Raw genomic sequence first — 72,089 nt, forward strand, 5'->3', positions numbered from 1 at the left:
CAAGTCCATCAAATTCAGAGCAGCGCCTGAATCCACAAATGCCATGACAGAATAAGATGACAAAGAGCAGATCAAAGTAACGGACAAAAGCAATTTTGACTGTACTGTACCAATGGTGGCAGACCTAGCGAACCGCTTAGTGCATTTAGGGCAATCAGAGATAGCATGAGTGGAATCACCACAGTAGAAACACAGCCCATTCTGACGTCTGTTTTCTTGCCTTTCAACTCTGGTCAAAGTCCTATCGCACTGCATAGGCTCAGGTTTGCGCCTAACGCTCCCTATGCAACTCGGCACAGCCTGAGAAACTAGCTAGCCTGAAGATAGAAAATAAGCCTACCTTGCCTCAGAGAAATACCCCAAAGGAAAAGGCAGCCCCCCACATATTATGACTGTGAGTTAAGATGAAAAGACAAACGTAGAGATGAAATAGATTTAGCAAAGTGAGGCCCGACTTTCTGAACAGAGCGAGGATAGGAAAGGTAACTTTGCGGTCAACACAAAACCCTACAAACAACCACGCAAAGAGGGCAAAAAGACCCTCCGTACCGACTAACGGTACGGAGGTACACCCTCTGCGTCCCAGAGCTTCCAGCAAGCAAGAAAAACCAAATAAGCAAGCTGGACAGAAAAAACAGCAAACAAAAATAACACAAGCAAAACTTAGCTATGCAGAGCAGCAGGCCACAGGAACGATCCAGGAGGAAGCAAGTCCTATACTAGAACATTGACTGGAGGCCAGGATCAGAGCACCAGGTGGAGTTAAATAGAGCAGCACCTAACGACTTCACCACATCACCTGAGGAAGGAAACTCAGAAGCCGCAGTACCACTCTCCTCCACCAACGGAAGCTCACAGACAGAATCAGCCGAAGTACCACTTGTGACCACAGGAGGGAGCTCTGCCACAGAATTCACAACACTCCGCTGCCTTTTTGGAGAACACGTCTGCATAAGACCAATATTGCTTGGGGAGAGAGGAAAGATCTGCGGGTACCTCTGTAGTAGCAACCTGAACGCACTCTCGATGACACCTGTTCCCACAAGATTCACCCCATCCCAGAATTCTGCCTGAGGACCACTCGATGTGAGGAGAGTGGTACCGTAACCAAGGTATCCCCAAGAGAACCTCATCAATTCCCTCAGGAATGACGAGTAGAGATGTAATCTCCTGATGAGATGGTGACATGGACAGAGTAAAAGGGATAGTTTGATGTGTAATCTGTGCGGGCAGTGTCGACCCATTCACCACTCATACCGTTACTGGTTGAGATAGCATGACCAGAGGAATTGCGTGACGTTGGGCGAAGGCTGAAGACATAAAATTGCCCTCCGCCCCAGAATCCACACAGAGTTCTACCGAGTGAGAGGATGAGCCCAATGTTATTGTCCCCTTAAAGGACAATTTGGAGGCAAACGTCGCCGTGTCTAGTGCACCTCCACCAACTACCACTAGACGCTGACATTTCCTCGACCGCTGGAGACATCTGGAGGCAAGATGTCCTGACTGTTGGCAAAGATGACAAATCTGGAGTGCACGAGCGGTCCGGGACTTAGATCCCGCTCGTGACTCTACCACAGGCTCATGGGGCTCAGGAGCCTGGTCTGGAGATTCCAAAGGTTTGGCGAAGGTGGGAGCCAGCGGAAACCTCTGCCTACACTGGGCTCGCTCTAACCTCCGCTCGTGAAAACGGAGATGAATACGAGTGGATAGAGTTATTAATTCCTCCAGTGTGGCGGGAATCTCCCTAGTGGCCAGGGCGTCCTTAATGTGGTCAGCCAGCCCCCTCCAAAATATTGGAATGAGGGCTTTATCCGACCACTCCAGCTCAGATGCTAAGGTGCGGAAGTGGACGGCAAAATGACTGACCAAGGACGAGCCCTGAGTCAATGCCAACAATTGGAGCGCCGTATCATGGGTGACACGAGGTCCTAAAAAAACCTGTTTCAGAGTGCTCAGAAACGACGCAGCACTCTGCACCACATGATCGCTACGCTCCCATAGCGGCGTAGCCCACTGCAACGCCCTGTCCAATAGAAGAGACACTATAAATCCCACCTTAGCCCGCTCTGTAGGGAAACGAGAGGCCAGAAGCTCGAGATGGATAGAGCACTGACTCACGAAACCCCTACAAGACTTACTGTCACCAGAGAATTTCTCTGGAAGCGGGAGGCGAGTTAGAGTCGGGACAGGAGCGGCAGTGGACAAGGTGGCTGCAGCAACACTAGCAGCCTGAACAGCGACAGCAGTGACATCCACAGCTGAGGTTGAACGCTCAAGAGCCGCCAACCTTCCCTCCAGCTGCTGGATGTACCGCTGTGAATGCTGATCGTCCATCATTTACTAGCCAGACCTTGGTGCTAGTATTATGTTAAGGACTGGCGGAACGCACCAAGTACAAGATGAAATGGAACTAGGTGCGTTCGCAGTCCGAGGTCCACTGTGCAGGTAAAAACCCTGCTGCTAGTAAGACGGACTATATGGCGGTACTATAAGTATACACGCACGGGTTAACTTCACCCTGCGTGAAGGAAGCGATCCTGTTGCGTCACAGGACCGCGGTACCGCACATAGAGCGCGAGCAAGAAGTCAGCGAATTCAACCCCAACTAGGATTGAAGTCCGATTAGACACTTGCTGGCACAACACCGCAACTGGGTGTGTAAGGAAACTAAATAATAATATAAAGGCACAAGAGTGCGTGCGGTGCCGCACAGACGGACGCCACTAACCACCCAGGCTTGGGTCAGGAAAGCGCAGAGCAAGCGCACGGCGCCGTATAGGCGGACACAGCAACTGGTAGCTGTAATGTGTGTTAGGTGCTGTTGGATAAGTCGGGCGCTAGATAGCAAACATACACCTTCCGCGAACAGTCATTCAATAGGGAGGGTTATTTAAAGAGCGACTTTCACTCACAACACACACACATATTTACAAGACAATACTAGCGCATGGCCGTGCGGTCATGCGCAGTTTATATAGCTGCAGCACAGGAAACAGCTACAGAAGTTTTGCCCTTTCAGGACCTGCCAAAAGGACCAATGGGATGTGCTGCAGTACCTGAGCATGTGACCCTCGATCTCCAACAGGAGATCTTGCCCTGGGCATGCTCAGTGTGTGCAAATTAGGACTTAGCTCCAGAAACGTCCACTCGCCGCTGCTCAGCACTGGCTTCAATGGCAGAAGCAGGAAAAGCAGCAGTAACTCTTCGCACAGAGTCAGACTGAGCGAGACGCTGGGATCGACGTCTCTGCTGGGCAGACTCCACTGCGGCTGGAGGAGAATGGGAGACCGCAGCGGAGACGGATCGAGATTCCCCCTGTGCAGCAGAGGAAACTCGACACCTAACAGACACATTTGCATGTTTTTCACAATATCTGATATGAAATCAAATTCAACCTTTCCCATTTTAGATCAATTACGATTATCATACTTATTAATATTTGCAAATTGCCAGAATAATCAGAGAAAGAGAATGTTTTAAGGCATTTTTATTACCTACTGCAAAGTACAATATGACAGAATAGGTGACATTGTTCTAAGGAGATGAAGATTGGGGTCATTACTACAAGGAGGGGATATTTCTTCAAGATGGGAACAGGATGAATATATTACTACAAGATAGGATCAGAATTGGGGTAATTACTACAGAAAGAGCACCAGGCTGGAGACATTATTACAAAATTGGGATCATGATGGGGGAGAGTATTACAGTATTGAGGACATTATGAATGGATGGGGGCCATATTTACTATGTGGTGCTAATTGATGAATAATGTCACTGCATTGGGCCGAAAGAAAAGGAAAAATATGTTGCCACTTAATAATTTTGTTTTATGTAAAAACTAAAAAGACACAAATGAAACCTGTAACATAGCACATACAATAAACACCTTTTGAAAAAAGTAAAAGCACGCCAAAACTGTTAAAAATTTTTTATCAAAAGTCATATATAGAAAAAAAAGTATCACTATAAACTAAATTCTTGAAAAAGAACACAGCCCATCATGTTCAATTTTTTTCTATGTGTGGCACATTTATTAACCCCTTCATGACCAGGGGATTTTTCGTTTTTCCGTGTTCGTTTTTCGCTCCCCTCCTTCCCAGAGCCATAACTTTTGTATTTTTCCGTCAATTTGGCCATATGAGGGCTTATTTTTTGCGGGACGAGTTGTACTTTTGAACGACATCATTGGTTTTAGCATGTCGTGTACTAAAAAACAGGAAAAAAATTCCAACTGCGGTGAAATTGCAAAAAAAGTGCAATCCCACATTGGTTTTTTGTTTGGCTTTTTTGCTAGGTTCACTAAATGCTAAAAATGACCTGCCATTATGATTCTCCAGGTCAGTACGAGTTCATAGACAACTAACATGACTAGGTTATTTTTTATCTAAGTGGTGAAAAAAAATTCCAAACTTTGCTAAAAAAAAAAAAAAAAAAAATTGCGCCATTTTTCGATACTCGTAGCGTCTCCATTTTTCATGATCTGGGGTCGGTTGAGGGCTTATTTTTTGCGTGCCGAGATGACGTTTTTAATGATAGCATTTCGGTGCAGATACGTTCTTTTGATCGCCCGTTATTGCATTTTAATGCAATGTCGCGGCGACCAAAAAAACGTAATTCTGGCGTTTCGAATTTTTTTCCCGCTACGCTGTTTAGCGATCAGGTTAATACTTTTTTTTATTTGATAGATCGGGCGATTCTGAGCGCGGCGATACTAAATATGCGTAGATTTGATATTTTTTTTATTGATTTATTTTGATTGGGGCGAAAGGGGGGTGATTTAAACTTTTATGTTTTTTTTTATTTTTTTCACATTTTTTTAAACTTTTTTTTAAACTTTTGCCATGCTTCAATAGCCTCCATGGGAGGCTAGAAGCAGGCACAACGCGATCGGCTCTGCTACATAGCAGCGATCTGCTGATCGCTGCTATGTAGCAGAAATGGAGGTGTGCTGTGAGCGCCGACCACAGGGTGGCGCTCACAGCCACCGATCATCAGTAACCATAGAGGTCTCAAGGACCTCTATGGTTACAATATACAAGCATCGCCGACCCCCGATCATGTGACGGGGGTCGGCGATGACGTCATTTCCGGCCTCCCGGCCGGAAGCGGTGGTTAAATGCCGCTGTCTGCGTTTGACAGCGGCATTTAACTAGTTAATAGGTGCGGGCAGATCGCGATTCTGCCCGCGCCTATTATGGGCACATGTCAGCTGTTCAAAACAGCTGACATGTCCCGGCTTTGATGCGGGCTCACCGCGGAGCCCTGCATCAAAGCAGGGGAGCCGGCATCGGACGGTATAGTACGTCCGATGCCGGTAAGGGGTTAAGCTGAGTTTAAGACCACTGGCATATACTTTGCATGTACATATGTATCTGTAGGGAAATGCACCAGTTGCCATGTTCCCTCTGAAGACATCAATGCTATGATGGTATAAAACGTGAATAATGCTTTTGTTCCTGATATGTTTCCTTGTTATAACAATTGTAATTCCCCTGTGTCCTGCAGTTATAACTAACGGTCTCAAGATGTCACCGTCTAGAATGTAGGTGAAAGGTGAATTTTGTTCAGTAACACAGCAGGTACAGAGACAGTGCGAGGGTTAACAGCCAGCCCAGATTGGAGAGAGGGAACTGAGAGTTAGTATCAAGTACAAGAAGTAGTGTTCAGTGCAGGACAGTAGTGTGAACTATCAGCAGCAGTCTCCTGCTAGGGACAATGCCGGCCTAGTACTCGGGCAGTGGATTGCCAAAAATACCCTTCCATGTGATTCCATCTGTTGGCTTGGGGGAAACTCAAGATGGATGTCGGGAGACTTGGGCACACTCAGCCTGTGAAGCTACAGGGAAAGATGGACTCAAACTACATGGGACAGAAGGTATTGTAATCCCAATATATTGCTACAAGTAGAGAAGAATTCCTAGTGCAAGAGAAGATACCAAAAAGGATACTCTATTTTTGTCTGTAGGTTGTCTGTTGTCTGTAGATGCAGGAGCAAGTAGAAACAGATGCTTGTCCACGACTACTTCGCTTGGGCATCTCACTTATTTATATATATAGATATATGCATGCGGGCGGCTGTGCTCTGAGTGCAGGCGGCTGTGCTCTTGAGTGCGTGCGGGCAGCTGTGCTCTTGAGTGCATGCGGGTGGCTGTGCCCTGAGTGCGTGCGGCGCTGTGCCGTGAGTGCGGGTGGCGCTGTGCCCTGAGTGCGTGCGGCTGTGCCCTGAGTGCGTGCGGGCGGCTGTGCCCTGAGTGCGTGCGGGCGGCTGTGCCCTGAGTGCGTGCAGATGGCTGTGCCCTGAGTGCATGCGGGCGGCTGTGCCCTGAGTGCGTGCGGGCGGCTGTGCCCTGAGTGTGTGCGGCGCTGTGCCGTGAGTGCGGGTGGCACTGTGCCGTGAGTGCGGGTGGCGCTGTGCCGTGAGTGCGGGCGGCGCTGTGCCCTGAGTGCGTGCGGGCAGCTGTGCCGTGAATGAGTGCGGGCGGCTGTGCCCTGAGTGCGTGCGGGCGGCTGTGCCCTAAGTGCGTGCGGGCGGCTGTGCCCTGAGTGCGTGCGGCACTGTGCCGTGAGTGAGTGCGGGCAGGGCTGTGCCGTGAGTGCGGGCAGCGCTGTGCCGTGAGTGCCTGAGTGCAGCGCTGGCTATAATAGATACACCCCTGCAGTCAGCAGCACAGCGAGGGCTGACTCCGCCCACTCGCGTCACTGGTCACATGCCTGTGGTGACATCATCGAAGGTCCTGGAGCTCCGCTGGGCTCTACAGCTACCCTGACTGGAGCTGCAGAGCACGGAGCCTCCATGGCCGGTATATTAGGAGGGACACGCGGGTGTGTGGGGCCCCCATGGCCGGTATATGGGGGGGGAATAAGTAAGTTCGGCAGCGTCACTCTGTTCCAGAGTGCGCAGGCGCGGTGCGTCACGCTTGCGCAGTCTATAAAGGCTTCGGACAAAGTGACGCTCCCACCGTTATATTATAGATATTACAGAGTTTTGTATTTTGATGCATACTATTCATTTATCAACAAGAAATGAAAATGATGGTTACTCCTTAAATGTGTTGATTAAATTGTTGTCCTACAACACTGCACTGCACTATGACATCCATGATTAAGCTGTAGTACTCCTCCTTGCCATATTTCCCCTCTTCTGTCACTTTCCTTATTTATGACATAAAAAATATCAAATAGTTGTTTTCTTATTCAAGTGCTTATTTTAAATTAAGTTCTGTATTTTTGTACTTTGAGCTTTGATAATGCTACAAAAAAAATTGATATTCTTTTATAAAATGAGACCACTTTGACATTCCTAAATTATTCATAATTATTAATACCTATTCTTTGAATGATGCTGAATACATTTTATATAGTGATTTAGAGGCATTAGACAAAGAGCTCATCTTTACATAATGAGATTGATTACCACACAACTGGTCATCCCTCAAAAATGGTGCAACATAAAAAATAATGACTTTCACTAGTGGTGTGGAAAGAGGCAAATGGGGTGTAACATATCATAAATCTCTGCAATAACTTTATTACCTAGCCAGAGCCTTTCAATTTTACCACTGCTGTGGAATAGCACAAAATGCTGTACATAATGAAACTTTCAAAGAAACATCATAATAATAATAATCATTGAAATAAAATATCACACAATGAAAAATTACCACAAAGATGCACACAATAAATGTATTTACTATGAAGCAGAATATATGTCAATATTGATATGAAATATGAATGCTAAAATGATATTGATTTGAATATGAAAAGGGCAAAGATAGCCCCCTGTGTCATTGAATTATTCAGCCTAAAACAAACATTTTCATTGTGATCAAAATAAATGACTTTACTACAAGTATTGTTAGAATGAGACTACATTAAAAAAGCTTCCACACACCTTTCATTTTAAAACAACGTTTTTAGTATGGAATAACTAACATGAAAAAAAATATAATTTCCCAATACAGAATATTTTTTTATTTCTCATTAATGTCTTTGCTAAGCATTAAGAGGATTAATACTCCAGTAAACATAAATTAATATTATGATTCAATCATGCATCTTACATGCACACACACAATAATTACTTTCCAAATTACAGCTTTGAGACTAGGTCTATTTTCTCATTTATAAAAGATATAAAAAATTAGAAAATATCTCCTTTTAAAAATGAGAATCAACTCCTTAACTCGTTGAAAACATGTGCTATAATTAAACAGTGCAGGCAATAATGTTAAGGAAACCTATTCATCACTAGATACAGGTCAAATATACAGCATAGCTTTGTTATTAGCATATATAACATGCACAAATAAAAATATATAACAGTAAATATAGGAGGTGATGAGGATTTTTTTGCATTCTTGTTTTATATCATGCAGAACTTGTAGATTTAATTTAGACAGTCAATTAGAAAAAAGTAGAGTGCACTCACTGGAGTAAAAAATGTCAATCATTTATTTGGACATACAAAAAATCCAGCAGGGAGAACAGTGGAGACAAACGGACGACGGCCGTTTCGTGCACAACTAGCACTTCAGCGGGTCAAGAGGTCAACGGGTCAAGAGTCTATATTTTAGTGCATTGGTATGCCACATGGCCAATCCCTGAATGAAGGCTGGCTGTTTCATTTGGTATTGCACCTGACCTGTGCAGTTGCCATTTTACTTGGGTCCGCTGCACCCTGTCAGTGCAATTGTATTGAGGCCCATTTAGACAGGTAAGCATCTCTGCCTGTTTTTGGTTTGTTTTCTTGATTATTGGAGGATTTTTCTTCTTTTTATGGTTTTCATGTTAGAGTAGGACTGGCAAACGTTAGGACCCTTGACGCGTATTGCCAGCTTACATATTATGGCCAGAATGACAACCAATACCTTACATTTATTGATATGTTTTTTTTGCACGTTGTATTTTTTTCAGGGTGCATGTGGGCCCAAATGGTTCTGTACACTGTGGCCTCTGTTCACACAGGATGAATTATAGTTAGCACTGGGCAGCCCACCTTAGGGCATCATTAATAGGCTGAGAACCAGATGCTCTGCATTCCTTGTGTGAACACGCCACATACAGAGTAAATATTTTAGTGCATTGGTGTGCCACATGGCCAATCCCTGAATGAAGGCTGGCTGTTTCATTTGGTAGTGCACCTGACCTGTGCAGTTGCCATTTTACTTGGGTCCGCTGCACCCTGTCAGAGCTATTGCATTGAGGCCCATTTAGACAGGTAAGCATTTCTGCATGTTTTGGGTTTGTTTTCTTGACTATTGGAGGGTTTTTCCTCGTTTTGTGGTTTTCATGTTAGAGTAGGACTGGCAAACGTTAGGACCCTTGACGCGTATTGTCAGCTTACATATTATGGCCAGAATATTATCAACAAATACCTTACATTTATTGATATGTTTTTTTTGCACGTTGTATTTTTTTCGGGGTGCAGGTGGGCCCAAATTGTTCTGTACACTGTGGCCTCTGTTCACACAGGATGCATTATAGTTAGCACTGGGCAGCCCACCATAGGGGGTCATTAATAGGCTGAGCACCAGATGCTCTGCATTCCTTGTGTGAACATGCCACATACAGAGTAAATATTTTAGTGCATTGGTGTGCCACATGGCCAATCCCTGAATGAAGGCTGGCTGTTTCATTTGGTAGTGCACCTGACCTGTGCAGTTGCCATTTTACTTGGGTCCGCTGAACCCTGTCAGAGCTATTGTATTGAGGCCCATTTAGATAGGTAAGCATCTCTGCCTGTTTTTGGTTTGTTTTCTTGAATATTGGAGGGTTTTTCCTCTTTTTGTGGTTTTCATGTTAGAGTAGGACTGGCAAACGTTAGGACCCTTGACGCGTGTTGCCAGCTTACATATTATGGCCAGAATATCAACCAATACCTTACATTTATTGATATGTTTTTTTGCATGTTGTATTTTTTTCAGGGTGCATGTGGGCCCAAATGGTTCTGTACACTGTGGCCTCTGTTCACACAGGATGCATTATAGTTAGCACTGGGCAGCCCGCCATAGGGCATCATTAATAGGCTGAGAACCAGATGCTCTGCATTCCTTGTGTGAACACACCACATACAGAGTATATATTTTAGTGCATTGGTGTGCCACATGGCCAATCCCTGATTGTAGGCTGGCTGTTTCATTTGGTATTGCACCTGTGCAGTTGCCATTTTACTTGGGTCATCTGCACCCTGTCAGTGCAATTGTGTTGAGGCCCATTTAGACAGGTAAGCATCTCTGCCTGTTTTTGGTTTGTTTTCTTCAATGTGGAATTCCATCATGTCGGCACATCGCATATCAACCTGTTATCTGGCATGGACAAAGACCTCTGCAATGATGCAAGTTGATGGCCTGAGTGGTGTGAATGGTTGAAATGAGCTCACAGCTTTCCATGCTTTCTGCAGCAGCTCACCCAGTCAAGGATAATGGAGAAAACGCTGTAGCTCCAGGTTGATGACTTGAGCCATTCAAGACACATTTGTGAGCTTGCCTCGCTGTAGGGCCGCCACCAGGTTTGCTCCATTTTCAGACACGGCCTTCCCTGGATGCAGGATCAGCGGAGACAGCCTTTGATTGACCTCAGGCTGGAGAACTGTCCACACTCTTCAGCTGTATGACTGCTATCTCCAAGACATATCAATTTTATCATTGCCTGATTGCAGTGAGCCCTGGCTGCACAGTACAGAGGTGATGGGGATCTGCTCTTCACTGCTGGAATGCGTGTCTCATTAAGGCAGAGGTTGTGAGTGCAGGTAGGGGCCCTAGTGGAGATAAAGGAGGAGGCAAACCAGTGGAGGAAGCAATAAATGTAGAAGTTTGTCCTGCAAGCCTTGGGGATTCCAAGAATAGTGGAGCAGTGCCTGCCCCCACAGCAACCAGAGTCACCAAGTGCCCAGTCAGCGATATGTAACGCCCTTGGACATGCTTACTCGTCCTGGCAGACATAGATTTAGTCAAGGAATGGGTGATGTTGTCTGTAACATGCTTATATAGCACAGGCACAGCTTTCTTAGAAAAGTAATGCTGACTGGGCAATTGGTACTGGGGGACTGCGACTGCCATCAGCTTTCGTAAACCTTCTGTATCTACCAGGCAGAAATGCAGCAGATTGGAGATGGTGGGGTTCAATCTCTTAGCTTTGTCATGTGTAGGAGGAACCAATCTTATATGTAACTAGTGCTGAGAGAGGACAGAGTACGGGGAACCAGACAACCTGCTGGACCATGAGAGAGGTGCAGGTGTAGATGCTACAGTGGATTGAGATACTTGTGGTGTGCTCGCTCTCTGAGATCGGTCAAAAACAACAGGCATGTCAGCTTCCGTTACAGCTGATAGCGGGCTTTCAGTCAGCGTGACTCGAGCGGGTAAAGGAAAAAACACTGTATGCACTATCCAATGTGGTGCCTAAGTAGGATCCCACACCATATATATAGAAGTAAATAAACTCAGCTGTGACTATCGGTGGATACCGCGTCTCTGCCAGCCACTCCAGCACGCTGCTACATTTGGGCTCCCATTAGTTACCGGTATTACCGTCTGGACACTCCTCTGATAGACAGTGCTAACTGCCATTGTGCCGATGTGGGATAATTATATGCATGTATCTCCGCTTACATCTTTCACCAAGTAAATATTGTTACTGAAGAAGGCCGTCCATTGTGGTCAAAACGTTTAATTTGATGACTACATTAAATCACAAACAAGCTCTGCATAAGTTGAGTGCCTGAGTTTATTTACTTCTATATAAATGGAGTGGGTAAAGAGCCCAAGGTTCTGCGTTTGAATACCTGCATTTCAATAGTTGGCACATTAAACGAGGAGGAGGAAGAAGTAGCAAATGTGATTGATGGAGCCAATGATGGTTGTTGAGGTCCTCTGGTCCGCATTTTTGTGCAGTGGGATTCCCACAGTAACGCATGTTGATTGCGCTTAAGAAGGTTCATATATGTGGTAGTCAAATTATTGCACTTTTTACCTCTACTCAGTTTTTTGTTTTGCAAAGTTGGCAGATTATGTGAGTTGGCTCATCCTTTGCAGTGTCAAAAAAGGCCCTGGCAAGGCAGCCCTTGCCACCCTTGTGTGCTGAAGAGCAACGGACTCTGCTGGTCACAGCCACAGTTGTGGCTGAGGATGCATTGCTCATCGAGGCTGCATAACTACGTGTCTGCAACATACGGTGCAATGTAACGTCCTCACATTCCTCCTCAGATGACCTACTTAGCTGTGTGCCTCAATGTTCGCACCAACTGGAATTTAACACTTCATCATGATCATCCTCTGTGTTATCACATTCCTCACCCTTGGAGTCGTCCTCCTCATCTTCTTGACCTGACAGCACAATACAGTCTGCATGAGCCTCAGATATCTGAGTCTCATAAGGATCACCTCCCTTTCAGGGGTTAACGTCTGAAAAAGAGTGTCAGGATGCTGTTCGGACCATACTTCATCGTGCCTCAGATCCAAGCTAAAGAAATTTGGGGCATAGGTGCAGATTTCCTCTTCTTGACTCTGCAAAGCTTTTGAGTACACTTCTGATGACCATGGCATAGAATGTGTGAACAGCTCTTCAGACTCACCCATCTGTGGTTGCAACAGTCAGTTGTACGGTTGGAGAGTTGGGATGCAGGGGGAATTTGGATGCCACCCATGTGGACAGTACTGGGTGTGATGTTGAGGTGGAGGAAGAGTGGAAGAGGCCACTTGAAACTGCGCTTGCCATCCACTGGAGCACATGCTCTTTCTGTGCCTCATCAACAAGGCATACCGCTGTGCGTCTGCCAAAGTATACATATATATATACATATATATAATAACAAAGAAAAAGTAGCACAATTCTATTGTGAATTCAATACTTCCCCAAGCAACCAGCCAAAAGCCTCCAAATATATGAAAAATAGAAGGGAGGCAGCACTCCAATGGAAATTGTTTCCACGGGAGTACTGTGTCACACTTGCTCTGTTTTTAGCAAGGAGATATAAATGTAAATTTTTATCAGTGGGTATAGGTTATACACTCTGTGTTTACTCTGTAGCCTTTTCTCTGGCTCTACACATTCTATATATAGACAGATGTGTTTATATAATGGAACAATTTGGTCAATGAGCAATTACAGTTTCTACATTGCTGCTGACCAGAGACGCTGCATAGCAACCAAACTGGCATCTGGGGTTGTGTCTCATTATAGTACAGCATGCGGTGTTGCCAATCTCAAGACGGCAGCTCTCAGAAACTGAACCAACAAATAAAATAGCACTCTGTAGTGCTATAGCATGCAAACATGAAATATGAAATTTGAATTGCATTACTGCACTAGAAAATATGAAAAATTGAGAATAGTTAACTCATAAATTGGCCAATTTTGTGTGTACCCAGCTCTCAGCAACATATTTTCTCATAACTTAATTCATGTAATGAAATATGAAATTGTGAACCTGGGCTTAGGAGGAGGTATTGGGCGCACTTATTGAAGTATTAACTAAGTAAGATAACTCAGTGCTCCCTCTGTGTGTCCTTTATTTGTGTGCTTTAATGCCTGACATTTTCAATAAATATACATGCCTAATTTTAAACTTGTATGAAGGCACTATAAAGCTATAGTTTGTAGTTTGAGTGGTTTCCATACATATTACTCTAGAATTCCTGTCAGAGGGAACACTTTGATTATCCGAATACCTCCTCCTAAGCGCAGGTTCACAATTTCATATTTTATTTAAATTTTAGCAAAAATTGGATTGGCCGGATTACCTGCTGCTGCGTTAAGATGATAGTCAGAAGCACCATTTTGGTCATTCATATTCACTTAATCCAAGCAATATTATTCGCTATTCTTCCAATGGTAATTTATTTACAGTACTTCTACAGTCTCCTAACTGTAATATACCATAGTACATTTGAAGGTGATATGATCTCTTTAAAATTGCTAGAAGAAGATTGTTGATGATTATAGGAAGCGATTGATTGCAGTTATTTATTCCAAAGCGTATACAACCAAATATTAAGTTGAGGGTGTTAATAATATTGTCCGGCCCATTTTGGGGGTTTTGTGTGAAATTATGTCCAATTTTTCCTTATTTTCTCTGTTTTTTTGTGTGTGTTTTTCACACAAAGGAAATAAACATGTGTTTAGCAAAACACGTGTATTTGCAATATATTTTTTTGAGAAATACTTCATTTTCTGGAACAATTTCAAGGGTGCTAACACTTTTCGCCATTACTATAAATGCCCCCACACAGCCTTTTATATTGTATATTGAACCACACACATTCCTTCACACAGTATACTGGCACACACACACTGTATAATGGCAACTATCCAAAATAATAACCATTTATATAGCCCTCTACACAGAATAATAGGCACTAGTGATGAACGAATTTCTTAGGAAAACTATCGCCAAACAAATTCGGCACGAAAACCTCACATTCAGATTCGTGATCAGAAACACGAGCAAAATTTAATAAAATCGTGTTTGATGAGAGGGGTGGGTTTGCAGAGCTCAGAGGCGTGGCATTCTTGTAAACAGTTATTCTTTTCTATTCTAACTTTATGTGTGCCGATTGCGGCTAGCTAATCAGGACGCAGGAAACATCCACAATGTCCTGACACAATGCCTTGTGTCATTGGCTGCTGAAATCACATGTCCCTGTTCGTATAAAGGCCGGACATCTTGTTATAGCGCCATTTTGACATTGTAACAGTGCAGAGAGGCTGCTCCTGATTGTATTCACAATCAATGATGGTTTCGGGAGCCATGTCATCTGCTCATGTAGATTCACTGTGTTTTATCAAGACCAAAGTCAGTGCAACCTTCTACCAGGGAATTTTAGTGCATTTCACGCTTCCCTCTGGCAACAAGCTTTTTGGAGAAGGAAATTTCATTCTCCAACAGGACTTGGCACCTGTCCACACTGCCAAAAGAACCAATACCTGGTTTAAAAACAACAGTGTCACTTTGCTTGATTGCCCAGCAAACTCGTCCGACCTTAATCACATAGAGAATCTATGGGGTATTGTCAAGAGGAAGATGAAAGACACCAGACCCAACAATGCAAATGAGCTGAAGGCTGCTATCAAAGCACTCTGGTCTTCGATAACACCTCTGGCAGCACTAGTATTCACGGCACTTTACCTATTGTGACAATCCTAGTCTTCTATTTAGGCTCTACACGAGCATGAAGACTATAGTCTTTTTGGGTACCTTCCCCACATTTTCTATGGAGATATTGTATCCAAGACTCTTTTGGATGTATCACACAATTTGTACTGCCCTGATGTGTAATTGCTTTTGCTCTTGACATTTGGCATGTCATGTTCTAGTTCCTCTGTGCCCTGTCTTCACCATATCCATTCATCTTTTATCATTTGTTATTTACTATTATTATATATATTTTTTGTTACTTGTATTTGTATTGAATAAACTTTTGCACATTGATAAACACATAGTGTTGCTTTTTCTAATATTTTTAATATATTTTTGGGACATTGAACTCAATTTTTCTTAGTAGTGTTCTATTATCTAGGAGTTACACTCTTCTATACGTTTGATATCTATTTGGTAATTATTGATACTATAAACAGGAGAACCAGGAGTATAATAGGTATATAAATTTATTACAAATACAGGGTATAAATATACATACAGTAAGTGACGTAAGATGATAGTATATAAGCAGAGAACACAATATAAAGTGCAAGAAAGGATGGAAACATGGGAAACCAGTATCCACCCAGTGTGCGGGAGCACAAAAAAAAAAAAATCCAAAACAGTCTGATACAACAGACTGAAAATACACAGTGCTGCAGGAAGCCAGTAGTACATATAATAAAGTGACAAATCGTCACTTATAGTGAAATATTGGGGCTTACCGCAGATAAGAAGGGCTACACCGCACACCGGACCGGAACCAGGATACAAAGTGATGATTTGTCACTTTATTATATGTACTACTGGCTTCCTGCAGCGCTGTGTATTTTCAGTCTGTTGTATCAGACTGTTTTGGATTTTTTTTTTTTTGTGCTCCCGCACACTGGGTGGATACTGGTTTCCCATGTTTCCATCCTTTCTTGCACTTTATATTGTGTTCTCTGCTTATATACTATCATCATACGTCACTTACTGTATGTATATTTATACCCCGTATTTGTAATAAATTTATATACCTATTATACTCCTTGTTCTCCTGTTTATAGTGTTAATATGGAGTGGGTTGCCTCTTGTGTAGGCGTTGTGGCTTTTTTCTACTATTTAGTGTAAAATTGCCCTTTTTTTCTTTGTTTAAATATGTGCTCTGGAGTCGTTATAATAATTATTGATGTATCTGGTATGATTTTTCGTGTAAAACTCAAAAGAAGAGCTGCTGATTCTGGGAGGAAAGAGGCAGTTCTCAAGGCTCCTATCCAGCAACCACAGATTGACTTGGCTGATGAACTGGGTCCTGCTGATTGATTCACATCAACTCAATCTTCACTCACTTCTGCAGATGACTATCCAAAGGATAATCTATCAATAAAAAGAAATGAAAAAATGTTGTAAGACTTACTAATACAATTTGTATTTCACTTCCTGAACTTTTTCAATAGCTTTAATTGTTGCTCTCCTTTTAATTAACAGCAATATTATTAACTACATGCAGAGGCTTGAAACTTGGAGAACCCCAATACTTCTTATACTTGATGGTTTACTTTTCACATTATGCCATAATGTAATGCAACAGCATAAATCTTTCTCCTGCCCTGACAAAATGAATCAGAATAGACTACAGGTCAGTAGCTATTCATACAAATATAGATCTGAAGAAAATCAGGTTTGACATATTTGATCTTTCTGTACAAAACACAGCTATATCTTCCACAGAACCAACTAAACTGAGTTTTGCTTATGCTTGTGTATACCCCCTTATATCACTGTTTTATAGATCAAAATAAATAAAACTATAAAAAGACTGATTCCCGTGCAGTTTTATAAAGAATGTTGCAATTAAGGCAATATAATACTTTTTTTCCCCTTTTATTTGTAAAATAACCTTTAGGTAAAACAAACATATATAGTAATCTTAAAGTCTGCATTAGTATTGTAAGCTTGTGCAAAATGTCATCTTTTTGCCCACTCTCTCTTTTAATTAAAATAGTACTTTTCTTCTGTCTGACATATCATGTGGTACATATTTTTAGTTGCTGATGTGCACTCACTTTATTCCTTTATGTCATTTGTGATGCATCATAGTGAAAAAATGAAAACCGATTTTGGCACCTAGGGTGGTGCTGTGCTAATGATTACCTGGGTATGTCAAAAAATTCTTGCTTCCCACAGACATCATCTTTCAACCACTGGCTTACCATGCTGAGCCACTTATGAAAGTTGAAATCATGTCATTTAGAGAAATATCATATCTGACAAGGTAGAACTTCCAGAAATATCAATCAAAGCAACATGGAGCTTTGCAATAACATAATATTGTGCCAACATATAAATGTGAACACAGGGCTAAGCTTTGGGTCTTTCAAATGTTAATTTTTAATTAACAGTGTATAATTAACAACTTCATGACCAGAGGTATTTTCGTTTTTGCGTTTTCGTTTTTTGCACTCCTTTTTCCCAGAGCCATAACTTTTTTTATTTTTCTGTCAATATGGCCATGTACAGGCTTTTTTTTTTGCAGGACGAGTTTTACTTTTGAATTACACCATTGATTTTAACATATCATGTACTAGAAAACGGGAAAAAAATTCCAAGTGCGGTGAATTTGCAAAAAAGTGCAATCCCACAGTTGGTTTTTGTTTTGCTTTTTTACTATGTTCACTAAATGCTAAAACTGACCTGCCATTATGATTCTCCAGGTGATTATGAGTTCATTGACACCAAACATGTATTGGGTCTTTTTTATCTAAGTGGTGCACAAAAATTCCGAACTTTATTTAAAAACAAAAATGCCCCATTTTCCGATACCCGTAGTGTCTCCATTTTTCATAATCTCAGGTTGGGTGAGAGCATATTTTTTAAGCGCCAAGCTGGCATCAATTTCACCAGAGTAGAAATAGTATAATGGGGAGTGACATCTCTTCCACAATAGCCAACCCAGCAGATGTAGACCCAAACAGGAGTGTTCACGTTTACAGCAATTAGTTGCAGACATCAACAAAGTAGCATCAATTTCACCAGAGTAGAAAGAGTGTAATGGGGAGCGATGCTTCTTCAACTACAGACAACCCAGCAGATAGAGACCCAATCAGGAGTCTTCAAATTTAAAAAAATTAGGGCGTGACACCACGGAAGTGACAACAATTTCACGAGAGTAGAAATAGTAATAATAGCTAATTGAAATAATAGGAATTGAATAGTGATGGGCCAGTATAAAAATGCTCAGGTGCTCATTGCTTGGGTCTAGCAAATTGGAATGCTTGGGTGCTTGATCAGAGCAACAACCCCAAAGTAAGTCTATGGGAAACTCGAGCATTTTTGCCGTGATCCCCTGGAAGGCTTTTGAGGGTCTAAAAACTGTGGAAATCGATGGGAAAAGTGCTCAGATGACATGGGAGCAGCATGGGGTAGACCCATGAAAGAATTTCTGACTCACAGGTCACTGCTGTGAACAATGTTGCGTTTTGAAATTTAGCAGAGAATAGTTGTGTCTGCCTGCGGCTGTCTGCATGTGTATGCGGCTGACTGTGTGTGTGTGCAGTTGTCTGCATGTATGTGCGAGTGTCTGTGTGTATGTGCGGATGTCTGCGGGTGTGTGCGGGTGTCAGTGAGTGCGGTAATGCTACTTCCAGTACTGTTGGTCAAAGCACTGCAGGATCATGCTTGCAGATGTCAGCGTGATTCCGCAGCTGACTGTGACCCACAGCAGTGAAGCAGGATTGGCCTGATAAGACTACTGCCCCCATGCGGCTATGTCTAGTGTCACTGATCACAGTGACAGCAGGTGCCACTGATGCGAGAGTAGTATTATCTGTCTGCGGCGGTCTGCTTGTGTATGTGGCTGTCTGTGTGTGTGTGCAGTTGCCTGCATGTACAGTACAGACCAAAAGTTTGGACACACCTTCTCATTTAAAGATTTTTCTGTATTTTCATGACTATGAAAATTGTACATTCACACTGAAGGCATCAAAACTAGGAATTAACACATGTGGAATTATATACTTAACAAAAAAGTGTGAAACAAATGAAAATATGTCTTATATTTTAGATTCTTCAAAGTAGCCACCTTTTGCTTTGATGACTGCTTTGCACACTCTTGGCGTTCTCTTGATGAGCTTCAAGAGGTAGTCACCGGGAATGGTTTTCACTTCGCAGGAGTGCCCTGTCAGGTTTAATAAGTGGTATTTCTTGCCTTATAAATGGTGTTGGGGCCATCAGTTGTGTTGTGCAGAAGTCTGGTGGATACACAGCTGATAGTCCTACTGAGTAGACTGTTAGAATTTGTATTATGGCAAGAAACAAGCAGCTAAGTAAAAAAAAAACAGTGGCCATCATTACTTTCAGAAATGAAGGTGACTCAGTCTGAAAAATTAGGCAAACTTTGGAAGTGCCCCCAAGTGCAGTGGCAAAAACCATCAAGTGCTGCAAAGAAACTGGCTCACATGAGGACCACCCCAGGAAAGGAAGACCAAGAGTCACCTCTGCTTCTGAGGATAAGTTTATCTGAGTCATTAGCCTCAGAAATCGCAGGTTAACAGCAGCTCAGATTAGAGACCAGGTCAATGCCACACAGAGTTCTAGCAGCAGACACATCTCTACAACAACTGTTAAGCGGAGACTTTGTGCAGCAGTACTTCAGAGTAAAATAGCTGCTAAGAAACCACTGCTAAGGTCAGGCAACAAGCAGAAGAGGCTTGTTTGGGCTAAAGAATACAAGAAATGGACATTAGGCCAGTGGAAATCTGTGCTTTGGTCTGATGAGTCCAAATTTGAGATCTTTTGTTCCAACCACCGTGTGTTAGGTGTCGAGTTCCCGCCACTGTACAGGGGGAATCTCAAACCATGTCTCCCATTGTTCTCCAGCCACAGTGGAGCCTGCTCAGCAGAAACGTCGGTCCCAGCATCTGAATCAGGCAGAAACTGTGTGCTTGGTTTCTGCTGCCTTTCCAGGTCCAGCCATTGTAACCAGCACTGTTCAGCGGCGAGCAGACACTCCTGGGACTAAGTCCTGCATTTCCTCTACTGAGCATGCCTAAGAGATGACCTCTCATTGGAGGTTGGGGGTCACATGCTCAGGTCCTGTAACAGGACTTAATAGGAATATACTCACCCTCGGACGCGCCCTGCTTCTTTCCGGCAGCCTTCCTTCCTAAGAATCAGCGCTTGAAGGACCTTCGGTGATGTCGCGGCTTGTGATTGGTCGCACGAGCCGTCACATGGGCGGTTGCACGACCAATCACAAGCCGCGACGTCATCTAAGGCCTTTCACGCGCTGATTCTAAGGAAGGAAGGCTGCCGGTTAGTACCAGGGCGCGTCCGAGGGTGAGTATAGCAATATTTTTTATTTTAATTCATTATTTTACACTTAAATATGGATCCCAGGGCCTGAAGGAGAATTTCCTCTCCTTCAGACGCTGGGAACCATTGGAAACCCAATGCACTGCATTGGGTTTCGTGTTTCGGCCGACCCCGACCCCGACTTTTTTATAGGATCGGCCGATTTCACTCGACCCGACTTTTGAAAAAGTTGGGTTTCGTGAAACCCGACCCGATCCTATAAAAGTAAAAGTCGCTCAACCCTACTGGAGAGCTTCCGCTATAAAAGGTTCACATGGCCACATGGTCACGTGCTAGTATAAACCTGATAACGTGTGTGTGTAGATGAATGAAACCTCCTGAATCATTCCCATTCCTAGTGTTGTTGACTGCTTGCAATAGGTGGAAGCTATCTAGTGCCCGACAGTGCTATCTGCACACCTAGCACACGTTACAGTGCCTTTTTGCAGTGCCCACTTATACGGCACCATGCGCAATCAGTGTGCTTTCCTGACAGCCTGCCAGTGTAGGGTGGGAATAACTGCTTGGACTCTGCATCTAACTCAGGGCGTCCTCAGGCGTGTGCTCCAAAGCCGCCGAGGGTCAGAGCGAGTCCAATCATCAGATTAGTGGGGGTGATTCATAGGGATCCCAATAGTGTCTTGCAGCTGCACCCTGTGACTGTTAACAGGGCAAAGCATATTTTGGCAGCTCTGTGAAGCAACAGAGTTTGCTACTATTCTCACTGGTTGAAGTCTAACCCACATGTGAGCAAGTGTCCATCCGCCATCACTCAGCAGCAGGTACGATTTCTGCACAGTGGACCCCGGGCTGTGAATGCACCTCATATCTACCTCTTTATTATTATTTGGTGCGTTCCGCTAGCCCTAACATTATACTAGCACCAGGATCTGGCTAGTAATGGTGGATGAACAGCGATCACAATGGTACATCCAGCAGCTGAAGGGTAGGTTGGCGGCTCTTGAGCGCACAACCTCGGCTGTGGATGTTACTGCATTCGCTGTTCAGGCTTCTAGCGTGGCTGCAGTCAGTTAGTCCACTGCCATTCCTGCTCCGACATTATCTCGTCTCCTGTTACCGGACAAGTTTGCTGGTGACAGTAAGCTGTGTTGGGGATTCGTGAGCTAGTGTGCTCTACATCTTCAGCTCATGGCTGCACGCTTTCCCATGGAATGGGCTAGAGTGAGATTGATTATATCCCTTCTGTCGGGCAGGACGTTGAAGTGGGCAATGCCGCTGTGGGAGCATGACTATCATGTAGTGCAGAGTGCTCCAAGGTTCCTCTCTGACTCTGACTCTGAAACAGGTCTTTATGGCACCTCATGTCACCCATGATTCGACGCTTCAACTGTTGGCATTGACACAGGGTTCGTCCTTGGTCAGCCATTTTGCCATCCTCTTCCGGACAATAGCATCTGAGATGCAGTGGTCGGATAAAGTTTGATTCCAGTGTTTTGGAAAGAACTGGCTGACCATGTAAAGGATGCCTTGGCCACTAGGGAAATTCCTGCTAAACTGGAGGAATTAATAACTTTATCCACTCACGTAGACTTCCGTTTAAATGAGCGAAGGTTGGAGCGAGCCCAGTGTAGACAGAGGTTTCAGTTGGCACCTACATTCACCACCCTCTGGAGTCACCTGTCCAGGCGTCCGAGCCCTATAAGGCCATGGAGGTTTCTCGAGCAGGTCCTAAGTCTTGGGCTGCTCGAACACCCATGGTCTGTAGTGTCTGCCAGCAGTCAGGACTAGTGTTGAGCCACCTCTCTAGTGTTCGGGTTCGGTTCGTCGAACAGGGAGGTGTCCGCCGAACTGTTCGTCAAACATTCAACGAACACCGTCGAACCCCATTGAAACCAATGGCAGGCAAACACAAACACATACAAACACATGGAAAACACATAGCAAACACCTTAAAAGGTGTCCAAAAGCTGACAAACTGCTCAGAAGACACAACAAACATGGAAAAGTCACAACTACATATAGTCAAAGGAAAAAACAGAAACAGATATAGGCACGTCATGCCCTTCTAAAATCAAGAAAGGCTGGGTAAAAATCTAAACTCACTCTACCAACACCCAGACGTCTTGACATAAAAAATAAAAAAATAAATATCTTTAGGTAGAATGGTGGCGGGTCCATTCAGAACACTTTCCTTAGAAGACGTAGTGGTAACCCCGTTGGGAGTTGTGTCAAAAAAGGAACCCAATACATTCAGACTAATCCACCATTTGTCATATCCAAGGGGAATGTCAGTAAACGACAACATCGACACGGAACCAAGTACAGTACTATCTACTGTACCTCCTTTGACGAGGCAATCAGGCGGGTCAAGAAGTTGGTAAGGGGCACCCTAATGGCCAAAACAGATATTGAGGGGACATTCCGGTTACTACCTGTGCCTCCGAATAGTGTCTACATAAATCGCTGTTTGCCCATGGGTGCTCCATATCCTGCTCACTATTTGAGGCGTTTAGTTGCTTCCTCGAATGTGTCATCATGGATGTTTGTAAGGCGGCACATATTATCCATTACCTGGATGACTTCTTATGCCTGGGCCCAAAAGATTCGCCACAGTGTGACAACACATGGTAGCCCACCTGTGAGAAGGAGAGAGCTGGAGGGAGAGTGGACACCCCAGAGCTGAGGGGTTAGATTGAGAAAGAAAGAAGGTGATGTAGCTTGCTTCATGGGTGGGGTACTCTGCTGAGTAGCAGAAATTGCTACTAGGCCCAAAAGGATTTCCTGGGCCAGATGCCCTTAAAAAATAGTACTTAGATAAACAGGCGGTGTAGCTTGCTTCATGGGTGGGGTACGCTGCTGAGTAGCACTAAATTCTACTAGGCCCAAAAGGATTTCCTGGGCTAGATGCAGTTAAAAATTAGTAATTAGATGAACAGGCGGTGTAGCTTGCTTCATGGGTGGAGTACGCTGCTGAGTATCACTAAATTCTACTGGACCCAAAAGGATTTCCTGGGCTAGATACCGTTACAAAATAGTAGTTAGGTAAACAGGCGGTGTAGCTTCCTTCATGGTTGGGGTACGCTGCTGAGTATCACTAAATTCTACGAGGCCCAAACAGATTTCCTGGGCTAGATGCCGTTACAAAATAGTAGTTAGGTAAACAGGTGGTGTAGCTTGCTTCATGGGTGGGGTACGCTGCTGAGTATCACTAAATTCTACTAGGCATAAACAGAAAACAGATTTCCTGGGCTAGATGCCGTTAAAAAATAGTACTTCGGAAAACAGGTGGTGTAGCTTGCTTCATGGGTGGGGTACTCTGCTGAGTAGCACAAAATGCTATTAGGTACAAAACGATTTCCTGGGCTAGATGCAGTTAAAAATTATTAATTAGGTAAACAGTCAGTGTAGCTTGCTTCATGGGTGAAGTACGCTGCTGAGTAGCACCAAATTCTATTAGGCCTAAAAGAATTTCCTGGGCTACATGCCGTTAAAAATCGTACTTAGGTAAACAGGCGGTGGGTGGCTGGGCTACTCTGCTGACTAGCAGACACTGAAGCTTTGGAGCAGACCTCTGAATCCCAGGCCATAGTATGAGGCAACAACTCTGCAGATGACCACACCCACCTGGAATTGACGATGGCAGCGTCATGTAAAACTTAGCAAGGGGACTAAATTAAAGAGTCTCCATTTTTTCCAAAAAATCGGCCACAGACACCACTTAAGTGGCATCAATTTTGCCAGAGTTTTTTAAAATGGTTGGTGGTGATTTTCAAAAATCATCAAGCTTTTAGTCTCCCCAAGATGACACAGGGGTAGAAAAGTCCTTGTGGATCCAGGATTTGTTCATCTTGATGAACATTAGTCTGTCTACATTCTCACTGGAAAGCCGCGTGCGCTTATCTGTCAGCACACCACCAGCAGCGCTGAACACACGTTCAGAGAGAACGCTGGCTGTGGGGCATGACAATATCTCCAAGGCGTGAGTGGCGAGCTCAGGCCATTTTTCAAGATTGGAAGCCCAAAATGAGCAAGGGTCCAGTTCCACAGTCATGGCATCGATGTTAACTTGGAGACACTCTTGTACCATTCTCTCTAGGCGTTGGCTGTGCGTCAGACTTCTTGTCTCCTGTGGCCTTGCAAAGGATGGTCTAAAATCTTGAAATGATTTGAAAAAATTGCTGTTACCATCAGATACGATGTTACTGTTACGGTTGGAGTGATAACTCAATAGTCCCACGGTTGGCAAGTTAGAACTCAGAGATTCACTACGTGCACCACTGGTGTTTTGTGGAAAAGCAGATGTTAGATTCTGTAACAGTCTCTGCTGATACTCCTGCATCCGTGAATCCCTTTCTATGGCAGGAATTATTTTGCCAAATTTGCTTTTGTACCGGGGATCAAAGAGTGTGGCAACCCAGTAATCGGCATTACTTCGGATTCTGACAATCCGAGGGTCATGTTGCAGGTAGTGCAGCAAGAAGGCATTCATGTGCCTTGTGCATCCAGGAGGACCAAGTCCTTGTCTTGGTGGTGGTGAGGTGAGAATCATGCTTCATCTGCCCTCTCCCCCCAACCTCGCACAACAGAAATTTGATCAAGATCTCCCTCATCTGATGAGTCTTCCATGACCAGCGCCAGTTCGTCCTCCACTTCTTCCTCGCTTCCTGCACCTTCCTCAACAGTTTGGCTGCTACCATGCGCCTTCTGTAACCCCTCTCCCCAGCCTCCAATGCCAGCCGCCTTGGTGTTGCCAACCTTCTTGACCTTGGAGATATGATCCCTTCCGCATACGACTCCTACTGTTCCTCCTCCTCCTCCTCTTGTTCCATGACTTGACTAAGAACACTGTGTAAGGTGTGCTCCAGCATGTAAATCACCGGAATGGTCATGCTGATAATGGCATCTTCAGCACTAAACATCTATTTCAAAACTGTGCAGAAGGGTGCATAGGTCTCTGATCTGAGACCCCTCCTGCTGCGTGATTTGCCCCACCTCTTGATCTCGTTGGCCCAGGCTATACGTCATAATGTATTGCACCAGAGCTTGTCGGTGCTGCCACAGTCACTGCAACATGTGCAGAGTTGAATTCCACCATGTGGGCACGTCGCATTTCAGCCATTGAACTGGCAGGCCCAACGACTTCTGTAGAGATGCAAGTCATCGAGCTGCGGGATGCGAACGGTGGAAGATATTGCGAACATTTTAAAAATACTCCCCTAGTAACGAGCATCCCAAGCATACTTATGCGAGTAACAAGTTGTGACAAGCACACTCGGTCATCCCTAACAACTATACTTTGCTCACAATATTTGAATGAGGTCTGCCAGTTGTTGCCTTTAAAGGGAAACTGTCAGCAGGATTGTGCACAGTAACATACAGACAGTGCAAGGTCAGCATTGTTATATTGATTAAAATGATACCTTGGTTGATGAAGTCCGTGTTGTGATTGTTGTTTAACCCCTTAGTGACAGAGCCAATTTGGTACTTAATGACCGAGCCAATTTTTGCAATTCTGACCACTGTCATTTTATGAGGTTATAACTCTGTAACGCTTCAACGGATCCTGCTGATTCTGAGAATGTTTTTTCGTGACATATTGTACTTCATGTTAGTGGTAACATTTCTTCGATATTACTTGCGATTATTTATGAAAAAAACGGAAATATGGCAAAAAATTTAAAAATTTTGCAATTTTCAAACTTTGTATTTTTATGCCCTTAAATCAGAGAGATATGTCACAAAAAATAGTTAATAAATAACATTTCCCACATGCTTACTTTACATGAGCACAATTTTGGAAACACATTTTTTTTTTGTTAGGGAGTTATAAGGGTTAAAAATTCACCAGCAATTTCTCATTTTTACAACACCTTTTTTTTAGGGACCACATCACATTTGAAGTCATTTTGAGGGGTCTATATGATAGAAAATAACAAAGTGTGACACCATTCTAAAAACTACACCCCTCAAAGTGCTCAAAACCACATTCAAGAAGTTTATTAACCCTTTATGTGCTTCACAGGAACTGAAACAATGTGGAAGGAAAAAATGAACATTTAACTTTTTTTTGCAAACATTTTAATTCAGAACCATTTTTTTTATTTTCACAAGTGTAAAAACAGAAATGTAACCATAAATTTTGTTATGCAATTTCTCCTGAATACGCCAATACCCCATATGTGGGGGTAAACCACTGTTTGGGCGCACCACAGAACTTGGAAGTGAAGGAGCGCCGTTTGACTTTTTCAATGCAGAATTGGCTGGAATTGAGATCGGACGCCATGTCACCTTTAGAGAGCCCCTGATGTGCCTAAACAGTGGAAACCCCCCACAAGTTACACCATTTTGTAAACTAGACCCCTTAAGGAACTTATCTAGATGCTTTGTGATCACTTTGAACCCCCAAGAGCTTCACAGAAGTTTATAACGTAGAGCCGTGAAAATGAAAAATCGCATTTGTTTACACAAAAATGATATTTTTGCCCACAAATTCTTATTTTCACAAGGGTAGCAGGAGAAATTAGACCACAAAAGTTATTTTTCAATTTCTCCTGAATACGCCAATACCCCATATGTGGCGGTAAACCACTGTTTGGGCGCACCACAGAGCTTGGAAGTGAAGGAGCGCCGTTTTACTTTTTCAATGTAGAATTGTCTGGAATTGAGATCGGACGCCATGTCGCGTTTGGAGAGCCCCTGATGTGCCTAAACAGTGGAAACCCCCCACAAGTGACACCATTTTGGAAACTAGACCCTGTTAGGACTGGCGGAACGCACCAAGAGAGATGATATAGATGCGTTCGCAGTCCGGGGTCCACCGTGCAGGTGAAACCTGCTGCTAGGAAATGACAGACAATATGGCGGTATTCAAAAGTATACACGCGTGGGTTAAACCTCACCCAGCATGAAGAAAGCGATCCTGTTGAGTCACAGGACCACGGTACCGCACATAGAGCGCGAGCAAGTGGTCAGCGAACTAAACCCCAACAGGGATTGTAGTCCGATTAGACCCTTGCTGGCACTACACCGCTACTGGGTGTGAAAGGAATTATATAATTAAGGCACCGAAGTGCGAACTGTGCCGTGCTGGCAGGCACCACTAAGCACCCAGACGTGGGTCAGGAAGCGCACACTGGCGCGTGGCACCGCACTGGCGGTCACAGCAGTAGACGCTGACACGTGTGTGACACGTTGAGTGATAAGTCGGGCGCTAGATAGCAGCCATACTCCATACGCGAACAATCATACAATAGGGTAGGGGTATTTAAAGAACGACTTGCACTCACAACAAACACACGTATTAAATTGTACACTAGCGCATGGCCGTGCGGTCATGCGCAGTTTATATAGTTGCAGGACAGGAAGCGGCCACAGAAACTTTGCCCTTCCAAGACCTGCCAAGAGGACCAATAGAATGCGCTGCAGAGTCTGAGCACATGACCCTCGATCTCCAACGGGAGATATTGCCCTGGGCATGCTCAGTGTGCGCAGACAAGGACTTAGTCCCAGAGAAGTCCACTCACTGCTGACCAGTATAGGCTTTACAGGCAGAAGCTGGAGAAGCAGCAGTAACTCTTCTCACAGAGTCAGACTGAGCGAGACGCTGGGATTGACGTCCCTGCTGAGCAGGCTCCACTGCGGCTGGAGGAGAATGGGAGAACGCAGCGGAGACGGATCGAGATTCCCCCTGTGCAGCAGAGGAAACTCGACTCCTAACAGACCCCTTAAGGAACTTATCTAGATGTGTGGTGAGCACTTTGAACTCCCATGTGCTTCACAGAAGTTTATAACGTTGAGCCTTGAAAATAAAAAAATTGCATTTTTTCTACAAAAATGATATTTTTGCCCCCAAATTTTTATTTTCACAAGGGAAACAGGAAAAATTAGACCAGAAAAGTTGTAGTGCAATTTCTCCTGAGTACGTTGATACCCAATATGTGGGGGTAAACCACTGTTTGGGCGCACCGCAGAGCTTGGAAGAGAAGGAGTGCCGTTTTACTTTTTCAATGTAGAATTGTCTGGAATTGAGATCGGACGCCATGTCGCGTTTGGAGAGCCCCTGATGTGCCTAAACAGTAGAAACCCTCCACAAGTGACCCCATTTTGGAAACTAGACCCCCCAAGGAACTTATCTAGATGTGTGGTGAGAACTTTGAATGCACAAGTGCTTCACAGAAGTTTAGAATGCAGAGTCGTGAAAATAAAAAAAAAATTTTTTTCCACAAAAAAGATTTTGTAGCCCCCAAGTTTTTATTTTCAGAAGGGTAACAGGAGAAATTGTTGTCCAATTTATCCCGAGTACGCTGATGCCCCATATGTGGGGGTAAACCACTGTTTGGGCACACGGCAGAGCTCGGAAGGGAAGGAGCGCCGTTTTGGAATGCCGACTTAGATAGGATGGTCTGTGGGCATTATGTTGCGTTTGCAGAGCCCCTGATGTACCTAAAAAGTAGTAACCCCCCCAGAAGTGACCCTGTTTTGGAAACTAGACCCCCCAAGGAACTTATCTAGATGTGTGGTGAGTAGTGTTGAGCGATACCGTCCGATACTTGAAAGTATCGGTATCGGATAGTATCGGCCGATACCCGAAAAATATCGGATATCGCCGATACCGATATCCGATACCAATACAAGTCAATGGGACATCAAGTATCGGAATGTATCCTCATGGATCCCAGGGTCTGAAGGAGAGGAAACTCTCCTTCAGGCCCTGGGATCCATATTAAAGTGTAAAATAAAGAATTAAAATAAAAAATATTGTTATATTCACCTCTCCGGCGGCCCCTGGACATCAGCGGGAGGATCCGGCGTCCGGCACGGCTTCTTTCTTCAAAATGCGCGCCTTCAGGACCTGTGGAATGACGTCCCGGCTTCTGATTGGTCGCGTGCCGCCCATGTGACCGCCACGCGACCAATCAGAAGCCGCGACGTCATTCCTCAGGTCCTAGAAGGCGCTCATTCTAGGACTTTAGCTGAGGAATGACGTCGCGGCTTCTGATTGGTCGCGTGGCGGTCACATGGGCGGCACGCGACCAATCAGAAGCCGGGACGTCATTCCACAGGTCCTGAAGGCGCGCATTTTGAAGAAAGAAGCCGTGCCGGACGCCGGATCCTCCCGCTGATGTCCAGGGGCCGCCGGAGAGGTGAATATAACAATATTTTTTATTTTAATTCTTTATTTTACACTTCCGATACCGATACCCGATATCACAAAAATATCGGATCTCGGTATCGGAATTCCGATACCGCAAGTATCGGCCGATACCCGATACTTGCGGTATCGGAATGCTCAACACTAGTGGTGAGAACTTTGAATGCCCAAGTGCTTCACAGAAGTTTAGAATGCAGAGTCGTGAAAATAAAAAAATATTTTTTTTCCACAAAAAAGATTTTGTAGCCCAAGTTTTTATTTTCAAAAGGGTAACAGGAGAAATTGGACCCCAAAAGTTGTTGTCCAATTCATCCCGAGTATGCTGATGCCCCATATGTGGAGGTAACCCACTGTTTGGGCGCACGGCAGAGCTCAGAAGGGAGGGAGCACCATTTGACTTTTTGAGCGCAAAATTGGCTGTCGTGTTTGGAGACCCCCTAATGTACCTAAACAGTGAAAAAACTCCAATTCTAGCTCCAACCCTAACCCCAACACACCCTTAACCCTAATCCCAACCCGATCCATGATCCTAATCACTAACCCTAATGATAATCACAACCCTTACCCCAAAACAACGCTAATGTCAACCCTAACCATAACCCTAATCAAAACCCTAAATCCAACACACCCTTAATCCTAATCTCATCCCTAACCTCAAACCTAACCCTAATCCCAATACACCCCTAATCACAACCCTAACCTTAACCCTAATCCCAAACCTAACCCTAATCCCAAGCATAACCCTAATGCCAACCCTAACCCTAATACCAACCCTAATCCAAACCCTAACCCTAATCCCAACTCTAACCCTAACTTTAGCCCCAACCCTAGCCCTAACTTTAGCCCCAACCCTAACCCTAGCCCTAAGGCTACTTTCACACTTGCGTCGTTTGGCATCCGTCGCAATCCATCGTTTTGGACAAAAAACGGATCCTGCAAATGTGCCCGCAGGATGCATTTTTTGCCCATAGACTTGTATTGCTGATGGATCGTGACGGATGGCCACACGTCGCGTCCGTCGTGCACTGGATCAGTTGTGTTTTGGCAGACCATCGGCACAAAAAACGTTCAATGTAACATTTTTTTGTACGTTGCGTCCGCCATTTCTGACCGCGCATGCGTGGCCGTAACTCCGCCCCCTCCTCCCCAGGACATAGATTGGGCAGCGGATGCGTTGAAAAACTACATCCGCTGCCAACGTTGTGCACAATTTTCACAACAGGCGTCGGTATGTCGGGCCGCCGCATTGCGACGGCCCCGTACCGACATAAGTGTGAAAGAAGCCTAACCCTAAATTTAGCCCCAACCCTAACCCTAAATTTAGCCCCAACCCTAACCCTAAATTTAGCCCCAACCCTAACCCTGAATTTAGCCCCAACCCTAACCCTAAATTTAGCCCGAACCCTTACCCTAGCCATAGCCCTAACCCTAACCCTAGCCCTAACCCTAGCCCTAACCCTAGCCCTAACCCTAGCCCTAGCCCTAACCCTAGCCCTAACCCTAGCCCTAACCCTAGCCCTAATCCTAACCCTAACCCTAACCCTAATCCTAACCCTAATTTTAGCCCCAACTGCTCTTCTCCTGCCGGCCGGCAGATGGCGATAGATGGCGGGCGCACTGCGCATGCGCCCACCATTGCCTTTTCCCCGGCAGCCAGGAGGAGCAGCAGGAGGACCCAGGGACACCGGTGAGTATGATAGGGTCCCCGAATCCCCCTATTTCTCTGTCCTCTGATGTGCGATCACATCAGAGGACAGAGAATTACACTTTGCTTTTTTTTTTATTGCGGTCGCCGGTAAGCAGTTAATTACCGGTGATCGCAAAATAGGGGTCGGTAAAACCGACCCCGATCATGTTCTTTGGGGTCTCGGCAGTCGAGACCCCAAAGATTCTTCCGGTGCCGGCCGGCGGGCGCACTGCGCATGCGCCCGCAATTTTGAAGATGGCGGCGCCCATCGGGAGCCATGAGGAGCACCGGGGGAGATAGGTAAGTATTGGGGGGCTACCTGGGACCCCATTTCTCTGTCCTCTGATGTGCGATCACATCGGAAGACAGAGAAATTAAAAAGAAATCGCGTTTTTTTTTGCGATCGCCGGAAAACGAATAATTACCGGCGATCGCAATGCGGGGTCGGTAAAAAAACCCCGAATCATGTTCTCTGGGGTCTCGGCTACCCCCGGCAGCCGAGACCCCAGAGAAAATCCGACTCTGGAGGGCGCTATTTACTTTTTCCACAGCGTCGTTAATTAACGGCGCTGTGGTTTACGTACCCTTAGCGGCCGCCGTTAAAAGGCATATTGGCGGTCGTTAAGGGGTTAATCTTCATGTTCAGTTTTGAGTTAATGACATTCTTGTGCTTTGGGGAGGGCATGTGAGGGGTCTTCACTTGGTGCTCTGCTTAGGTATTCATGGGTATGGCTTCTGACAGGTCATTTTTCCCACAGTGACCTGCCCCCTAGTGTACAATGACTATCGTATATATCTTGGAAAAAAAAGGTCTTCTGCAGCCTGATTGCATATGTAATGTGTTCATAATTAATTTATTTGCTGTTCTCCTGGTATTCCTAAAAAAATCATTTGAAAATGACGCACACTGCGCCTGTGCAGTAGCAGCTTACCAGAGATCTGATAGCTGCTGCTGCGAAGGGTCGTCGGCGCCATCTTGCTATAGAAATTTTTTTTTCCCCACCCAAGATGGCACCGCCGGTGTATGTGCAGTGGCTGACGGTATTATCTTCAAAAAGCTTTTATCTTTCTCTAGCAAGATGGGTCCGCGTGCATCTGCACAGTAGCAGCTGTCTGATCACTGATAGCTGCTACTGTGCAGGTGTGACCGGTGCCATTTTCAAACAAATTTTCTTTTTTTTAGGAATATCAGGGGAACAGCAGAGAAGTAAATTATAAACACATTATACATGTGATCAGGCTGCAACACAGGCACCACCGCTGGCACATGCCTGCAGAAGGTTATTTTTTTCCCCAAGATATATATATATATATATATATATATATATATATATATATATAATATTCATTATGTAAACTAGGAGGCAGGTCACTGAGGGATCAGTGACCCTTGAGATGCCATACACATGAATACCTAAGCAGAGCAAAACATGAGAATCCCTCCCACAGGCCTGCCCCGATGCACAAGCATATCATTAAATCAAAACTGAAAATAAAGATTAAACAACCGTAAGACAGATTTCATCAACCAAGGTATCATTTTAATCAGTAAAACAATACCAGCCTGCCACTGTCTGTAAAGTTACTGTGCACAATCCTGTTGACAGGTTCCTTTTAAGGGTGTATGGATTACTGTAATAGCCACCTTTTTAGATTTTTCAGGCTTTGCAATATTTTCAGAGCCTTTATTAGTGTAAGAGCACATGAGCTACACTTTCTTAATATTTTAATGAGGCCTTCCAGTTGTTGCCTTTAAATGTGTATATATGGCCCTGCTTTTAATTTTTGCAAGACTTTTTACTCTGCATCACTTTTGTTAGTATAGGAGTACCACAACTATACTCACAATATTTGAATGAGGTAGTAAAGTTTGTGTATTCAATGACCCTACTTGTATTTTTTGGAAGGCTTTGCACTCAGTGCATTGCCTTTATCAGTCAAGAAGTACCAATATATGACAATTTGAATGTGTATGAGGCCCTCCTTTATGTCTAAAACAGCCTGTATCTGAGTCCCTCTTACATCACATTTTTGACAGTTCTTGTTTCCTTCAGAAATTACACTGACATTTTACATTTTTTACTGAAAATTTCAATTTTGGTTTACTTAAATTATTATTTAAAAAAATCCTTTTAACATTTTGTCTGATATAAAAGTTATTATACAGGAAAGAAAGTTTCTTAACTTTTTTTCATGTAAACTCCAATTTCTTGTCATGTTTGAATGTTTTATTGTTAGTCCTTAAAGAGGAGTAAAAGTGTGACACCATTGTTTTCAGCAGCGATCAGAGACGCATCCAAGGGTCTTGTCCATGCTGTTCTCCTTCCATTCAGCACCTTTTTCCAACCATTTCAACATTTTCAGTGCCCCCAGAGCTCTTTGTATATTCTACCTGAAAAATGCTTGGCTTTCTCATTGGCACCTATTATACTCTTTACTCGAAATGAGCATTGGAACAATAGGGATTGCTTGGTTGAGTAACGAGCATCTGAGCATTTTATTGCTCGCTCATCTCTATTCACTACCACAGTACATAGGAACTGCAAGAAATGGCAAAGACAAGAGGAAAAATGTAAAAAAAAACTGCCTGATGCTGAATGAAATGATCAGGTGTTGAATACCTCCCAGTCCTGTAGAAAGGGCAAAGTCCTTTTCCTTCTGTACCAGTCTGTCATTGTTAGTTTGTTTTCTGTAAGTGAGATTTGTATTTTGATGCAACCCCTTCTCATGTAAGCACCATTGAATTAATGATGCTATAAAAATAAATAATAATAATAATCACCTCCAGACAACCATTCCTTGCTAACTTGAACAGCAAAATGGACACAATCCCACTATTGCTTGGTACTGGAAACACCAGCGTCATGCATTGACTGGCAATCAAGAAATTCAGTGTCCCATGTTCCTCGGGCAGTAAAATCCATGGGAGACACAGTGTCCCACATCCACACACATGCTACATGCGCCATAAGATTGGGACATTTTCCTTGCACGCTTGATAGCTCTGCCTCCAGGGTCAGGGCAATGGTGACGCTTGTGACTGGAGTAGCATAGCACCAGACCCCAACTATTCCCAGGTGGGAGCACAGAACCATAGTTCCAAGCAAAAGCATGCTCTGTCAGTGAAATTTGTTATCAGCTTCTCTGTGGGAAATGTGGAAACCCACATTGTGGGTGAAATTTTAACTGGGCTGGTGGTAGCAAACCTCAGTCTCTGTCAAGGCACTGTTAAAATGTTTGTTATTCATTTACTGTACTTCCTATTTTATCATGTTTGCTCCTATGACAGAAGCCCTTTAACTAAATTGTTTGCAATGCAATTATGCTGATCTTAGCCCCATTTTTCTTCCTGTTACAGCCCCCTACCCTTTGTTTTGACCATTTTACAGCACTGAAGTTCGGGTTCCCATTGACTTACATAGAGTTTAGTGTTCGGAGTCAAGTTCGGTTACCGAACTAGGCGAACCCGAACATCCACGGGTTCACTTATAACTAATTATAGGTAACATTATAGGTGGCAAAAACTCTGGAATTATTCATCGTGGTATGATTTTTAAACATGACAAAAATGTGGCATTTTAATAGGGGTGTGGACTTTTTATATCCAATGTATCTAAGGGATATAACAATGATTCAAAGTTTAAGCCACCTGCCTGTAAGAATGCACGGATTCCTAGTGCAGTAAGCAGATTTGTCAATATGTACACTGCTGTATTTTTAATAAATGTATAATATCTGCATTTTATGAAGCTACCCTGATACAGAGAAACTATTGTTCTTGTAACTATATGGGATATACATGCTAGTAAGCAATATTTGATTTTATCTTACTCTTTTGCTTTAAATTTAGCTGAAATAATACTATTTTATTGTGGTTTGCTTTACAAATCTTACTGCAGATGTTTAAGTTAGCAGTTGAAATAAGGAAATAACTAGGCTATGAAGTGATTTGTGATTCAGATTGTTCCTTTTGTATACAATGAGATTTCAATACTGATATTATGCATAGGGAAAGCCTTTGGGAAAATAAGAACAGAATAGGTTCTTATAAATATTAAGTGATACAGTAGCACTTTTGGAAACTGTAATCTGAATGCCTCAGGTCTTATTTTTGTAACAATTCTAGTTTTAAACAATTTGCAGTCAATTTGCCTTTGCTTTTTTTCTATAATTCTATATTTATATCCTTTTTTTTTATGCCCTGTTGGTGTTGTTTTGTTAATGGTGTCTTAACCTTACAGTTTTGTAAATATTGTGTATTCAATTCAAAACTGTGTTTTCGCTAAGAAGAGCAAAATTTAAAATGTCCAAATCAAATTTTAATTTTATAATGAGTAAACATTACTTGATGCTATATTGCACCAAAAACATATAGTGTGATAACACAGTTTATACATATATTAGTCATGTTAAAATCCATCGTTGTCCAATTTTTTTTTCATCATCTGCCATTGAAGAAGAGTCACAAGACAACAAAATGAGAAAGTAGCTGATTACACCAATATTGGAAAATTTATAGACATTATAAGTAAATTTATACATAAAAACTAATGATAGGCAAACATGCTTTGATAAGGTGTTATCCGTATTACACCCACAGGTGGCACATATGGTTCATGGACTCACTGTGCCACAGGGCTGGATCTGCCTAAGAAGTAGCATAGCTAAGCGGCTACCTGATCTTCGCTGGAGCTACTGATGGTGGAGACATACTGGACTACAGGTAGCCGCCAGGTACCACTGCTAGACAGATCCTGGTACTGCAACTGCCTATCCAAATGGTCAGGATCACTGACATGTGGAGATGTGACCAAGGTCATTGAGTTGCAGGATACGGAGGCGAGCTGTACAATAATTTGGAAATTGAAGATAGGTTCTTGTTCACACATGTACAGTTGAAAATAGAAGTTTACATACACTATATTAAAAAACATATATGCATGTTTTTCTCAAAATCTGACATGAAATCACAAAAAAACTTTTCCCACTTTAGGTCCATTAGGATTACCATAATTATTAATATTTGCCAAATGCCAAAATAATAGGAGAGGGATAATGGTTTAAGGCATTTTTATTACTTACTGCAAAGTCAAAAGTTTACATACACAAAGATTGCTATGCCTTTAAACAATTCTGGACTGCTCCTCTGAAGACGCCATATGCTTGGAAGCTTCTGATTTTTGCCAACATCTGAGCTAATTAGAGGCACACCTGTGGATGTATTTTAATTCACACCTGAAACACACTACTTGTTTGTGAAAGAGAAAGTCCTAAAGAAATCAGCCAAGATATCAGGAAGAGAATTGTGGACTTGCACAAGTCTGGTTCATCCTTGTGTACAATTTCAAGATAAAAGAAAATGATTGAGCTCACCCTTGTGATGGTATTCTCACAGCCCATGAGAAATTTGATCCAAGCACTGAAACGTCTCTGCTTGACGCCAGGTACTTGTGCATGAAAATGAAGGTATCCAGCTCAGGAAATAAAATCAAAAGTCTTTATTTGGACAAATTTAAAAAGTAAGCTGCTTGACAAACCTGTGCATACTGGAGGAAGGAATGTCTTGAATAACCGGACGCGTTTCGAACATGTATAGTGCTCTTAGTCCTCAGTTTCACAATGAGCAGTCTTGCCAAAAGTTAAAATACGCCCCAAACAGGTGGGGAACAGAGTGAAATAATTGCTCCACAGAGTGAAATTAACACTTGAATAGCATAACATGCAATGCAAAGTGCACAAAAAGAGAAAAAAAAACTCAAAACAAAACACCCCAAAAAAACCACCAACCACACACAATTACAAATGTGCATAACATATACAAATGATGTTAACTATAAACAATCAATAATGCAACATTATTTCCTTCTTCAAGTTCCAACCCAGATGTACTCAAGTATTTAATAGGTAAATCCAAAAAGCTTCCCTATCCCGCAATTTCTTTTCTCTATCTCCACCACGTATATTTCTATGCACTTATTCTATTGCAAATACACTAAAGTGTGCAATTTGTCTGTTGTGCGATTTTATGAAATGATTGGCTGCATTAGATACATGATGAGTTGTGGGCTGGGTAATATCATAAAGATGCTCCCTCATCCTGTCTTTTAATCTTCTGATTGTAGAACCCACATATAATAGTTTATATGCTGAATATTCTATTATGTATACTACATGATCTGAGTTGCAATTGAGAACACTTTATTTTAGACTTCTTTTGATTTTTTGAGCAGGTAAAAACAGATGTTTTCTTGGAGCGTAAACATGTTTTGCAGGGAAATTGCCCGCATCTGAAAAACCATGTGGTGGACAACCAAGTAGAGGAGTTTTTTGTTTTAGTAGTGTGACGCCCGAGAGACCGGGGTACCCAGCACCGGACCAATGGGGTCTGTCTCTTGAGCGGGATGTCACGGGTGGCTTGATCCGGTGCTGTAGCCTCAGGCAATGCACAGTGTAAGGGGTATCGTGAGGGAGCAGGCACTTACTTGATCAGCAGCAGGTTCTCCCAGCGGCGATGATCCCAATCCTGGATAGATGGCTATTGTCCAAATGAAAGACTGAGGCACTGAAACGTTTAACCAGTTTACTTTAACAAAAAAAAGGATTTACAACCAGTCCTGTCACCGGAGTCTGTATGGGAACTCTGAGTTACTTTGACCCTGCCGGGGGTCTTCGCCTCTTATTGTACGCAATATCTGTGTGGCCCTGCTGCTGTATGTGAACTGGCTGCCGGCCCAATCTGTCCCCTCCGGGTCCTGGTTCGACGGGCAACCCGAGTCCTTTTATCGGCTTACCCCCTCCGGGAGTACCGCTGAACTCTGTGTCTGTTGCTGCGTCCGACCCTAGTGAAGCTGATATCACCTCACGTTTTTCCGGTTGCTGTATTATATGTAATGAATACAGCCACGGATCCGATATCCGTCTTTGCGCCTGTTCTGGGTAGTGATTAATGCTACCCGGTTCTCACAATGTCCTTTTTCTCTATCCCTCTTCTCCTCAGGCCGGTGATTTGGGCCTGGAAACCGTCATAGGGCTGTTAGAAATTCAGCTGTATGACCACTCACTTTCAGCTCCTTAGCCCAACTGCCCAACTGCCAGTTCTTCTCTCAGACCAGAATGGATCAAGGGGAGTCTCTGGAGCTCCCCCTTCTGGCCGGAGGAGGTAGTGCAGTCTTGCTATTTTAGTATTTGTATTCAGTGTCAGTAACTATATTTGTGGCAAATACCTCTAGGGGTGCCACATTAGCATCATAAAGGCTGGGGGATAACGAATTAGCTAAAGTTGGAGCACGTCTGGATACAATCCTAATACCATCTCTTAATATAGTGTCCATAATATCATCGTCTCTTAAAATGTTCAAATTTCGGTAAACTATATCAGAAATTGACCTGAAATAAGTACTATACATGAGAACCAAAACTGGTTGTTCTGAACAGGAATTAATGTTGTGCCTTTTTAATTTGATTTTGACAATTGGAATCTGACTCAGAAATCGGTGTAATAAGTTCAGCTCTCGATTTTTTATCAACTATATCATAGGCACGGTTCACAGTCCAATCAGGATATTTCCTATTTTTAACGCGTTCTCTGATATTCCTTTTTTCACTATCAAAAGTTACATTGTCACTACAATTTCTTTTTGCTCTAATGACCTCACCCACTGGAATTGAATGAATCGTATGTGGTGGGTGGAATCTGCATGCATGAGGTATGGTATTTCCTGCGGTCTTTTTGCGGTAAGTGCAACTACTGATAGTAGTAAAAGGAGTACTGGACAAACATAGATCTAAAAAATGTATGCTTTTTCGTCAAATGTATGGGTAAATTTAAGGTTGAAAGGATTGTTATTAATATAAATTTGAAATAATTCTAAAGAAACTAAATCTCCCTGCCACACTAGTGGCAGGTCATCTATTTACCTAGAATACCCTTTAATATTGATACAAAATGGGTTATCTGTTCAAAAAATGTACTGCTCCTTCCACCATGCCTTGACCAAATTCGCTACTGATGGAGAAAATTTAGCTCCCATTGAAACTCAGTTGTTTTGGAGAAAAAAAAATTCAATCAAGCAAAAATAAATTTAGAGATAAGAGAAAAGCAAGAACTGAAATAATATACATTTGTAACTCATAATCATATGAACTATATTTATGTAGATGGAACTGGACAGCATGCAATGCAATCCTATGTGGAATGGGCGTGTATAGGTCAACTACATCACGGTTAACCATGACCATTCTGGATCCCAAATCACCCTATTGAACATGCTAAGTGTTAGGGCTAGCGGAACGCACCAAATAATAAGACAGATAGAGTATGGTGTGTTCGCAGCCCGGGGTCCACCGTGCAGAGATGGAACCTGCTGCCAAGTAATGACGGACTATATGGCGGTACTCATAAGTATACACACGTGGGTTAAACTTCACCCAGCGTGAAGGAAGCGATCCTGTTGCGTCACAGGACCGCGGTACCGCACATAGAGCGCGAGCAAGTAGTCAGCGAACTCAACCCCAACTAGGATTGAAGTCCGATTAGACCCTTGCTGGTACAACACCGCAACTGGGTGTGTAAGGACACTAATAACAATATTAAGGCATAAGAGTGCATGCGGTGCCGCACTGACGAACGCCACTAACCACCCAGGCTTGGGTAAGGAAAGCACAGAGGAAGTGCACGGCGCCGTACTGGCGGTCACAGCAACTGGACGCTGTAATGTGTGATTCGTGCTGTAGGATAAGTCGGGTGCTAGATAGCAACCGTACACCTTCCGCGAACAGACATTCAATAGGGAAGGGGTATCCAAGGACGACTTGCACTCACAACAAACACACGTATGCAAATGTACACTAGCGCATGGCCGTGCGGTCATGCACAGTTTATATAGTTGCAGCACAGGAAGTGGCCACAGAAACTTTGCCCTTCCAAGACCTGCCAAGAGGACCAATGGAATGTGCTGCAGAGCCTGATCACATGACCCTCGATCTCGAACGGGAGATCTTGCCCTGGGCATGCTCAGTGTGTGCAGACAAGGACTTAGTCCCAGAGAAGTCCGCTTCGCTGCTGACCAGCACTGGCTTTAATGGCAGAAGCTGAAGAAGCAGCAGTAACTCTCTGTACAGAGTGAGACTGAGCAAGATGCTGGGACCGACGTCCCTGCTGAGCAGACTCCACTGCGGCTGGATAAGAATGGGAGACCACAGCGGAGATGGCTCGAGATTCCCCCTGTGCAGAAGTGGGAACTCGAGACCTAACATTACCCCCCCTCCTAGGGCCCCCCCTCCTTGGGCCTCGCTACGCTCGAAGGCAGCAATGAGCTGTGGGGCCCGAATGTTTTCAGCAGGCTCCCATGACCTGCCCTCTGGGCCATAACCCTTCCAATCCACCAGATAGAACTTTTTGCCGCGTAGCACCTTGCACCCCAAAATAGCGTTCACCTCGTAATCGTCCGTAGACGAACCCGATGTCCCGGCAGATGACTCGGAAAACCGGGACATATATACGGGTTTCAAGAGGGACACATGAAAGGTGTCGGTGATACCCAAGCGTGGAGGAAGAGCCAAACGGTAGACCACAGGATTAACCTGTTCGAGAACCTTGAAGGGACCCAAGTAGCGAGGAGCAAACTTAGTGGACTCAACTCGCAGCCTGATGTTACGGCAGAGAGCCACACCAAGTCGCCAGGAGCAAAGGTCGGAGCGGGGCGCCGATGAACATCGGCGGAGGACCTCATTCTCTCCTTGGAGGCCCGAATGGCATCCTGCGTGCGGTCCCAAATGTCCCGTGCCTCCACAGCCCAGTCTGCCACCCTGGAGTCAGCAGAAGACACAGGCATGGGCACAGGAACACACGGATGCTGGCCGTAATTTAGGAGGAATGGAGTCTGACCGGTGGAGTCGGCTACAGCATTGTTAAGTGCAAACTCTGCCCACGGTAGCAAGGATGCCCAGTCATCCTGCCTGGCAGAAACAAAATGTCGTAAATATGTGACCAAGGTCTGGTTGGCCCTCTCTACCAACCCATTCGTCTCGGGATGATATGCCGAAGAGAGATTCAACTCAATACTGAGTAGATGACAAAGCTCTCTCCAGAATCGAGACGCAAACTGGGGACCCCGGTCACTAACAATTTTGTCTGGCATACCGTGTAGGCGAAAGATATGTTTGACGAACAAGACAGCCAACGCCCGTGCAGAAGGTAGCCGTGGAAGAGGCACCAAGTGCACCATTTTGGAAAAATGGTCGGTGATCACCCAGATAATGGTGCAGTTACGAGACTTGGGTAAGCCCACCACAAAGTCCATCCCGACCATCTCCCAGGGCCTGTCCGCCACCGGCAGAGGATAAAGCAAACCAGCTGGCCGTTGCCGAGGAGTCTTGTTCTTGGTGCAAGAGACACACGCCCGAACATACTCTGCAACATCATGAGCCATATGCGGCCACCAGTATGTCCTCGCCAGTAACTCAGATGTCCTTTTGGTACCAAAATGTCCACCCACCCTGGACGAGTGTGCCTAAGAGAGAACCTCCGGTCGCAAACTGGATGGAACAAAAGTCTTGCCCGGGGGCACAGACTCTAGCGAAACCGGGGCCACAGTTCTCAAGCTCTCGGTGGGGACAATAAGCCGAGGCTCCTCCTCCTCCTCCGCAGATGACACAACGGAACGAGAGAGAGCGTCGGCCCGAATGTTCTTCTCCCCAGAAAGAAAATGGAGGGTGAAATGAAACCGGGAGAAGAATAAGGACCATCTGGCCTGGCGAGAATTCAACCGCTGGGCTGTCTGCAGGTACACCAAAATTTTATGGTCTGTGAAGACTTGGAAGGGAAAACGTGCTCCCTCCAAGAGATGTCTCCACTCCGAGAAAGCCAACTTCATGGCTAGCAACTCCCTGTCCCCGATGGAATAATTCCTCTCTGCTGGTGAGAAGGTCTTGGAGAAAAAGAAGCAAGGATGCTTCCGACCTTGAGCATCCTTTTGGAAGAGGACTGCTCCAGCACCAACAGAAGAGGCATCCACCTCCATGATAAATGGCTTATCAACATCGGGGCGATGTAGGATGGGAGCGCTAGCGAAGTGTGACTTTATAGAGTTAAAGGCCTTGGAGACCTCCTCAGACCACAATTTGGGATTCGCCCCCTTCTTGGTGAGGGCGACCGAGGGAGCTACCAAAGTTGAGAAGTGCGGAATGAACTGGCGATAATAATTAATGAACCCCATAAAGCGCTGCACCGCTTTAAGAGAATGGGGTTCCTGCCAGTCCATCACAGCCTGTAGTTTGGCAGGATCCATAGCCAATCCCTGGGCAGAGATGATGTAGCCTAGGAAAGGTAAGGACTCCTGCTCAAACATACACTTCTCCAACTTGGCATAGAGGGAGTTTGCCCGTAGGAGGTCGAAGACTTTGCAAACATCTCTCCGGTGGGAGTCAATATCTGGAGAGTAGATGAGAATATCATCCAGATAGACTACGACCGAGGTGGAAAGCATATCCCGGAAGATATCGTTCACAAAGTCATGGAAAACGGCTGGGGCATTACAGAGCCCGAAGGGCATCACCAGATATTCATAGTGCCCATCCCTGGTGTTAAAAGCCGTCTTCCATTCGTCCCCCTCACGGATGCGAATCAGGTTGTAAGCACCCCGCAGATCTAGTTTAGTAAATACCCTTGCTCCCCGAAGCCTATCGAAGAGCTCAGATATCAAGGGCAAAGGATACTTATTTTTAACGGTGATGGCATTAAGACCCCTGTAGTCTATGCATGGACGCAATTCCCCATTCTTCTTCTGCACGAAGAAGAACCCTGCCCCAGCAGGTGACACTGACTTCCTAATGAATCCTCTTGCCAGATTCTCCTGGATGTACTGTGACATTGCCTCCGTCTCCGGGAGAGATAGCGGATAGACTCGACCCCGGGGAGGCTCAGCACCAGGCAAGAGATCAATAGGACAGTCATAGGGGCGATGGGGCGGAAGGATCTCCGCCGCCTTTTTGGAGAACACGTCTGCATAAGACCAATACTGCTTGGGGAGAGAGGATAGATCTGCGGGTACCTCTGTAGTAGCAACCTGAACGCACTCCCTCTGACACCTACCCCCACAAGATTCGCCCCATCCCAGGATTCTGCCAGAGGACCACTCGATATGAGGAGAGTGCTACCGTAGCCAAGGTATTCCCAACAGGACCTCATCAATTCCCTCAGGAATGACGAGCAGAGATATAATCTCCTGATGAGATGGCGACATGGACAGAGTAAAAGGGATGGTCTGGTGTGTTATCTGTGAGGGCAGTGTCGACCCATTCACCACTCGTACCGTTACTGGTTGAGCTAGCATAACCAGGGGTATTGCGTGACGTTGGGCGAAAACAGAAGACATAAAATTGCCCTCCGCCCCAGAATCCACGCAGAGCTCTACCGAGTGGGAGAATGAGCCTATAGTAATTGTCCCCTTAAAGGACAATTTAGAGGCAAACGTCGCCGTGTCTGGTGTACCTCCACCTTCTACCACTAGATGCTGACGTTTCCTCGACCGCTGAGAATATCTGGTGGCTAGATGTCCTGACTGCTGGCAAACATGACAGACCTTGAGTGCACAAGCGGTCCGGGACTTAGATTCCGCTTGTGACACTTCCCTGGCCTCATGTGACTCAGGAACCAGGACCGGAGATTCCAGAGGTTTGGCGAAGGTAGGAGCCAGCCGAAACCTCTGCCTACACTGGGCTCGCTCTAACCTCCGCTCGTTAAAACGGAGGTCAATTCGAGTGGAGACAGTTATTAACTCCTCCAGTGTGGCAGGAATCTCCCTAGTGGCCAGAGCGTCCTTAACGTGGTCAGCCAGGCCCCTCCAAAATATGGGGATAAGAGCTTTATCCGACCAATCCAGCTCAGAAGCTAAAGTGCGGAATTGGACAGCAAAATGACTGACCAAGGACTCACCCTGAGTTAATGCCAGCAGTTGGAGCGCATTATCATGGGTGACTTGAGGTCCTAAAAAGACCTGTTTCAGAGTGCTCAGAAACAGCGGCGCACTCTGCACCACATGATCACCACGCTCCCACAGCGGCGTAGCCCATTCCAACGCCCTGTCCGACAAGAGAGACACTATAAATCCCACCTTAGCCCGCTCTGTGGGAAAACGTGCAGCCAGGAGCTCGAGGTGAATAGAGCACTGACTCACAAATCCCCTACAAAATTTGCTATCACCAAAAAATTTTTCTGGCAGCGGGAGGCGAGAAAATGTCGGAGCAGGGGTGGCAATGGACAGGGTTGCTGCAGCCACGCTAGCAGCCTGTACAGCAACTGCGGTAACATCCACAGCTGAGGTTGCGCTCTCAAGAGCCGCCAACCTACCCTCCAGCTGCTGGATATACCGCAAGGATTGCTGTTTGTCCGTCATTACTAGCCAGACTCTGGCGCTAGTGTAATGTTAGGGCTAGCGGAACGCACCAAATAATAAGACAGAGTATGGTGCGTTCGCAGCCCGGAGTCCACCGTGCAGAGATGGAACCTGCTGCCAAGTAATGACGGACTATATGGCGGTACTCATAAGTATACACACGTGGGTTAAACTTCACCCAGCGTGAAGGAAGCGATTCTGTTGCATCACAGGACCGCGGTACCGCACATAGAGCGCGAGCAAGTAGTCAGCGAACTCAACCCCAACTAGGATTGAAGTCCGATTAGACCCTTGCTGGCACAACACCGCAACTGGGTGTGTAAGGAAACTAATAACAATATTAAGGCACAAGAGTGCATGCGGTGCCGCACTGACAAACGCCACTAACCACCCAGGCTTGGGTAAGGAAAGCACAGAGGAAGTGCACGGTGCCGTACTGGCGGTCACAGCAACTGGACCCTGTAATGTGTGATTCGTGCTGTAGGATAAGTCGGGCGCTAGATAGCAACCATACACCTTCCGCGAACAGACATTCAATAGGGAAGGGGTATCCAAGGACGACTTGCACTCACAACAATCACACGTATGCAAATGTACACTAGCGCATGGCCGTGCGGTCATGCGCAGTTTATATAGTTGCAGCACAGGAAGTGGCCACAGAAACTTTGCCCTTCCAAGACCTGCCAAGAGGACCAATGGAATGTGCTGCAGAACCTGAGCACATGACCCTCGATCTCCAACGGGAGATCTTGCCCTGGGCATGCTCAGTGTGTGCAGACAAGGACTTAGTCCCAGAGAAGTCCGCTGCGCTGCTGACCAGCACTGGCTTTAATGGCAGAAGCTGAAGAAGCAGCAGTAACTCTCTGTACAGAGTGAGACTGAGCAAGACGCTGGGACCGACGTCCCTGCTGAGCAGACTCCACTGCGGCTGGATAAGAATGGGAGACCGCAGCGGAGATGGCTCGAGATTCCCCCTGTGCAGAAGCGGAAACTCGAGACCTAACACTAAGTACGTCATTTGAATCCTTCAGGTAGCCAGGTGTTCTCTGAACTAATGGCTGTAAAATTGCATCTAGCCATTCCCCTATGTGTTTACTAAAAGATCCTATCCCCGACACTATGGGGCGCATAGGAGGTGGAAAGACATTTTTATGCATCTTACCACTCAGGAAGGAGATGAGTTATGTGTCCCAGAGAGGAGCACTCTTTGGTCTGACATGTGTATATCAACCCAAGGACAAAAGCAAAAGACCTTGTGAAGATGATGGCAGAAGCTGGTAAGTTTGTGTCAATATCCACAGTCAAATTAGTATTTTATCAACATGGGCTGAAAGGCCGCTCTGCTGTAAGAAGCCATTATTCCAAAAGAAACATAAAAAGGCAAATTGTTTGCAAATGATCACAGGAACAAAGACCATGATTTTTTTAAGACATTTCCTGTGGTCTGATGAAACTAAAATTGAACTTTTTGCACATAATGACTATCATTATGTTTGGCAGAAAAAGGATGAAGCTCAGAAATCTAAGAACACCATCCCAACTGTGAAGCACGGGGGTAGCATCATCATGATGTGGGGTTGTTTTGTTGCAGGAGGGACTGGTTAACTTTAAAAAAAATAGATGACATCATGAGAAAAGAAGATTACGTGGCAATACTGAAGCAACATATCAAGACTTCAGGCAGGAAGAGGGTGGAAATGGGTGATCCAAATGGACAATAACCTGAAGCATACTGCCAAAATGGTAACAATATGGCTTAAGGATAACAAAGTCAATGTTTTGGATTAACCATCACAAAACATTGATCTCAATCCTATTGAAAATGTATCTGCAAAGCTAAAAAGGCAGGTGCAAGCAAGGCGACCTACAATCCTGGTTCAGTTACACAAGTTTTGTCAAGAGGAATGGGCCCAAATTCTGACCAACTATTATGAGGAGCTTGTGGAAGGAAATCCCAAACATTTGACCCAAGTCATTCAGTTTATGGGCAATGGTACGAAATACTAATGAAATGTACTGTATGTAAATTTTTGCTTTGCAGTAAGTAATAAACATGCCTTAAAGCATTCTCTCTCTCATTATTTTGGCATTTGGCAAATATTATGGCAATCTTAATTGACCTAAAGCGGGAAAGGTTTATTCTGATTTCATGTCAGATATTGAAAAAAACATGCATATATATATATATCATTTTATATAGTGTATGTAAACTTCTAGTTTCAACTGTAGATACCAGAAAACCGTTCTGGACCTTTCTGCACTAGCAAAAGGGACTAGGGGCTCAGGACTGGCCGCACCGGAACTAGGAGATCGGGAATATGTCCAACTGACATGGTTTCAGGATTAGGATACCATGGTAGCAGTCACTCGAACACAGACAAAATATACTAGGCTAGTGGGAACACAGGACACGGGAATAACTTTAACAGACTAAGGGCAGTTTACTTAGCAACATACAGTTGCACACACCAACACCACTAAGATTAACTATAGAGTTTTTTTTCAGACCACGGAATAGTTTAAGTAACCCTGCCACAGTGTGTGGTTTGACTCTTAGACAAATTAGCTTCAGTAGAGCCTGTTCCCACTTTGCTGAGGCAGCATCAGCTTCCAGCTGATGACGACGATGTGCTCTGAGACAGCACATTGGAGATGTAGAATGAGGAGGAGCAGGAGGGGGTGCAGGAACTGCTGTAGGAGGTGGAGGAAACCATGATCTAAGTAGGTCCAGCAATCCTCGGCGTAGGAAGCACATTTGTCATGCAAGGGTGGGACTCGGCCCCAGCATCCACAAAGTTCACCCAGTGTGCTGTCAGGGAAATGTAGTGTCCCTGGACACAATAGCTTGTCCACGTGTTGGTCATCAAGTGGACAATCCCAGTAAGTGCTTTGGTAAGGCCATGTGTCCTCCTGGGACGCCATCACAGGAGTAAAAATGGCTGCTGGGGACCAAGTAACTGAAAGATGGCTACCACAATGAGTCGGCATAAATTCTCAGTGTCAACAAGCCGTATTGGGACAAGGATTTAGAATTGCCTGATGGTGGTAACTCAGAATGTGCAAGGATATGTGCAGGGCAGGAGTCATCTGCACCTTTATTTTGAACAGGGGATTTGGATGCACCTCGCACAAGGGAAGAGGCAATAGTGTCACCCGATTGCACTAATCGTGGACCCAGGTGTTCGGCCTACCCAATCAGGTGAATAGATGTCATGTGCCTGATCATGCTGGTGGCAGTTAGGTCTTTAGAGGTCAGGCCCCTGCTGATCTTGGCATAGCATAGGCTGCAAATGGCCATTTTGTTTGTCTCAGAACTTTCTTTAAAAAAGTCCCAGACTGGAGAACACCTATCTCTTTGACGGAGAAATTCAGGAGTGTCGTTGCTCTTCATAACAGTCCGCCACCATCTACCTCTGGTCACCCCATTGCTTCTTGCTGTCTGTTTAGGACATCCAGGTGTCCTCCCATATCTAGTTTTGAGTGCATATAATTTATCAATTTAACTTTTTTTTGTGGGAGAAAAACAATTATACCTTTATCATCCATAACATATGCAGATAACACTGCTACATGCAACCTCATATACAGAAAAATGCTTATGTGTAAAGCAAAAAGATTCACACTACCTTGCTGTGATGTTCATTGCTATATTAGTAGTCTGTGGTTGCCTGCCCAAAACAGTGGAATCTTTCTTGGCTGGGATTCGTGTGCCAGCATCCTGGACACCTCTTGTGATTGCTATACCATGGGGATTATGAGGTCGTGGCACAGTGAAAGGCACATCAAAATGTCACTCTAGGCCTAGTCAATATGCTTTTCATGAGAAGATGTTATATAGACCAAGTAATCACAAGAGCATCCCTGCATGCCGGTATTTGAGTGCCAGCTGAAGAATTACATACTGCTCTATTCAAGCTGCCTTGGAGCACTGGAATTGGCATAAATCTTTTTTCTCACCTTTATTTATGTCTTAGAATATGGTGCCAGAACTGTCAAAATTCTTCAGTCTATTAAAAAAAGGGTTTTGAGTAGCAATGATCCAGTACTAAAATGCTCGGACGTTCATTGCTCAAGTTGAGCAAATCGTACTGCTCCAGTGCGCGACATGAGAAATGAGTATAATGGAAGTCAATGGGAAACTTGAGCATTTTTTGGGAACACCCCCTCCCCCCAGAGGTCTAGAGGGGGTCTGAAAATTGATGAAATTGATGGAAACAGCCCTGATATGGCATGGGAACAGCATGGGGAATACCCCTGATACCATCACGGAACCCCAGGGTGCTGCTGGGAACAATGTTGTGAGAGTATTATGCCACTTTTACCGACTGAAAATAAAACATGCAAAACTGAAGATAACATGGATTTTACTATATAAAATGTTAAGAAACATTCTGTCGAGGATAGTGACTTGTAGATTAGGCAAACTAACAGTGTTTTCACTGCGTTTTTGCACATTTGCATTGATTTCAATGGCGAAAAGCATTCATTAAGAAATTTAATTTTAGCATTTTACTATGTTTTCAGGCCATGTTACATGTGAAACATGATCAGGCACATCCTGTTTAATTTAGGAAGAGGGACTCTGAAAGTAACTTTGTTTTTGTCCCGGCCATGAGGCGGCCCTCACTATTTGTAGGATACTTACATACAGCTGCTACAGTGAAACTGCGAATGGGCACATTAAATTTGTTAATTTTGCCTGCTTTAATGAATATCTCAGTACATATCATCGTAAAAAACACAAATCTGTCAATGACTTGCATGGGAAAAAGCAGCAGCATGGATTTTAATTTTTATAAAGCAATAATCCCTGACTTGTAATACTCTATTCCAACAAACATATCTCATCATAGACAAATTGCTGATAAAAGCAGTGTTATTGTAGATTATTGAAGGGATTTGAACCCACCGTGAAAAGATAATTTTCTTGTACGTGGTAGCAGTATTGTCTTGAGGAACGCAACAACACTGCCAATTTTGATGAATTTATCAGTACAGATCACTGTAAAAATCATGAATCTGTGAAAGAGTGCATAGAAAGAAGCAGCAGCAGCAAACATTATAATTTAAAAGGCAATAATCCCTGACTAGATACCTATCATATGCTATCGGTACTGCGATAGCTCATCCTACACGAATTGCAGAAAAGAGCAGTATTATTACATAAAGAATCAAATAGAATCTATTTGAATTAGTCCTGAAATGTGATTAGTTTAACATAGCAGCATCAAGGACTGTTATTTCATCAACCCTTTCTAGGGAATATAGCGGAGCATTTTACATCTACTCAGCCTGACATGGAGTAGATCTTCTGTACTTACTGTGCAAAGTCTCTTGTGCCGACTGTGAAATCCTTTATGCAGTGTGAGAACTTTCTATGTGATGACCACCTGACAACCCACAAAAAGGCACTGGATCATATACCAATGGAACGCACTGTCTCTTTTGGCTTCCAAAAATGTTCCATCAACCAGTAGGTTACTAAGGAGTGGGTCTCCAAGACTGGTGAACTGTATTAGGTGCTAGGGATGCCAAAAATTAGAAGGTACTCCAATATCGCTTTGAATAGACATAGAGGAGGGCCACAGAAAACATTTTTTGCCATTATTAAGGAGTGGGTATCTTAGACCGGTATTGTGAATGAACTAAGTGCATGGGCTGAAAACCATTTGCCCCTGGGGTATACATACAGTATATATTAAACAATGTTAGAAGTAAGCCTCTAAAAATTCTTAATGTGGGCATCATAAACACCCTTAAAAACTTTATAGTGAGGGTGACATGATCCCTCTGTTGACATGATGGTGGAGGAAGAGAAAGACGAGGACAACACAATGTTTGACTGGGAAGGAGTGCATGGGAATAGACCCCCAAAAAAACAAAACACTGGATTGAAGTTTAAGTTTCACAGCTGTCATCGGGTGGTGTTGAAAGTCTGTGCCAATCCAGCCCTTGTTCATTTTGATAGGAGTTAGCCTGTCAGCATTTTCACTTGACATGTGGATGCACCTTTCAGTTATAATACCCCCGGCTGCACTAAAAACCCACTGTGACAAAACACTAGCTGCAGGGCAAGCCTGGACTTCATGTCACATGTCTTGCTTGGTTACCCAATAGTTGCATGGCACAGAGGAATCATGGAGGGCACTGGTATGGTCAGCAAGGTACTCCTTCAGTATCTTCCAAAATGTTTCCCTCCATGTTAGGGTACCTCACACGTTAGAGGCTGGGCACTTGGAGGGTCTGAGAAAACTGTCTCAGACCTTTGATAGTGTTACCCTGTATCTGCTTCATCTGGAGTTTGTGCGTCTCCCTTGTCTCTACTTCTTGGTTTTCCAAGGAACTCTGACACCTGCAGCCAGTGTTGTCATATGTATTTTTTTTTACTAATTATTCAACTAGGGACTTTTGGTACTGCAACATTTTATTAGACCTTTCCAGCATAAGAAGGAGAAATGTAAAGTTCTCCATCTAGAGTGGGTCTAGAAGTGTCACAAACCAGTAACGAGTGTTGGCCAATATGCGTACAATGCAAGGGTCACGGGAAAGGTATCAGAACCTAAACTCAGCCATTTGTGCCAGACTGCCAACAGCCAAGACTTCCCTGTCTCCACTGTGGTGCTGTCAAGGGTGTAGTGCTGGATGGAAAATATATTTCTCCTAGCAGGGTACGATTTGGCATATATTTTCCCTAAGGTTGAGGACCTGCAGTGATGACATGGTCAGGTGATCAGCCCATGCAATAGGTACCTTACCTGTGGGTGGGGTTATGGTCTATGTAATGGAGTTTTTTTTAGTTTGGCACATGTTCTGTGTGCAAGGTGTGAGGAGCTAGGCTGGAGTTAGCCTGAATTTTTTGGTCAGATGACTCATGCTGTAAAGGTTCGCAACAAGACTCATAACAAAATTTTAAAAACAACTAAGGGCACTGCACAAAGATTTAGGTCCTTCTGCAGCAAATAATCAGACAAAACCACCTTATTTGTCCAGTGTTAAATGTTCCAAAAAACTAAATACGAAGAAACAATTTAGTATTGCCAATCAATCAGAAGAAGCAAAGATTAAGGACTTTATAACCTGTTCAACTCAAGGAGTAATTTATGGGATTAAATGCCCGTGTGGGAAATTATACATAGGGCGCACCATAAGATCAATGAGTGTGCGTATTGGGGAACATCTATGCAATATCAGCAAATAATTTATGGGCCACCCTCTATCACAACATTTTGAGAAATATCATGGGGGTTCAATAAAAGATATTGTAGTTACTGGTATTAAAATAGTAAAGAAGAGCTGGCGTAAGGGTACCTTTATTCACCAAATGTCAAGGGAAGAGAGTAAGTGGAAATTTGAGATGAATACGCTGATGCCCAATGGTCTCAACAGCGAAATTGAACTATTTGCCTTTAACAAGTAAACGTAGCACCTATATGCGTTACAGGATATATAAGAACCTATGATGCCCACCGGACCATCCCTGAGGAAGGAATCAGTTGATTCTGAAACGCATCAGATTGGATTTTTGGTCCTAGGTGCACTCCGTAAGCTGGTCACGTGAAGCATCATGTGACCGTGAAGTCACGCAAGGTCCTGCAGCCTCACTGCACCTAGCCGGCAAATACTATCAGAAGACGCGGGCTTTCATCTGGACGCCAGGACCATTGGAGCGCAACATATGAGGTAAAGGGTGCCTGTGACCGGCTGGGACAGGAAAAAATCCCCCCCCTCTTAGAAATGTAAGAAATATTACTTGTTGGGAGACGTTTTTGTGGACATTAAGACACCATCATCTAGTGGCCGCAAGGACCATTTTTGGATAACAGAGCCGCAAGACGCATGCTGTATTCATCCCAATTAAGGTAATTGGCCAGATTAATAGTTAAATACAGCATTTATTGTTTCGCAACAAATCTTTTTTTATTAATAGTGCTTTAAAGACTATTGGGTCCTTTAGCGCAAATATATATAACTTGCGTTTTAAGACTCATAACAACCCTGGGAATGGCACCAGCGGACGCAACTGACCAGGCAGGCACTTAGTTAAGCCCTTCCCATGCAAAGATGAGTCTGAGATCAGTGGTTCTCCAAGATGGGCTATGTTTGTGTTTTTTTTCTCTTACTTTCTGCCACTGACTGTTTAAAGTGTTAATAAACCTCTGAAGTTTGGACTGAAAGCCTGTGTGTTGCCTCATCACTGCGGCCCTGCCACTGTCTGCTAGAGCAAATCCCTACACCACCAAGAGGACAACTATCCATCTTCTTCTCCTCATCCTTCTCCTCATCCTCCCTCTCTTCCGTGTTTTTAGGTAATCCACGCTGAACAGATGAGATGAAGGTCGTGTAGGTAGTAAAGTATTCAGTGCAGGAAATCAGCTCCTGTTCCTCTTCCACCTCCTCTTCATTATCACCTAATACGCTGGGCTGTATAGCATCAACCTGTATAGTTTAATGCTCCATCTCAACTTGCTTTGCCTGCAAAGCCTCCTCCTTAACCCCTTTACACCCGAGGGTGGCTTGCACGGTAATGACTGGACCAATTTTTACAATTCTGACCACTGTCCCTTTATGAGGTAATAACTCTGGAGCGCTTCAACGGATCTTAAAGTTTTCTAAGATTGTTTTTTCGTGACATATTCTACTTCACAATATTGGTAAAATTTCTTTGATTTAACTTGCGTTTGTGTAAAAAGTGGAAATTTGGCAAAAATGTGGAAAATTTAGCATTTTTCAAACTTTGAATTTTTATGCCCTTAAAACAGAGAAAGATGTCACACAAAATAGTTAATAAATAACATTTCTGACATGTCTACTTTATAATCAGCGTGATTTTGGAACACATTTTTTTGTTAGGAAGCTCTCAGGGTTAAACGTTGACCAGCAATTTCTCATTTTTACAACAAAATTTACAAAACCAATTTTTAGGGACCACCTCATATTTGAAGTCATTTTGAGGGGTCTATATGGCAGAAAATACACAAATGTGACACCATTATAAAAACTGCACCCTCAAGCTGATCAAAATCACATTCAAGAAGATCATTAACCCTTCAGGTGTTTCACAGGAGCAGAAGCAACGTGGAAGGAAAAAATGAACATTTAACTTTTTAAGTCACAAAAATTATCTTTTAGCAACATTTTTTCTATTTTCACAAGGGTAAAAGGAGAAAATGAACAGATACAGTTGTTATGAAGCGTCTCTTGAGTGTAATGATACCCCATATGTGTGGGAAAACTACTGTTTGGGCGCACGGCAGGGCTCAGAAGGGAAGGAGCATCATTTGACTTTTTCAAACCAAAATCGGCTGGAATTGAGATCAGACGCCATGTCACATTTGGAGAGCCCCAGATGTGCCTAAACAGTGAAAACCTCCTACAAGTGACACCATTTTGGAAACTAGACCCCCTAAGGAGCTTATCTAGATGTGTGATGAGAACTTTGAACCCCCAAGTGTTTCACTAAAGTTTATAATGCCCGGACATGAAAAAAAAATATTTTTATTCCACAAAAATTATTTTTAAGCCCCCATTTTTTTTGGAAATTTTGCAAAATTTTGAAAATTTCGCAATTTTCCTACTTTGAATTTATATACCCTTAAATCAGAGAGATATGTCACACAAAATACTTAATAAGTAACATTTACCACATGTCTACATTACATCAGCACAATTTTAGAATCAACATTTTTTGTTAGGGAGTTAATTTAATGCAATTTGTCCTGAGTACGCTGGTTTCCGATGTGTGGGAGAAAACTACTGTTTGGGCACATGTCGGGGCTCGGAAAGGAAGAAGTGACGTTTTGGAATGAAGAATTTGATTGAATGGTCTGCGGACGTAATTGTTTCATGTGTAGAGCCCCTGGTGTGTGTAAACAGTAGAAACCCCCACAAGTGACCCCATTTTTGGAAACTAGACCCCTAAGGAACTTATCTACATGTGCAAACTTTGAATCCCTAAGTGTTTCATTAAAGTTTATAATGCATGGGCGTGAAAAAAAACAAACTTTTTTTCCACAAAAATGATTTTTTTTAGCCCTCAATATTTTATTTTCCCAAGAGTAACAGGAGAAATTGGACCCCAAATGTTGCTGTCCAATTTGTCTTGAGTACCCTGGCACCTCATATGTGGAAGAAAACTATTGTTTGGGCACTCTTCGGGGCTCAGAAGAGAAGTAGTGATATTTTGGAATGCAGACTTTGATGGAATGATCTGCGGGCATTATGTTACATTTGCAGCGCCCCTGATGTTCCTAAACAGTAGAAACCCATCAAAAGTGACCCCATTTTGGAAACAAGACCCCCAAGGAACTTATCTAGATGTGCCAAAACAGTGGCAATGCCCAACAAGTGCCTCCTTTTTAGGAACTAATCAACTGTTTCCTGTTATGTAAATTTAAGTATGGTATATTAGTAATGCATGGAGGTGTGGTACAGTTTGAAGCAATCTTTCATACAGAGGCCAGGTTATTCGGGGCAGGTGTCACATTGATTAATGGTGTCCTTGCATATTCCCCTTTTGTAACACACTCAGCACCTTTTTTGAGACTTATCTTTTTTCCCTTTGGGGGATGTACACTTCAGCAAACTTTTTGTTGAAGTGTTCGATGACAGGCTGAACTTTGAACAGATTATCGATATAATGCAGGAATTTGTGGAGTGTGTATCATGTAATCCCTTTAAAAACAATATATTCTTTATTGAAAAAAGTATTAAAAATACCCTCCCAGTGCAAAACAAGATAATGTAGATCTAGCAGTAACCTAGCAATTCCCTAATCTTTACTGCTATTCCTTCCTATCAGTGGAGGTTGGCACCTTATTAGATACATTTTTTTGGCGCCCCCACTCCGCAGCGGCTGTCCCCGACTAGCCGTGGTAATTTCATATTGTATTAAAGGTGGGAAAACAATAAGCAAATAAAAGAGATGAAGGGATAGTGCCTATTAATTTAAGGACAGTAGGTTATTGTAAAAATTGGCACCCTCGTGTACCAATAACATAGTATTAATCTACTTAGAAAATTAATGAACATGTCTTGTGGGACCCATATATGTTAAATATACATCATGGGTCCTTCACAAATAGTTGAGACCTGTACACAAAGATAAAGGGGCCATAAGACTAGCTTTTCAGCATGCTTTAGACAAAACCAATTAACCACATTGTTTTGCAATAGATATACAGTTAGGTCCATACATATTTGGACAGAGACAACATTTTTTAAATATTGGTTATAGACATTAGCACAATGAATTTTAAACAAAACAATTCAGATGCAGTTGAAGTTCAGACTTTCAGCTTTTATTTGAGGGTATCCACATTAAAATTGAATGAAGGGTTTTGGAGTTTCAGCTCCTTAACATGTGCCACCCTGTTTTTAAAGAGACCAAAAGTAATCGGACAGATTCAATAATTTTAAATAAAATGTTTATTTTTAGTACTTGGTTGAAAACCCTTTGTTGGCAGTGACTGCCTGAAGTCTTGAACTCATGGACATCACCAGACGCTGTGTTTCCTCCTTTTTGATGCTCTGCCAGGCCTTCACTGCGGTGGTTTTCAGTTGCTGTTTGTTTGTGGGCCTTTCTGTCTGAAGTTTAGTCTATAACAAGTGAAATGCAGGCTGAACTGGGTTGAGATCAGGTGACTGACTTGGCCATTCAAGAATATTCCACTTCTTTGCTTTAATAAACTCCTGGGTTGCTTTGGCTTTATGTTTTGGGTCATTGTCCATCTGTAGTATGAAACGACGACCAGTCAGTTTTGCTGCATTTGGCTGGATCTGAGCACACAGTATGGCTCTGAATACCTCAGAATTCATTCGGCTGCTTCTGTCCTGTGTCACATCATCAATAAACGCTAGTGACCCAGTGCCACTGGCAGCCATGCATGCCCAAGCCATCACACTGCCTCCGCTGTGTTTTACAGATGACGTGGTATGCTTTGGATCATGAACTGTACCACGCCTTCGCCATACTTTTCTCTTTCCATCATTCTGGTAGAGGTTGATCTTGGTTTCATCTGTCTAAAGAATGTTCTTCCAGAACCGTGCTGGCTTTTTTAGATTTTTTTTTTTAGCAAAGTCCAGTCTAGCCTTTTTTATTCTTGATGCTTATGAGTGGCTTGCACCGTGCAGTGAACCTTCTGTATTTACTTTCATGCAGTCTTCTCTTTATGGTAGATTTGGATATTGATACGCCAACCTCCTGGAGAGTGTTGTTCACTTGGTTGGCTGTTGTGAAGGGGAAGGAGATTATTCTGTGATCATCCACCACTGTTGTCTTCCGTGGGCGCCCAGGTCTTTTTGCATTGATGAGTTCACCAGTGCTTTCTTTCTTTCTCAGGATGTAACAAACTGTAGATTTTGCCACTTCTAATATTGTAGCAATTTCTCGGATGGGTTTTTTCTGTTTTCGCAGCTTAAGGATGGCTTTTTTCACCTGGATGGAGAGCTCCTTTGACCGCATGTTTACTTCACAGCAAAACCTTCCAAATGCAAGCACCACACCTCAAATTAACTCCTGGCTTTTTATCTGCTTAATTGAGAATGACATAATGAAGGGATTGCCCACACCTGTCCATGAAATAGCCTTGGAATCAATTGTCCAATTACTTTTGGTCCCTTTTAAAACAGGGTGGCACATGTTAAGGAGCTGAAACTCCTAAACCCTTCATCCAATTTTAACGTGGATACCCTCAAATGAAAGCTGAAAGTCTGAACTTCAACTGCATCTGAATTGTTTTGTTTAAAATTTATTGTTGTAATGTCTATAACCAAAATTAGAAAAATGTTGTCTCTGTCCAAATATATATGAACCTAACTGTACATAAATGTACAATTTGTAGTTATTGAAAAAACAGATGAAAAAAAACAAAGCTGGGATTTATCCCAAACTTAGCTTCCCGCCTAGTAGGAATGTGTGCATGGCCTCAAAACGTGTCTGGGCCATGACCATTCGGAACACTGGAGTGTTGTAGAAAACATCAATACTCCAATGTTGCAAAAGATCTGGCTTCTCCAGGATCCCCATGTGAAGGACCAGGCCCCAAAACTGCATCATTTCAACTGCCTCTACAGGAGACCATTTAGGAAATGATAAACCGGGGTTTTGTTCCAAAAATTTATGAGCATACACTGTAAATTAGTTTGGCCCAACATGAGGTTAACAAAATCCTCAGAGAAAAAGACTTTGAAAAATTCTAGTTCTGTGAGGCCCGTGGTGTCAAGCTTGATTCCTGATTCTGCCACAAAATGAAGAATCAGTGGCTCGTAATTCTCGGGGGGGGCAAGATCCATATGAGGTCTGAATTGGAGTGAGCTGGTTCATCTTCTGGAATGGTGGGTGCTGCTTCCTCCTCTGTCCTGGAACGTCTGCGTGGAGGTTCAGCAGGACCTGAGGAGGAAGATGAGGATGACAAATCTGATAAATAAAGAAATGTGTGATCCTCTCACTCGCTATCAGTGCTGGAGGCAGGGAAAGCATATGCCTCCTCCACTGAATAGCATTGTTGGGACGAAAGGGATGACTTTTTTTATGAATATTGTGATTGTGTCAGTATTTTATTTTTAACTGTTTGTGTGTGGGGGGGATTGTGCTTGGTGTAAACTTTTGTCTGAAAACAAAAAGCTAAAAGAAAAAAAGCACAACTAGGGAGAAAAAAAATGTCTGTGAAAAGCTCACCAGCTTCTGGATGTGCGCACAGGGGTAGTGCAAGGGGGATCAGAAAGAAAAATAGAAAACAGCAGACACGAGCTCTTGTGAGTGAACTGTGTCATTAGTCAAATCTCAGCCACTTCTGATTGTGTGCATAGGGGTGGCGCAAGGGGTTGAGAAAGAAAAATGGAAAACAGGAGGCATAAGTTCTGATGAGTAAAATTTGTCACTAATCAAAGCTCGGCTGCTGCTGGGTGAGCGCATGGAGGTGGCGCAAGGGGGGGTGAAATAGAAAAGCGAGCACGAGTGTTGGTTGGTGAACTGTGTCACCAATCAACGCTCGGCGGCTGCTAAATGGGCGCACGGAGGTGGTTCAAAAGGGGGTGGAGGGGGTTAAAAAAGTGGGAAGGGGGAAGTGGGATGGGGGATTGGGGGATCAGGGATCAAGGATCAAAACACTTACAGTTGTAAGCTCTCTTCTTTCTTCTGTCTTGTCTTCTATCTTCTTTTAGCAGGGATTGTGGTGTCTCAATCTACTGTGGCACCACAAGGCAGGTGACAGACAGGTCACAGAGTGGTCTTACCGCAGCTGTGCCCTGTCATTGATGTGATCGATGATGACATCTGCTCAGGCAGATCTAGGTAGGTTTTGAAAAACTGCTGTACCACTAAGATGAGCACGTGGGCCAGACATGGTTCGAGAGAGTGGTTGCCAATCTTCTGTGCTGCAAACATGTTACAGCTAGGGTTGAGCGAAATGGGTCGGCCATTTTCAGAAGTCGCCGACTTTTGGCAAAGTCGGGTTTCATGAAACCTGACCCGACCCTTGTGTGGGGTCAGCCATGAGGTCGGCGATCTTCTGAATCTGGTATCAGAATTCCGATACCGAGTTCCGATATGTTTGCGATATCGGGAATTGGTATCGGAATCCATATTAATGTGTAAAATAAAGAATCAAAAGAATCCTTCCTAAGAATGAGCGCGTGAAGGACCTTAGGAAGGAAGGCTGCCGGAAAGAAGCAGGGCGCGTCCGAGGGTGAGTATATACCTAATAGGAATATACTCACCCTCGAACGCGCCCTGCTTCTTTCAGGCAGCCTTCCTTCCTAGGAATGAGCGCGTGAAGGACCTTAGATGACGTTGCGGCTTGTGATTGGTCGCGTGACCGCCCATGTGACCGCTCACGCGACCAATCACAAGCTGCAACGTCACCGCAGGTCCTTCACGCGCTCATTCTTAGGAAGGAAGGCTGCCGGTTAGTACCAGGGCGCATCCGAGGGTGAGTATATCAATATTTTTTATTTTGATTCTTTATTTTACACATTAATATGGATTCCAGGGCCTGAAGGAGAATTTCCTCTCCTTCAGACCCTGGGAACCATAGTATCCTATTGCACTGCATTGGGTTTCGTGTTTCGGCCGACTCCGACCCCTACTTTTTTATAGGATCGGCCGATTTCACTCGACCCGACTTTTGAGAAAGTCGGGTTTCGTGAAACTCGACCCGATCCTATAAAAATAAAAGTCGCTCAACCCTAGTTACAGCCATGTCATGTTGTAGGTTCAGCAGTAGTGTTGAGCATTCCGATACCGCAAGTATCGGAATTCCGATACCGAGATCTGGTACTTTTGTGGTATCGGGTATCGGTATCGGATACATAGAGATGTGTAAAATAAAGAATTAAAATAAAAAATATTGATATTTTTACCTCTCCGGCGGCCCCTGGACTCAGCGCGGGTAACCGGCAGGCTTCGTTGTTCAAAATCAGCGCTTTTAGGACCTGAGAATCACGTCCCGGCTTCTGATTGGTCGCGGGCCACCCATGTGACCGCCACGCGACCAATCACAAGCCGCGACGTCACCGCAAGCTATTAGCGCGCTCATTTTTGAAAAATGAGCGCGTTAATGACTTTCAAAGACGTAGCGGCTTGTGATTGGTCGCGTGGCCGCGACCAATCACAAGCCGCGACGTCACCGCAAGCTATTAACGCGCTCATTTTTAAAAATGAGCGCGTTAATGGCTTTCAAAGACGTAGCGGCTTGTGATTGGTCGCGTGGCCGCGACCAATCACAAGCCGCGACGTCACCGCAAGCTATTAACGTGCTCATTTTTAAAAATGAGCGCGTTAATGACTTTCAAAGACGTAGCGGCTTGTGATTGGTCGCGGCCGCGACCAATCACAAGCCGCGACGTCACCGCAAGCTATTAACGCGCTCATTTTTAAAAATGAGCGCGTTAATGGCTTTCAAAGACGTAGCGGCTTGTGATTGGTCGCGTGGCCGCGACCAATCACAAGCCGCGACGTCACCGCAAGCTATTAACGCGCTCATTTTTAAAAATGAGCGCGTTAATGACTTTCAAAGACGTAGCGTTAATGACTTTCAAACAAAAGGCTCGGCCCGGAACCAGCTGACGGTGCTGGAACCAGGTGGTGGACCACAAGGTCCACAGGACAGGAGAGAACAGCTAGGTCGCGAGGCAGCCGCAGTTACCGAACCCCAACAGTCCTACAGGGGGAGCTTGGCCTACTGGCACTACAGAACCAGCCTTGACTACCAATTCACGCAGCCCACATAGGAAGCTCCTAAACTGGAGGCACCCTGGAGTTGGCTAACTCGACCGCAACACGACGGGGCAACGCATATGTGTCTCAGTGAGTTTGCCAGTACCCGGAAACAGCTGACGGTGCTGGAACCAGGCTGGGCACGAGGGAGTACCCGTGACAAAAACACTGCCGGGAACCAGCTGGCGATGCTGGAACCCGGATGCGTTGCCCCAGTGTGCAAGAGCCAATGGCACGACCGAGGACCAGCTGACGGTGCTGGAACCCGGTTACTAAGCTGTAGGTGCCTGCGCTTAAAAGCACTACCAAGGAGCGCCTGGCGTTGGCGGAACTCGGATACCCAGGAGGAGGCACCTAAGCCAAAGGCTCGACCCGGAACCAGCTGACGGTGCTGGAACCAGGTGGTGGACCACAAGGTCCACACGAGAGGATAGAACAGCTAGGCCGCGAGGCAGCCGCAGTTACCGAACCCCAACAGTCCTACAGGGGGAGCTTGGCCTACTGGCACTACAGAACCAGCCTTGACTACCAATTCACGCAGCCCACATAGGAAGCTCCTAAACTGGAGGCACCCTGGAGTTGGCTAACTCGACCGCAACATGACGGGGCAACGCATAGGTGTCTCAGTGAGTTTGACAGTACTCGGAAACAGCTGACGGTGCTGGAACCAGGCTGGGCACGAGGGAGTACCCGTGACAAAAACACTGCCGGGAACCAGCTGGCGGTGCTGGAACCCGGATGCGTTGCCCCAGTGTGCAAGAGCCAATGGCACGACCGAGGACCAGCTGACGGTGCTGGAACCCGGTTATTAAGCTGTAGGTGCCTGCGCTTAAAAGCACTACCAAGGACCGCCTGGCGTTGGCGGAACTCGGATACCCTGGAGGAGGCACCTAAGCCAAAGGCTCGGCCCGGAACCAGCTGATGGTGCTGGAACCAGGTGGTGGACCACAAGGTCCACAGGAGAGGAGAGAACAGCTAGGCCGCGAGGCAGCCGCAGTTACCGAACCCCAACAGTCCTACAGGGGGAGCTTGGCCCACTGGCACTACAGAACCAGCCTTGACTACCAATTCACGCAGCCCACATAGGAAGCTCCTAAACTGGAGGCACCCTGGAGTTGGCTAACTGGACCGCAACACGACGGGGCAACGCATAGGTGTCTCAGTGAGTTTGACAGTACCCGGAAACAGCTGACGGTGCTGGAACCAGGCTGGGCACGAGGGAGTACCCGTGACAAAAACACTGCCGTTAACCAGCTGGCGATGCTGGAACCCGGATGCGTTGCCCCAGTGTGCAAGAGCCAATGGCACGACCGATGACCAGCTGACGGTGCTGGAACCCGGTTACTAAGCTGTAGGTGCCTGCGCTTAAAAGCACTACCAAGGACCGCCTGGCGTTGGCGGAACTCAGATACCCAGGAGGAGGCACCTAAGCCAAAGGCTCGGCCCGGAACCAGCTGACGGTGCTGGAACCAGGTGGTGGACCACAAGGTCCACAGGAGAGGAGAGAACAGCTAGGCCGCGAGGCAGCCGCAGTTACCGAACCCCAACAGTCCTACAGGGGGAGCTTGGCCTACTGGCACTACAGAACCAGCCTTGACTACCAATTCACGCAGCCCACATAGGAAGCTCCTAAACTGGAGGCACCCTGGAGTTGGCTAACTCGACCGCAACATGACGGGGCAACGCATAGGTGTCTCAGTGAGTTTGACAGTACTCGGAAACAGCTGACGGTGCTGGGACCAGGCTGGGCACGAGGGAGTACCCGTGACAAAAACACTGCCGTTAACCAGCTGGCGATGCTGGAACCCGGATGCGTTGCCCCAGTGTGCAAGAGCCAATGGCACGACCGAGGACCAGCTGACGGTGCTGGAACCCGGTTACTAAGCTGTAGGTGCCTGCGCTTAAAAGCACTACCAAGGATCGCCTGGCGTTGGCGGAACTCGGATACCCTGGAGGAGGCACCTAAGCCAAAGGCTAGGCCCAGAACCAGCTGACGGTGCTGGAACCAGGTGGTGGACCACAAGGTCCACAGGAGAGGAGAGAACAGCTAGGCCGCGAGGCAGCCGCAGTTACCGAACCCCAACAGTCCTACAGGGGGAGCTTGGCCTACTGGCACTACAGAACCAGCATTGACTACCAATTCACGCAGCCCACATAGGAAGCTCCTAAACTGGAGGCACCCTGGAGTTGGCTAACTCGACCGCAACACGACAGGCCAACGCATAGGTGCCTCAGTGAGTTTGACAGTACCCGGAAACAGCTAACGGTGCTGGAACCATGCTGGGCACGAGGGAGTACCCGTGACAAAAACACTGCCGGGAACCAGCTGGCGGTGCTGGAACCCGGATGCGTTGCCCCAGTGTGCAAGAGCCAATGGCACGACCGAGGACCAGCTGACGGTGCTGGAACCCGGTTACTAAGCTGTAGGTGCCCGCGCTTAAAAACACTACCAAGGACCGCCTGACGTTGGCGGAACTCAGATACCCAGGAGGAGGCACCTAAGCCAAAGGCTTGGCCCGGAACCAGGTGACGGTGCTGGAACCAGGTGGTGGACCACAAGGTCCACAGGAGAGGAGAGAACAGCTAGGCCGCGAGGCAGCCGCAGTTACCGAACCCCAACAGTCCTACAGGGGGAGCTTGGCCTACTGGCACTACAGAACCAGCCTTGACTACCAATTCACGCAGCCCACATAGGAAGCTCCTAAACTGGAGGCACCCTGGAGTTGGCTAACTCGACCGCCACAAGACGGGGCAACGCATAGGTGTCTCAGTGAGTTTGACAGTACCCGGAAACAGCTGACGGTGCTGGAACCAGGCTGGGCACGAGGGAGTACCCGTGACAAAAACACTGCCGTTAACCAGCTGGCGATGCTGGAACCAGGATGCGTTGCCCCAGTGTGCAAGAGCCAATGGCACGACCGAGGACCAGCTGACGGTGCTGGAACCCGTTTACTAAGCTGTAGGTGCCTGCGCTTAAAAGCACTACCAAGGACCGCCTGGCGTTGGCGGAACTCAGATACCCAGGAGGAGGCACCTAAGCCAAAGGCTCGGCCCGGAACCAGCTGACGGTGCTGGAGCCAGGTGGTGGACCACAAGGTCCACAGGAGAGGAGAGAACAGCTAGGCCGCAAGGCAGCCGCAGTTACAGAACCCCAACAGTCCTACAGGGGGAGCTTGGCCTACTGGCACTACAGAACCAGCATTGTCTACCAATTCACGCAGCCCACATAGGAAGCTCCTAAACTGGAGGCACCCTGGAGTTGGCTAACTGGACCGCAACACGACGGGGCAACGCATAGGTGTCTCAGTGAGTTTGACAGTACCCGGAAACAGCTGACGGTGCTGGAACCAGGCTGGGCACGAGGGAGTACCCGTGACAAAAACACTGCCGGGAACCAGCTGGCGGTGCTGGAACCCGGATGCGTTGCCCCAGTGTGCAAGAGCCAATGGCACGACCGAGGACCAGCTGACGGTGCTGGAACCCGGTTACTAAGCTGTAGGTGCCCACGCTTAAAAGCACTACCAAGGACTGCCTGACGTTGGCGGAACTCGGATACCCTGGAGGAGGCACCTAAGCCAAAGGCTCGGCCCGGAACCAGGTGACGGTGCTGGAACCAGGAGGTGGACAACAAGGTACACAGGAGAGGAGAGAACAGCTAGGCCACGAGGCAGCCGCAGTTACAGAACCCCAACAGTCCTACAGGGGGAGCTTGGCCTACTGGCACTACAGAACCAGCCTTGACTACCAATTCACGCAGCCCACATAGGAAGCTCCTAAACTGGAGGCACCCTGGAGTTGGCTAACTCAACCGCAACATGACAGGGCAACGCATAGGTGTCTCAGTGAGTCTGACAGTACTCGGAAACAGCTGACGGTGCTGGCACCAGGCTGGGCACGAGGGAGTACCCATGACAAAAACACTGCCGGGAAAAAGCTGGCGGTGCTGGAACCCGGATGCGTTGCCCCAGTGTGCAAGAGCCAATCGCACGACCGAGGACCAGCTGACGGTGCTGGAACCCGGTTACTAAGCTGTAGGTGCCTGCGCTTAAAAGCACTACCAAGGACCGCCTGGCGTTGGCGGAACTCGGATACCCTGGAGGAGGCACCTAAGCCAAAGGCTCGGCCCGGAACCAGCTGATGGTGCTGGAACCAGGTGGTGGACCACAAGGTCCACAGGAGAGGAGAGAACAGCTAGGCCGCGAGGCAGCCGCAGTTACCGAACCCCAACAGTCCTACAGGGGGAGCTTGGCCTACTGGCACTACAGAACCAGCCTTGACTACCAATTCACGCAGCCCACATAGGAAGCTCCTAAACTGGAGGCACCCTGGAGTTGGCTAACTCGACCGCAACATGACGGGGCAACGCATAGGTGTCTCAGTGAGTTTGACAGTACCCGGAAACAGCTGACGGTGCTGGAACCAGGCTGGGCACGAGGGAGTACCCGTGACAAAAACACTGCCGGGAACCAGCTGGCGGTGCTGGAACCCGGATGCGTTGCCCCAGTGTGCAAGAGCCAATGGCACGACCGAGGACCAGCTGACGGTGCTGGAACCTGGTTACTAAGCTGTAGGTGCCCACGCTTAAAAGCACTACCAAGGACCGCCTGACGTTGGCGGAACTCGGATACCCAGGAGGAGGCACCTAAGCCAAAGGCTCGGCCTGGAACCAGCTGACGGTGCTGGAACCAGGTGGTGGACCACAAGGTCCACAGGAGAGGAGAGAATAGCTAGGCCGCGAGGCAGCCGCAGTTACCGAACCCCAACAGTCCTACAGGGGGAGCTTGGCCTACTGGCACTACAGAACCAGCCTTGACTACCAATTCACGCAGCCCACATAGGAAGCTCCTAAACTGGAGGCACCCTGGAGTTGGCTAACTCGACCGCAACACGACGGGGCAATGCATAGGTGTCTCAGTGAGTTTGACAGTACCCGGAAACAGCTGACGGTGCTGGAACCAGACTGGGCACGAGGGAGTACCTGTGACAAAAACACTGCCGGGAACCAGCTGGTGATGCTGGAACCCGGATGCGTTGCCCCAGTGTGCAAGAGCCAATGGCACGACCGAGGACCAGCTGACGGTGCTGGAACCCGGTTACTAAGCTGTAGGTGCCTGCGCTTAAAAGCACTACCAAGGACCGCCTGGCGTTGGCGGAACTCAGATACCCAGGAGGAGGCACCTAAGCCAAAGGCTCGGCCCGGAACCAGCTGACGGTGCTGGAGCCAGGTGGTGGACCACAAGGTCCACAGGAGAGGAGAGAACAGCTAGGCCGCAAGGCAGCCGCAGTTACAGAACCCCAACAGTCCTACAGGGGGAGCTTGGCCTACTGGCACTACAGAACCAGCATTGTCTACCAATTCACGCAGCCCACATAGGAAGCTCCTAAACTGGAGGCACCCTGGAGTTGGCTAACTCGACCGCAACACGACGGGGCAACGCATAGGTGTCTCAGTGAGTTTGACAGTACCCGGAAACAGCTGACGGTGCTGGAACCAGGCTGGGCACGAGGGAGTACCCATGACAAAAACACTGCCGGGAACCAGCTGGCGGTGCTGGAACCCGGATGCGTTGCCCCAGTGTGCAAGAGCCAATGGCACGACCGAGGACCAGCTGACGGTGCTGGAACCCGGTTACTAAGCTGTAGGTGCCCACGCTTAAAAGCACTACCAAGGACTGCCTGACGTTGGCGGAACTCGGATACCCTGGAGGAGGCACCTAAGCCAAAGGCTCGGCCCGGAACCAGGTGACGGTGCTGGAACCAGGTGGTGGACCACAAGGTACACAGGAGAGGAGAGAACAGCTAGGCCACGAGGCAGCCGCAGTTACAGAACCCCAACAGTCCTACAGGGGGAGCTTGGCCTACTGGCACTACAGAACCAGCCTTGACTACCAATTCACGCAGCCCACATAGGAAGCTCCTAAACTGGAGGCACCCTGGAGTTGGCTAACTCAACCGCAACATGACAGGGCAACGCATAGGTGTCTCAGTGAGTCTGACAGTACTCGGAAACAGCTGACGGTGCTGGCACCAGGCTGGGCACGAGGGAGTACCCGTGACAAAAACACTGCCGGGAAAAAGCTGGCGGTGCTGGAACCCGGATGCGTTGCCCCAGTGTGCAAGAGCCAATGGCACGACCGAGGACCAGCTGACGGTGCTGGAACCCGGTTACTAAGCTGTAGGTGCCTGCGCTTAAAAGCACTACCAAGGACCGCCTGGCGTTGGCGGAACTCGGATACCCTGGAGGAGGCACCTAAGCCAAAGGCTCGGCCCGGAACCAGCTGATGGTGCTGGAACCAGGTGGTGGACCACAAGGTCCACAGGAGAGGAGAGAACAGCTAGGCCGCGAGGCAGCCGCAGTTACCGAACCCCAACAGTCCTACAGGGGGAGCTTGGCCTACTGGCACTACAGAACCAGCCTTGACTACCAATTCACGCAGCCCACATAGGAAGCTCCTAAACTGGAGGCACCCTGGAGTTGGCTAACTCGACCGCAACACGATGGGGCATTGCATAGGTGTCTCAGTGAGTTTGACAGTACCCGGAAACAGCTGACGGTGCTGGAACCAGGCTGGGCACGAGGGAGTACCTGTGACAAAAACACTGCTGGGAACCAGCTGGCGGTGCTGGAACCCGGATGCGTTGCCCCAGTGTGCAAGAGCCAATGGCACGACCGAGGACCAGCTGACGGTGCTGGAACCCGGTTACTAAGCTGTAGGTGCCCGCTCTTAAAAGCACTACCAAGGATCGCCTGACGTTGGCGGAACTCGGATACCCAGGAGGAGGCACCTAAGCCAAAGGCTCGGCCCGGAACCAGCTGACGGTGCTGGAACCAGGTGGTGGACCAGAAGGTCCACAGGAGAGGAGAGAACAGCTAGGCCGCGAGGCAGCCGCAGTTACCGAACCCCAACAGTCCTACAGGGGGAGCTTGGCCTACTGGCACTACAGAACCAGCCTTGACTACCAATTCACGCAGCCCACATAGGAAGCTCCTAAACTGGAGGCACCCTGGAGTTGGCTAACTCGACCGCAACACGACGGGGCAATGCATAGGTGTCTCAGTGAGTTTGACAGTACCCGGAAACAGCTGACGGTGCTGGAACCAGACTGGGCACGAGGGAGTACCTGTGACAAAAACACTGCCGGGAACCAGCTGGCGATGCTGGAACCCGGATGCGTTGCCCCAGTGTGCAAGAGCCAATGGCACGACCGAGGACCAGCTGACGGTGCTGGAACCCGGTTACTAAGCTGTAGGTGCCTGCGCTTAAAAGCACTACCAAGGACCGCCTGGCGTTGGCGGAACTCAGATACCCAGGAGGAGGCACCTAAGCCAAAGGCTCGGCCCGGAACCAGCTGACGGTGCTGGAGCCAGGTGGTGGACCACAAGGTCCACAGGAGAGGAGAGAACAGCTAGGCCGCAAGGCAGCCGCAGTTACAGAACCCCAACAGTCCTACAGGGGGAGCTTGGCCTACTGGCACTACAGAACCAGCATTGTCTACCAATTCACGCAGCCCACATAGGAAGCTCCTAAACTGGAGGCACCCTGGAGTTGGCTAACTCGACCGCAACACGACGGGGCAACGCATAGGTGTCTCAGTGAGTTTGACAGTACCCGGAAACAGCTGACGGTGCTGGAACCAGACTGGGCACGAGGGAGTACCTGTGACAAAAACACTGCCGGGAACCAGCTGGTGATGCTGGAACCCGGATGCGTTGCCCCAGTGTGCAAGAGCCAATGGCACGACCGAGGACCAGCTGACGGTGCTGGAACCCGGTTACTAAGCTGTAGGTGCCTGCGCTTAAAAGCACTACCAAGGACCGCCTGGCGTTGGCGGAACTCAGATACCCAGGAGGAGGCACCTAAGCCAAAGGCTCGGCCCGGAACCAGCTGACGGTGCTGGAGCCAGGTGGTGGACCACAAGGTCCACAGGAGAGGAGAGAACAGCTAGGCCGCAAGGCAGCCGCAGTTACAGAACCCCAACAGTCCTACAGGGGGAGCTTGGCCTACTGGCACTACAGAACCAGCATTGTCTACCAATTCACGCAGCCCACATAGGAAGCTCCTAAACTGGAGGCACCCTGGAGTTGGCTAACTCGACCGCAACACGACGGGGCAACGCATAGGTGTCTCAGTGAGTTTGACAGTACCCGGAAACAGCTGACGGTGCTGGAACCAGGCTGGGCACGAGGGAGTACCCATGACAAAAACACTGCCGGGAACCAGCTGGCGGTGCTGGAACCCGGATGCGTTGCCCCAGTGTGCAAGAGCCAATGGCACGACCGAGGACCAGCTGACGGTGCTGGAACCCGGTTACTAAGCTGTAGGTGCCCACGCTTAAAAGCACTACCAAGGACTGCCTGACGTTGGCGGAACTCGGATACCCTGGAGGAGGCACCTAAGCCAAAGGCTCGGCCCGGAACCAGGTGACGGTGCTGGAACCAGGTGGTGGACCACAAGGTACACAGGAGAGGAGAGAACAGCTAGGCCACGAGGCAGCCGCAGTTACAGAACCCCAACAGTCCTACAGGGGGAGCTTGGCCTACTGGCACTACAGAACCAGCCTTGACTACCAATTCACGCAGCCCACATAGGAAGCTCCTAAACTGGAGGCACCCTGGAGTTGGCTAACTCAACCGCAACATGACAGGGCAACGCATAGGTGTCTCAGTGAGTCTGACAGTACTCGGAAACAGCTGACGGTGCTGGCACCAGGCTGGGCACGAGGGAGTACCCGTGACAAAAACACTGCCGGGAAAAAGCTGGCGGTGCTGGAACCCGGATGCGTTGCCCCAGTGTGCAAGAGCCAATGGCACGACCGAGGACCAGCTGACGGTGCTGGAACCCGGTTACTAAGCTGTAGGTGCCTGCGCTTAAAAGCACTACCAAGGACCGCCTGGCGTTGGCGGAACTCGGATACCCTGGAGGAGGCACCTAAGCCAAAGGCTCGGCCCGGAACCAGCTGATGGTGCTGGAACCAGGTGGTGGACCACAAGGTCCACAGGAGAGGAGAGAACAGCTAGGCCGCGAGGCAGCCGCAGTTACCGAACCCCAACAGTCCTACAGGGGGAGCTTGGCCTACTGGCACTACAGAACCAGCCTTGACTACCAATTCACGCAGCCCACATAGGAAGCTCCTAAACTGGAGGCACCCTGGAGTTGGCTAACTCGACCGCAACATGACGGGGCAACGCATAGGTGTCTCAGTGAGTTTGACAGTACCCGGAAACAGCTGACGGTGCTGGAACCAGGCTGGGCACGAGGGAGTACCCGTGACAAAAACACTGCCGGGAACCAGCTGGCGGTGCTGGAACCCGGATGCGTTGCCCCAGTGTGCAAGAGCCAATGGCACGACCGAGGACCAGCTGACGGTGCTGGAACCTGGTTACTAAGCTGTAGGTGCCCACGCTTAAAAGCACTACCAAGGACCGCCTGACGTTGGCGGAACTCGGATACCCAGGAGGAGGCACCTAAGCCAAAGGCTCGGCCTGGAACCAGCTGACGGTGCTGGAACCAGGTGGTGGACCACAAGGTCCACAGGAGAGGAGAGAATAGCTAGGCCGCGAGGCAGCCGCAGTTACCGAACCCCAACAGTCCTACAGGGGGAGCTTGGCCTACTGGCACTACAGAACCAGCCTTGACTACCAATTCACGCAGCCCACATAGGAAGCTCCTAAACTGGAGGCACCCTGGAGTTGGCTAACTCGACCGCAACACGACGGGGCAATGCATAGGTGTCTCAGTGAGTTTGACAGTACCCGGAAACAGCTGACGGTGCTGGAACCAGACTGGGCACGAGGGAGTACCTGTGACAAAAACACTGCCGGGAACCAGCTGGTGATGCTGGAACCCGGATGCGTTGCCCCAGTGTGCAAGAGCCAATGGCACGACCGAGGACCAGCTGACGGTGCTGGAACCCGGTTACTAAGCTGTAGGTGCCTGCGCTTAAAAGCACTACCAAGGACCGCCTGGCGTTGGCGGAACTCAGATACCCAGGAGGAGGCACCTAAGCCAAAGGCTCGGCCCGGAACCAGCTGACGGTGCTGGAGCCAGGTGGTGGACCACAAGGTCCACAGGAGAGGAGAGAACAGCTAGGCCGCAAGGCAGCCGCAGTTACAGAACCCCAACAGTCCTACAGGGGGAGCTTGGCCTACTGGCACTACAGAACCAGCATTGTCTACCAATTCACGCAGCCCACATAGGAAGCTCCTAAACTGGAGGCACCCTGGAGTTGGCTAACTCGACCGCAACACGACGGGGCAACGCATAGGTGTCTCAGTGAGTTTGACAGTACCCGGAAACAGCTGACGGTGCTGGAACCAGGCTGGGCACGAGGGAGTACCCATGACAAAAACACTGCCGGGAACCAGCTGGCGGTGCTGGAACCCGGATGCGTTGCCCCAGTGTGCAAGAGCCAATGGCACGACCGAGGACCAGCTGACGGTGCTGGAACCCGGTTACTAAGCTGTAGGTGCCCACGCTTAAAAGCACTACCAAGGACTGCCTGACGTTGGCGGAACTCGGATACCCTGGAGGAGGCACCTAAGCCAAAGGCTCGGCCCGGAACCAGGTGACGGTGCTGGAACCAGGTGGTGGACCACAAGGTACACAGGAGAGGAGAGAACAGCTAGGCCACGAGGCAGCCGCAGTTACAGAACCCCAACAGTCCTACAGGGGGAGCTTGGCCTACTGGCACTACAGAACCAGCCTTGACTACCAATTCACGCAGCCCACATAGGAAGCTCCTAAACTGGAGGCACCCTGGAGTTGGCTAACTCAACCGCAACATGACAGGGCAACGCATAGGTGTCTCAGTGAGTCTGACAGTACTCGGAAACAGCTGACGGTGCTGGCACCAGGCTGGGCACGAGGGAGTACCCGTGACAAAAACACTGCCGGGAAAAAGCTGGCGGTGCTGGAACCCGGATGCGTTGCCCCAGTGTGCAAGAGCCAATGGCACGACCGAGGACCAGCTGACGGTGCTGGAACCCGGTTACTAAGCTGTAGGTGCCTGCGCTTAAAAGCACTACCAAGGACCGCCTGGCGTTGGCGGAACTCGGATACCCTGGAGGAGGCACCTAAGCCAAAGGCTCGGCCCGGAACCAGCTGATGGTGCTGGAACCAGGTGGTGGACCACAAGGTCCACAGGAGAGGAGAGAACAGCTAGGCCGCGAGGCAGCCGCAGTTACCGAACCCCAACAGTCCTACAGG

The sequence above is a fragment of the Ranitomeya imitator genome, chromosome 5, assembly GCF_032444005.1.
Source record: "Ranitomeya imitator isolate aRanImi1 chromosome 5, aRanImi1.pri, whole genome shotgun sequence".
Classification (NCBI taxonomy): Eukaryota; Metazoa; Chordata; class Amphibia; order Anura; family Dendrobatidae; genus Ranitomeya; species Ranitomeya imitator.